Here is a 72089-nt window from a genome sequence, read left to right as displayed (position 1 = left end):
GAAATCGGATGCCATGATTGGCTGACAGCAGTCACATGACCTGCATTTCTGTTAAGTCAGAAGGTTTTATGTTTTCCTCTGTTTACCACCAACAGCTGAGATCCAGCAGAGCTCAAGTGAATCTGACATGGCAGCAGGAGATCCAGTATGAAAACAGTCCAGATTCTTTCCACATGAACGTTCACTTTCAGGAGCAGGGCGTTTCTTCTGGAGGTAATGAAACAACTCCAGGCTCAATAAATCAGAGTTTCACAGCAGCAGAGGAGAAACCGAACCAGTCTGAGTCTTCACTGAGAATGTCAACTCCATCGAACTCGATCGCTACGCCAAGCGGACTGGAGACTGATTCAGACACAGGAAGTGGACCACAACCAGAACCAACACGCTGATCTAGTGCAGTGGTTCCCAAAGTGTGGGGCGCAACCCCTAGGGGGCGCAGTGCCAATGCAGGGGCCACAGGAAGCGTTTTGGATGAAGGGAAAAAATAATTAAAAAGTTAAAGTTTGTTTAACCTGAAGTGTGAAATAAACTTCAGTGGAGTTTGAAAACAAAATACATGTTTAGGTTTCTGTCTGGTTAATGATAACTGCCCAGATTTTATTATAATCCACAGGGATTATGGATTATAATAACCCATAAAATAACTCTTCTTCTTTGGTGAAGAAGGAAGTTGCCTCAGTGTCTTTTCAAAAGGTTTTTGTATCGTTTCCTTCTGTGGTTCTTGGTGCAGCGCCCCCACAGGCCCGGAGGGGAACAGGTTGCCTGAGCAGGTAGAAACAGAACCACAGCAGCTGGTTCTGGAGCAGATGGTGGAGTTCTGGGTCCAGTAGAACAAACATTTAGCTTCGGTGCTCAACAAACTCTATTGTGTTAAACTTCAATTTTGGGCCTAGAAAACTCCTCAATTCCTTTCTTTTAGCTTATATTTTATTATTTCATTTAATAAGATCATTTTCTACTGAAATGTCCCGACCCTCCTGTAGAACTGTCACGACCCTAAGGTGGGTTGTGACCCCCATGTTGAAGACCTCTATATTATAATGTAATTTATGGATTTTTAAACCCAAACCAAAGATTTTTATTTGCCTTAAAAATGTTTGGTACTTTTCTGTGGTTCTAAACATTAACTCTTTTGATGAGAATCTGCTCTTTGAAAAACATGAATTAAAATGACACATTTAAATAAAGAAGGTGAAAGAATAGAGCAGTCAATGGACCAAACTGTCATAAAGCAGCAGAGACTGAGGACATGTAACCTGCAGCTCCGGCAGAGAGCCTGTTGCTAAGCCTCTCACCTCGGATCCCCTCCTGGCACCGGTCCGGTATCCGTCAGAATCCAGTAGCAAAGTTCAGGGTCTGATTAAATCCCGCTGGGATGGATATAGATGTCCTGAAGAGGTTCATCCTGCAGGAGATGACAACCAGAAACCTCCAGGTTGTTTCCAGTCATCATGTTTCAGGTTGTCTTGTTATATATTTATATATATGATAATCTATTTTTCTATATTTAATCAGATTTTTGTGTTTTTTATCAGAATTTCTCCATTATTAATTGTTTGGCCCTTTTCTGGATTACGTGTTCATTACTGTGACCTTTGACCTAGAGATACCAGAGGTCCTGACTGCAGAAATAGAAACAATCTGCTACTTGAGATGCTCATCAAGCTGAGTGATCAGAGGAAAACACAGGCTGTGTGTGTGTGTGTGTGTGTGTGTGTGTGTGTGTGTGTGTGTGTGTGTGTGTGTGTGTGTGTGTGTGTGTGTGTGTGTGTGTGTGTGTGTGTGTGTGTGTGCATCTGGCAAACTGTTTAAATTTAGTTACTAATAAGAAGATCTCCTGTGTCAGCAGAGGCTCCTCTGGTTGCAGGTTCTGGCTGCAGGTTCTGGCTGCAGGTTCTGGATGTGACCCAAAGGTTTGGGTTTCATGCTGACGGTTCAGTGTTAGATAATTCTGAAAGTTCACACAGAATGATGATCAGGCAGGAATCTGGTTGTCTCTGCAGGGATCTAAACAGAACCTGAACCAGAACTGCAGCAGCTTTTGGACTTGATCAGAACCGTGATCAGAACCATGATCAGAACCATAAAAACTGTAATCAGAACCGTGTGTGTGCTGCGGTGGAGGTGTGTCTGTGTTTACATCGGGCCGGATCAGGCATGCTGTCTACGTGATCCGTGGAATGAGATTTTCCATTTCCACTTTGGCTGCAGCTGGCAGCGCCGGAGGAATGCGGGTCAGAACCCGACCTTATGCAACCCGGGACACACCCCCATGACTCTTCACAAACAGGTCCGGTCCTGCCGATCCGAGGAGGCCGAGCCTGAAACCGGAGCAACGCCTGCAGCAGGAGGCCCATCTGGCAAAAACTGATGATTCTGGTCGGGTTCTGTAGGATGGTGCCGGTTAAAGAAAATGAACCCGACCGTCTCTGTTCATTTAGCTGGTTAAAACTGCAGGTTTTTGTTTTAATAAGTATCAGCGTTGCTCTTTTGGATTTTCCTCTATTTCTGAACTGAAGCTTCTGGGATTTAAAAACTTCCAGCTTTTCCCAGCAACAAATTTGAAATTCAAACAAACTGAGTCAACAGAAGCGTTTTGTTCCTCTCATGCAGTCGATTAAACTTTTCATCTGGCTGCATCAGATCAGATCCTGTCACCACAACCAGCCAGCTGTCATGTGTCTGATCCCATTAAGCATCAACAGACAGACGGATGGACGCGGGCGTGGCGCCGCCTGAAAAGCTCCAATCAGGTGAGGAATGGAAACACCTGTTCAGGTGCTGATCGGTCCTGAAGGTCATGGGAGAAATGCTCTGGTTCTGATGAAAGCAACAGCAGCAGAGAAATCTGAGCACAGGAATGTCTCAGTAAACCGATTTCTGACCAACATCTGTTCAGACAGAGCAGAAGTCTGGGTGAAAATTCTCTTTTTCACGCTCAGGATGATTCTGGTCGGGTTCTGCAGGATGGCAGCAGGACTGACAGTTTCACAGCTGCTGTTGTTCTGTTAAATAATAATTATGTTCATGTTGGAGGTTTTGAGTGCTACAAAAAGCAGATATTGATTATAATTTAACTGGTGCTGATCCCAGTTGGTCTCTGGTCAGCCAGTTTGACCTTCAGGAAGGTTTTCAGCAGATTCCACCTGTCAGACCTGCCAGGCCCATTCCCACAAACACAGCTGAAACATTCACTAAGCTTTAAGTAGGACACTTTATTCCCAGTCCCAGGCCTCTCTCCAGACACGTCAGCTGATATCGGAGCAAAGCTGCTGCTTGTGCAAACATCAGGCGATAATGCAGGGGCCGGCATCAGGGGTCAACATCAGAGTTCAACAGAAACCCCACATGGCTTTCTGGACTTTCACCATAAACACAGAACCTGCTGGGAAGCGCATGCTTTAAAGAAAATCCTTACTTTCCCAAAGTTCAAGTTGTTTGTTTTCCTCATCGATCGAATATCAGCGACTGAAACACGGATCAGAAAATTCCTGATGACGATCTGAAATATTTCAACTTAAACTCAGAACCTTTTGCTCTGATACCCTTAAAACACCTGGACATCCAGCCACAGATTATGGACTGCATTATAATTCATACTGGATTATAATTCATACTGGATTATAATTCATACTGGATTATAATTCATAGTGGATTATCCCTCCAGCTTTCAGATATTCCTCTGCTCAGCTGAGTTAATGGTTGATAAACTGTTCATCAACCAGACTGAACGACGTCACAGGATGCAGACCATTGGTCTAGTCAAAGTCTAGATCTAAATCCTAACCAGTGAAATGAAATGGACTCAGCCTCTGCTCACTGAGCTGAGTGCAGCCTGGTCGTGTTGATCAGATGGTGGAGGCAGCAGCGCCCCCTCTGGTCACTGACTTCACTTTGTGAAAACCTGCTGCTGGGAACATTTAACTCCTAGAAAACCTGCAGCACTTCCAGGAAGGTTTGCACATTGTGATGAAACAAATGAACTAAAAATAATTGGCGGTTCAGAACAAGGAGCAATAGAGCTGAATCTGACAATATTTCTGAGGTTTGACACGTTCATCAAACTGAAGCAGAATTAACGGCTCCAATAGATCCGAGTGTCTCTGATCCAGACGTTCGTCTTTTCTGATCCAACAATCTGTTTGGTTTTCACTTCATGGAAGGAAACTGACTCCATCCCCGTTTAACAGAGTCGAAGAACTTTAACAAACTGGAGTTTAGATGCTTCATTTGCAAATGTGAGAAATGCAACTGAACATCATCTGCATAGAAACGACATGCAGATGTTCTCCATTATCATGATGAAATGCGTTCTTTTCAAATTTCCCAGAGTTCTGCGTCGGCCTCCTCTGCCTCGCGACCTTCAGAGTGACGGGATCGTCTGGGCCAGGTTCACATCCTGGACTGTTTCTGCAGCTGATGGAGCAGAGCTGATTCCCTCGCCCTGCCTGGACCCGACTGCCGCTGGGCCCAGAGGAGCCTCTGCTGAAGGTTTCATCATCCGCTCTGCTGAGCGCCTGGTGTCTGATTGTGGGTTTTATGGTAGATTAAACCTGTTGGACTCATTTATCTCTCAGGGAACGATGGCAGGAAAACTCCTCTGGCTCTGGTTCTGGTTCTGAAGGTCAGTGAAATGGATCATTACTGAAGAACCACTTAATGTTGTTTCAAGAAGCTGAGATAAAATTATTCATATTTTATCTGTTCAAGGTTTTTTCACCTACAGGAAAGTTTCAGTCAGTTCTGTGGGTTTTTATTTCATTTGAACTCAAAATGTTTCCTCTGATTTCTAATCCAACAGCGACCTCTGGTGGCTCCATCATTTATACACTTTGCAGATTATTTTTCTGCTGAAAATTCATATAGTTTTGAAGTTATTATGCAAAGTGTTGAGATGAATATTAGCTTTGGAAGTTTTTAACAGAAAGCTGCAGATTGTCACCATTAGAGTGAAACAGCACAGATGATGATCTCTGCTGGCAGCAGGTCAGTGTGGATAAAAATAAAATTATACAAATTCAATAAGATTAATATCCACTAAGTTCAATTACTATATAACAGATTTGATCACAGAGTTTATATTTTCTTAACCAATAGAGTTAAGATCTCAACTCAACCATTGAAATATTAGTAACTAAACCAGGTCAATCTGACTCTCTTCTTACACAGTTCAAGGGTCAATCATCTTCCAGATGATTTATCATGATAAATCCAGATGATTTATTATGATAAAACCCTTGTTTTTCCAACAAAACAACTTGATAATAAAGAAATTTGTAATTTATTCTCTTTGGTTTTACAGTTTATTGTGAGTTTTTCATATAAAGTGCAGAAATATTTCCATCAGTCTCATGTGATGCTGGATAGATTCTCACTGAGCCGAACCCACATCCGATCTTCAAGTCATCCACAAAGCGCAACTTGCACTTACAAACCTTCTCCAGCTGGGGGCAGCAGAGACTTCTTGAGTGTCAAACAAGAAGCTGCAGCTTCCTGAAGAAGAAGATTTGGGTCCAACAACAGGATTCAGTAAAGATGTCGACCCAAAAGAAGAACGTTCTGTTGGTCTCAGGAAAGTTCTGGTTCTGGTCCAGGAGGTCTTTGGGTTACTTGGCCATCAAAGAACAAACAGATAAATATTTCTGTGAATATTTGCTCTATTATTGAACCTCAGTACAGAAACTTGAGCAGCTGGATCCAATCCGACCAGGAGCTTTCAGGACAGATTTTCTGTCGGTTTTCAGACCAACTTTATAACTTTACGTTTCTACTCTGGAGTAAAAGAATAAAGTTTAGTATAATTTTAAAAGGTTTCCTTTTGTGACCCACCTGTCGATGATCCACTGGGATGTGGAACCGAACCTTTCCTTTCAGAGACGGAACCGTCAGTCAGTCACAAATTCAATGTACTAATAACTTGATAAAACTACTTAATACATAAAAACCGTGATGCTAACTAGCCTTAGCATGAAGGTGATTGACAGCGCTAAGCCCCGCCTCCGGGCTCTGATTGGTTGTTTCTAGTTAGCATTGGGAGAAGGAAGATCAACTCAATTAGTTTGGCAGATTATTTCAACTAATAATACATTTTAAAAAGGTTTAATAGCAGCTTAATCCTGCAGCTGATGGTCTCCTCACATTTTATCTGTTAATTAAGCATAGTTAGAAGTTTCTTATAAACATTTTAATAAAGACAGGAGATGTTATTTACATTTTCTCCAGCATGAATTAAGTTTAAAAGCAATTAATGCTTCAGAGGACAGAGTCCCACCAGGTCGTCCCTCCGGGTCCATGCTGGTCGGTACCAGCAGAGACCAGGAGGAGGAAGAACTGCTGGGCATGAAAAGCTGCAGCGAGGCGATGCAGCGGCTGCCAGACTCTCGCTGCGCCTGAGTCCTCTGCGGCAGGCGGCCAGCGTCTCTGACCCCTGCTGCCTCCTCCTGGGGTCGGAGGGCCCGGTTCTGTGTGTCGCTGTCAGGGACAATCAGGCCACTGTGAGGATGAGAAGTGGGAGTCGGGGTTCTGATGTGGGGACTGGAGTTTGGAGGTCTTGGTTCTCACCTTGTTGTCCTTCCTTTCATCGTTTGTTCTGCAGAAACAAACATGTTGATGAAATTCACTCAGATGAATGAAGCCTGGTGCAGAAAACTGCAGATTCTGCTGCAGCAGCGCGGCTGAAGCAGGAAGTGCGTCCGTTGATTGGTATTCAGATGAAATGACCAGGATGTAAACAGCTCTCCAACGATGCTGCTGTTCACACAGCATTACACAACATCCTGGATTCAGCCCAAGCGTTCGCTCTGGGTCCAGCAGAGCCTTTATGTCGCTGCTTTCAGCAGCAAACAGCCACATTTAAAGGCACACGAGATCAGGATCCACAGCTGAAACGCAACAAATGAACCTTTGGGACGTGACGAGTCCTCAGACGTCTTTCAATACTGGACTGAAAACCTTCCTGGTCATAAAGCTTGTCGTCATCCTGGTTATGCTGATCAGTTTGTCCTCCAGGCTGCTGGAGGACAAACTGACCACTTCCTGTCGTCTTCTTTGTAGTTTGTGCCAGTAGTAACATCCTGTTGATCATGTAATGCAAAAAAGTGTTTCAATTGGAGTTTTCTAAATGAATCACTTTTGATGCAGCCTGAAAAACCCATTTGAATTAAACTATTCGGTTTATTGATCACATTTAAATCAGAGTGAACTTTATTTAACTTTAATATCACTGATGGTGCGATTCAGACTCGTTCCTCTTCACTGCAAACTGTCGATCATTTCATTAGTTTATAAAGGAAATATTTAAATATTTAGTTTGGATCTATCACATTTACAACTGAATGAATAACGGGTGAAAATATAACAGAAAATTAAAGACACAGAGGCTAAATGAACTGAAAATATGGTGATTATTTAATGTCGTCTAGGAAAATCCAGAATTTGGTTAAAAACATCACAAAACTAAACATCAGGAATCTAAAACAATAAAAACACTGCAGATTCAAACTAACATGCTTTACAGAGTAGTTATGTTTAATGTATTAAATCTACAATTAATCCTTAAAAAATATACAGAATTACCAAAAGTTCTCCATCAGCCGTAAATTAAATTGGTTTTCCTCTCACCTTCAGAGAGCAGAAATGATTTGCTCCCCAAAAGTTAAAAACACAACTTTCAGATTTAATTCACACTATAATCAATAAAAAAATCTAATTTCTCTAATCAGCCCTCAAAAAACTTGACAAAGAAGGAGCAGACGGAGTGCCAGCCGTCGCTGCAGTACGTCTGCACCGGCTCCATGTCGTTCACCATTCCTTCGTCATCAAACTCAGTCCTCTCCTCCCGCTTCCTCTTCTCCTCCTCATCCTCCTTCACCTTCTTCCTCTTCTCCACCTTCCCTCCATCGGAGCTCTTCGCTCCAGCCTCTGCTTTCTTCTTGCCTCCCTCCTTCGCTGCGTTCTTGTCCTCGTCCCCGCTGCGCTGCGCCAGCTTCATGTGGGCCTCGCCAGACGCCTTTTTGCAGGTTTTGGCCTTTAACACTTTCTCTCCTTCGCAGGCGTTCTCCCGTTTCTTCAGCTTTCCCACCAGCTGCTTCCAGTACTGGCTGGACTTTACGCTGTAGGCCTGGCAGAGGTCGGGTTTACCAGCATAACGACACCAGTACCTGGAAACAAGAACAACAAGATGATTGGATTTCAGGTCCTGATGGAGCTGAGAGCTTTTGGTCATGTTTCTACGTCTGGCCTCACCTCTCTGCGTCTCCTTCGGTTTCTGTGGAGCAGTTCACCAGCAGGCTCACCAGACCTTCACCAGATGTTTGCCATGTGCAGCGATGGCCCTGCTTGGTGCTCAGCTCTCCGGAGCTGAGCACCGATCGGTTTCTGGCCCGCCGGGCCGGAGGCGGCGACGGCTGGGGCTGGCGAGGTTTGTCCCGTTTGTCCTGGCCAGGCGTCCGCTTGGCCTCGGTGAGGAAGACGAGGCAGAGGAGGAAGACACAGCAGCACAGAGCAGCACGCATGGTGGCTGAGAGGACAGAGATAAGTTAACACGTGAGCCTTCAGAGAGGCTGCGCTCTTCTCCCGGTTCACTCTGTTACTGGATCTGGAAGTTAAACAGCACAGAAGCACTGATCCTTTGCACCTATTGGAACAAGTACAGATGAAAGTTCAACAGGATGAAAATCCCACAAGACATTAAGAGCTGACCGAAACATGAACAGTGTTGCAGATCCTCAGGAATGATTAAAAACTCAGCGGCGTTTTGTGACGTGTGACAAAGACTGAAAGGTTTTAATGGTGGAAACTCGTGTGTTTTCAGGCTGACATGGTTTATATTCATGGAGGCAGGATGTTGGGGAACATATCCATGATGTGTTAACGGAGAACTGGACACACTGCGCCTGTGATGAAGGTCCAAACCTTTCCCTGTGCTGCCCTGCAGAAATGCTCCAATGATTGTTACCAGACTCAGGTGTTGAGGTGCTGAGGTAGACATGTAGCTCCATGTCTCAGTTAGCTTAGGTATGTTAGCCGCAACCTGGCAGGATCCAGGACCTGATGTGACTTTGGGTTGAGAAAGAGATAAACTGAGTATTCAGTGCAGCTAAATACTGGGATTCAGGCATCATTCAGTCCATTTTAGTCCCTGTGATCCGGATGTCAAGTATTTTACACCATAAACTAAACAGAGGTTTGTGGTTAAGCTAACTGACTTCATGTTGAAGACATGAAAGATTCCTCACAACCTTCAGGACGGTTTAGAATATGGATTAAGACATTAGGATGATCCAGTTAAAGGCAAAGTGCCCCTTTAAGGAGGTTTCTGTCTGGATTCAGCTACAAGCTGAAAACAGACATTATTTCCACAATGTCTCAGGTTAAATATGTTGTTTTCATCCACCTGCTAATCCATTTTCTTTCTCTCATCCGAGATCATGGAGGTCAGAGGACCAGCAGCGAATCCAAGACATTCGTCCTTCAGATATGATCTCTGACTGATTCTGGGGATTCCAGAAAGTTCTGGATCTGCCTCAGCTTCTCCTCCAGGTGGCGACCCAATCAGATGCCCAAACAGCTGCAGCTGTTCGGCTCCATCATTTGCTCAAGAGCAGCAACAGGCCAAAGTTTCTGCCAACCAGATGAAAGCAACACATGGCAAGAGAAAGCAATGACAGCAACAAAGATGTACCATTGTTGTTACACATGGCTGAACAATGTGTGTTTGTCTCCAAACGCCCCAGTTGCCAGTTGGAGGAGGGTCAGTGATTGTTGCCTCATCATGCAGGTTGCAGAGGAAATGGAGGGAACAACGTCAAACTAACAAAGGAACGTCCGAATCCATGATCCTGTGTCCTTTCTTAAAGAGAAGTATCACCCACCTTACCTCAGACACCTGAACCAAATCGCCATCACTAAGATACTTTCCCTCCTCTGTCTGAGGCAAAGACTGAGGGAAGGCCTGTGAGAACCCTTTCTACTGCCGCATGTCCGTTCCTATCGGTCACATGGGGAACAGCAACGGGGAGGATGTAACTAGAATCATGGCGTAGCCGCGATTCGATCCCTGCCAGTTGGGTTCCTCATCTAGGACCGAGTCTTCAGATCTCTAAAGATGGCCGACTCCACCCAGGATCCCCGAATGAACCACCACACCTCAAAACTCTAACCCAACCACAGACACATGGGGAACCCACTGCAACAAGATCCCAAACACTAAATCAGTAATGGAGTCAACGCCCACCCTAAACCCTACCTCTAACCTCTAACCCCTAACCTCTAACCCCTAACCTCTAACCCCTAACCTCTAACCCCTAACCTCTAACCCCTAACCCTAACTCCTAATCCTATAAAAGACTTCATGCAGTGAAACTGCAACCAAATAAATGATGCACTGAGAAAAATACTTACAGAAAATAATGGACCAACCAGAACATTGAATGTTACAGTTTAGTGTAAAAGTTACTGGAAATGATTATAGTTAAGAGTTTATCTTCAATTCATTTCAGCAGATTCAGGAAGTTAAAGTACAACAAAAGAGTCAGAACCAGACCAGAGCAGTTCCTCCCTCCCACTGAGATGAAATTTATTCTACAAAACTGAAAAATCAAAACAAAATGCATCTTTACAATCAAAAACATTTCTAGAGTTTCTCAGTTTCTCTGCCGTGAAGAATAAACGTTTGAGGAGAGAAAGCTACCAGATGTCAAACAAAGACAAGCAGCAGCTGAATAATAATCCTCTCTGACCCTCGTTAAGAAGTCATAACTCTGTCTGCGCCGGGAAGGTTTGGCTCTGAACGCAGAGGCAGCTGTAGCCGTTTCTTACCCTTGATGCTGCTGAGAGGTCGGAGTCTCTGTGAGAGCGTGGGGCCGCAGACTCTCGGATAAAAGAGGGCAGGAGACGAGGATAAAGGAGGAGCGGGAGAAAGAGGAGGCCCAGGGGGGCTATTGGAAGAACTGCCCTGAGAAACCCTCCCACATTTGCCCCCGTCAGAAAGCATCTGTGAGAAAACAACAACAGTGTCTTTATTGGCCACACAGACAATAATTCAAACTTTCAGCTGTTTGTTCTCCAGTTTCCTCGCAGGAGCTGCATGTTGGGTTGCAGCAGGAATCCACCGGCTTTGAATCCCAAACTGGATCCGTTCAGGGAACGGTTCCCACCCATCCGAATCGTGACTCTCAGGTTCTCTAGTGAATCTATATCTCTCTACGACTCTCTGTAACAAGCAACACAAAGTGTGGGAATCAATTTGATCCACAATCATTTGTCGATTCGGCGGCTTCAGATCCTCATGATCCGCTCCAGTCTGGTCCAGGCAGAGCGACTCATGGAGACAGTAAAGTATCTGGATTCTGCTTTTGTTTCATTTTTCCTCTCTGGATTCTTCTGTTAATCTCTTCTGTGATGATGATCTGTAAGTTTTCCTTGTTTATGGTTATTAAAACTTCACTAATGTCCATCATCAGCCTCTGAATCTGGTTCAACGGAAGCCAAGAGAAACTTCCTCAGTGCAGGACCAGCTGCAAATCAGGCAAACTGGAATTACAACAATAAACAGAATCATTTAGAACAAAAGTTCACATTTTTCAAGAGTTTTTATGGGGTGAGCTTCAGCTCCTGGAGAACCAATATTAATATATTTGGAAAAACTGCAAAATAGTGAGAAATCAGTCTCTGTGAGACTCCGACTTCTCACAGAATTTCATTTTTCATGAAATGAAAAAAAATCATTTCATGAAAAATTATTTTTTATGTGATCAACAGCAGGATGTTACTACTGAAGGAAAAGACGAAGAAGTCAGCAGGAAGTCGACAGGAAGTCAGCAGGAAGTCGACAGGAAGTGACAGGAAGTCAGCAGGAAGTCGACAGGAAGTGACACGAGGATGATGATATTTTAATGACTCATCCAGTGAACAAACTTATTAATCATGTTTCTGATTTAATGGAAACAAGAATTGCCAAGTTGTTTGTTTTTTTACGTTGATGGAATATTGACAACATTTTGCACATCTGTACGTAAACCAGCTGCTGGTGGTCTGTGGGTTTCCATCGTACCGGTCAGTGTGTCACCAGGTTGAGGTGATGAAGTTGTAATTATGGACCTGAGGTCAGATCTGGACTCAGATGAGACGATGTCAATGTGTCCATTAATTCATAATGAGTCTTAATCAGAATAACCTTTAACCTTTAAATGTTAACGGCTTTCTGAACGATGTGACGACGGGAACGGGCCGATCGCTGGCTCCTCCGGGACAGAAGCTCGTTGTGTCTCTGTGTCTCTCGGAGGAGCCGGTGGGGAGGATCTTCTCCCGGCTGCAGGACAAAGACTCCTGCAGGAATCTGGGTCACGGCTTAACCCCCCGCTGACACCCGGTGGTCGGCCGCCAGCTCCTTCTCATTCAGCTCAGGCGTCCGCACAGATCCCAGCTCCTTCCTCCAGAGACCGCTGCCAAATGTCTGCCTGGGCCGGGAGGATGAACTGAGGCAAAGAAAACGCGCCGTTCCGCCCAGTCTGGATCGATCAGCGACAAATATGTCACCTTGTTTTTCACTGAGAGTCCTGAGGCTGAGCACCATCATTTATTAAAGTTTGGTCAAAAGGACATCAGAGGAGGCCACAAAAAATCACAAAAACAAGTCAAACAAGCGGGGCTTCTTTGTTGTTTTTTTTTTTATTTTTGTGTCAAATGTGATTCGGCTTTTGATCGCTGTCAGCCTATGGTGGGTCCATGTCTCTGCCTCTCATGGCCTCAGGCGGCTTTACTTTTCTAGTCATGTCTGACCATTTAAGACCATTTTAACAGATGAATGGACGGATTATTTCAGTCCTTTCAGTCGGATACGTCTCTGTCTCCTTGGTGTTAAAGCAGGAAAGCTTCTCTGCTGTGAACTGACCCTCATCAGAAACATGAAGCTCAGCCATCGTGTTTCTGAAAACTGCAGATCTGAACCTGATCCTGTTTTTGATTAGCATCACCAAAAGCATCACTTCTGCATTTGATGTGATGCTTTATTTAATCGCAGTTTAATGATTTATTTAATCGCAGTTTAATTATGCCAATAATCTTTATAAACCTTTACAAACGTTTCCTTGCTTTGTAGAATCTGGATTAAATCCTGATTTAATCAGGATTTAATCCAGATGACACAGAGCAACCTCTGTGTCATCAACTGTCATCAATAACCTTCAAATATATTTTCCCAACTTTTAGAAAACTACAAGGTTGTGAAGTAGTTTTAAATTATAGATGCTCCTTTCCAGAAGGTCAAATATGTGAAGAAAAAAGAAAATCATTTCTGTCAGAGGATTCTGTTTTCTGTCTGGAGGTTCAGAAAAGTTTGAAGGTTCATTATTGGAACAGTAGAAATGAACTTGTTTGGACAGATGTGCTCAATATTTCCAGCTGTCTGCAGCTGCACCGTTTGCTGAGTAAAATATAAAAAATCATCTGCAACTTAGCAAAACACTTTGCTGAATTTATGAATCATTTGCATCATTTGGTGACAAGTGATGAAAAGTCCAACTGCCTGAAAAGGACTGAAGTGTTTTATGGTCTGTTGATGTGACTTACTTTATACAATGATGAAAGGTTGTTGGTTGAGGGTTAAAATAGAGGAAACAGCAGAGGTTCAGCGTTGTTGTTGTTGGGTTCTGACGCCCCCTGCTGGTTGCTGTAAGAATATGAGCTGAATTGAAAATAAGAAACTCATTTATTGGTTAAAAATCCATTAAAACACCATGAAAATGAATTAAAACTCAAACTGAAATTGGTTCTGTTCTCCAAACATGTTGGGTAAAATAAATAATAATCCTAAAAATGACCAGCAGAAAGTCAAAGACAGCTGCATCAAGTCATGGTTTTTGCTGGGATTTCTTCTCCTGAGCAAGCATGTGGTGACAGTGGGAAGCAACCACTGCCTTATAACACGAGGTAATGCACAATACAACCAGAAATTCCAGAAATATCATGTATAATATAGAAAAAATATGCAGAGATGATGAAGCAGAGACTGATTCATCTGAGCCGATTACCAAGCTGCATTCACAACATCTATTTACGTTTCTTTTAATTTGGTGGATTTAACCAGCAGGAACCCAGCAGCTTTAAAACCAGTTCAGTGATTTCTTACTGATTGTAGATCAAGTGTTAGTAACGATGAAGCTCTGAGGTGACTTTCCTGTCTCCTCATCAGGATGAAGAGTGTTTGTGTGCGTTAGCTGAAAGGTGATGATCCTCAGTCCTTGTCGGCAAGCAGAAGAGTCACTTTCTGCCTCTGAACATCGGCGGAGTGGCAGCTGCAATCAGCGCTGCTGCTCTGCTCTGATTACTGCAGTGATTAAAAGTGGGAGCCGTGACCTCCGCCGGATCCGAGGCAGAACGGCCGACAGGATGGAGAGTCGCTGAAAACTCCTGGAGCCGCAGCTCATCACTGAACTGATGGAACCAGGATACATATGCAGTATGCTACACGCTACATGCTACATGCTACATGCTACATGCTACACGCTACATGCTACATGCTGCATGTTACAGGCTACATTCTGCATGCTACATGATGCTGCTGCATGCTACATGCTATATGCTACATGCTACACGCTACATGCTACATGCTGCATGTTACAGGCTACATTCTGCATGCTACATGATGCTGCTGCATACTACATGCTATATGCTGCATGCTACATGCTGCTGCATGCTACATGCTATATGCTGCATGCTACATGCTGCTGCATGCTATATGCTGCATGCTACATGCTATATGCTGCATGCTACATGCTGCTGCTGCATGCTACATGCTATATACTGCATGCTACATGCTGCTGCATGCTACATGCTATATGCTGCATGCTATATGCTGCTGCTGCATGCTACATGCTATATGCTGCATGCTACATGCTATATGCTGCATGCTGCATGCTATATGCTGCATGCTACATGCTGCTGCTGCATGCTACATGCTAGATACTGCATGCTACATGCTGCTGCATGCTACATGCTATATGCTGCATGCTATATGCTGCTGCTGCATGCTACATGCTATATGCTGCATGCTACATGCTATATGCTGCATGCTACATGCTATATGCTATATGCTGCATGCTACACGCTACATGCTGCTGCTGCATGCTACATGCTATATGCTGCATGCTTCATGCTGCTGCTGCATGCTACATGCTATATACTGCATGCTACATGCTGCTGCATGCTACATGCTATATGCTGCATGCTATATGCTGCATGCTATATGCTGCTGCTGCATGCTACATGCTATATGCTGCATGCTACATGCTATATGCTGCATGCTACATGCTATATGCTGCATTCTACATGCTATATGCTGCATGCTACATGCTATATGCTGCATGCTACATGCTGCATGCTACATGCTATATGCTGCATTCTACATGCTATATGCTGCATGCTACATGCTAGCAGCTCCTCTACAAACTCACAGATTGCTTCGATGGTTTTTATTTCTGGTAACTAAAATCTCAAATGTAATCTTGACATTCAGACATAATTTATCTTCTGATAATCAGCAAATGCACAGATAAATATTGATATCATTTATCAATTATAACAAATTAAATATGTTTACAACATCATGAACAGAATATTATTTATACAATAATTAATCACATAAATTGAGGCGAGAAGCTTGTTAGCCCAATTTTAAAACAAACATGTTTTTATAAAACTTTAACTTAAACATTTAAATGCCTTAAAAATATTTAATTTCTGGAATTAATTGATTTCTGTCATTTCTCTGACAAGTTTTATTTCCTTACTTTAATTCACAAAAATGATAACTGCTGTTTTATGGTATGTCACAAAGTGCCAAATGAAAAAAATCTTCAAAAATATTTTCAACATTTTGAAAACATTACCGAAGATTTTTCACGTAGTAAAATCTTTATAATTGTATTTTTCTCAGTTTCAAGTCTTTTTCATTTTTTCACAGTTTTATTTTCAACATTTTTATTTTGTATTTGTGAGGATAAAGAAACGCTGCGTCTCCTCAGCGTCATCCTGGACGAACAAAGTGTTTATTGTTATTATTGAAAAGTTTGCTTATGAATTGCATAAAGTCTGCACCATGTAATCTTTATATGCACTTTTGATTTATTGTTTAATAGCAATGATTCCTGGTTGAGCTGCAGAAATGATCCTGCAGTTTTCTGAGCCTAAAAGTCATTAAGAAACAAAATAATATGAAGAATGTGATGAATGAGGTTTTGTCTTTACTGATAATGTTTCTTTTATTTCACTTAACACCAAAGAGAAAAAGAAGACAGAGGATTAAAATTTCATAGCAACAAATCAAACCAGAGAAGGAATGAAGTGAATCTGCAGCAGATCGGATGTGTCAGGTTGCATCAGCTTTCATATCAAACGTGTCAAAGAAAAGCCTCATTATGCGGTTAATATTCCAGCAGCAGCGACAGCAGCGAGCGCAGGAGGTTTGAAACACACGTTCAGTCAGAGATCAGACGAAGTGAAGCTGCTCGGCTCAAAGCATCCTGGCTGGATTCATCCAAAATCTAATCCAGCTGAATTTTTAGACTTCATTGATTTTCTTTCATTGAAATTATGTAGTTTCTAAGAACTTCATATGATTCTCATTCAGAGATGATCAGGACATTCTGGTTTGAATCAGATGTGGCTGCAGTGAAGCTTCAGCCTGCTCTAGAATCCAGCTGGAGGTCACGGTGCGGCTGGAGGTCATGGTGCGGCTGGAGGTCACGGTGCGGCGCCCTGAGAGCGCCGCGCCGTTTCAACTCAGCACCGGCTGAAGATGAAAGAACAACCAGAGGCTCGTGGTAAAAACACTCTGACAACAAAGCTAGCTTTAGCATTTGTGGAAAACAAACTGAGACTGAACATTAAAGATCAGTGAAGATCTGGACGCCTAAAACGAACCGTCTGATGTTCAAGAGGAAATGTTTCATTTCAAATCCTTCATGGAGCTTCAGACATTTCAAACAGATTTAGTTTATTTTGACATAGTGAGAAATGAAACAATCTGACAGAAACCAAAATGACACACAAGTTACTGATTGGTCATTCATGCATGCGTCCCTGTATCCCTGCTGCTGATTGGTCGATTTGAATGAATAACTCCTGATTGGATCTGTTGACGCCAATAAATGGAGATTTTCACCAAACAGGAAATACTGATGTTGAACATTTATTCTGTAAAAACCCACAAAGGTTTGACTGTTTGCCAAAGAAACTTCTGTTTTTTCCTTCCTTTCTATGAATCACTGTTATGTGTTGGTGTAGAGAATGTCCAATACTATGAACATGAATATGAACATCAAAATGACCTAAAACTGAGCAAACAAACTGATTTCTGCAACCTTTCAATAAGTCGTTATTCTAGTTGTGTTTAGCGAATGTAAAATGAATGAAATGATCTTAAATCTCAGGTTCTTTCAAATTTAATGAACAATAGAAATAAATCTATTGTTTCACACATAAGTGCTGAAGAAAAGCTGGTCAATAACCACAAATCTGAATATTTTTGGTCATATTTTCACTCGGAAACTGAGTCTATTCTCCATCAGTTCATCTTTCCTTTATTTTAACACGGAATTCAAAGTTTTTCCAGCAGCTTAACAATGAAAAGGTTCCAAGAAAAACGCCACAGAAATGATGCTGAAGGTGAACGACGATCATCTGAGTTCAGCTGCTCGTCTTCAAACCCACCAGCTTCACTTTCTATTCAACTGCTAAACACTGAAGACACATTTCTGCAGACGTCCTGAGTGGATGTGGACAACGTCTCGTCTTTGAAATCATGAAGGTAAAACACAATCAGACGTTTCTGCAGAGAAACTGGAGACACGAGGAACGAGTCCAAAGAGGAAAACGACGTTTTACAAACACCAGAGAGGAAATGCAAGTTTCACAAAGTGGTTGAATAAATAACATGAAACAGTTCAGAAAAGCTGCAGACATTAGTGCATTGCTTTGGTGTGGTTTGCTTCTTTACCTTCATAGCATTGAACAACATTTCAAACATTCATCTTATGATGTCAGAGCATTTATTGACGAGCAGCAGGTCTGAGCCATCAATCGATTTTACTCATTAATCTCATTTCTGATTTCTGAAGATGTTTTTTTGGATTATTTCCACTTTGCTCTCATCTGGTTCCCATAGAGACAGTCATGATTATATGAAAACTCCCACATAAATAATATAAAATGAGGAATGTTGAGCACCTGACGGTTTGATATAAGTTTACATATAATATTTAATAGACACATTTTTAACACATTAGCATGAAATTATTATTATTGGTAGTTTTACAGATGAGCAGATTTATTCACATCAGATCAGAACTATTGATTATTTCCTCATAAAGACTTTTCTGGTAAAATTGTCTTTATTCTAATTTGATGATTATTTTCTAACATCAAAGGACAGAAGACTGACATAAAAGCTGCAGTTTGAAAACACTTTAAGAAACACCAGTTCACATCAGGAGTCAGTTTCTCTCTGGGTTCTGCTGGGTTCTGCTGGGTCCTATCCGTCCTGATGGACTTGTCCTGGTATGAAAACCTCGTTGTCCAGTTCTGCTGCTGACGTCATGGGTGTGATGGTTTCCAGGGAAACCTCGTCCTCCAGCTGGACGGCCGGAAGCAGCAGCAGCCTGCGGCTCGGAGACCCGCTGGAGATGTTGGACTCCTCGTCGAACCGGGCGCTCATGTCCTCCAGGGGGTCATCCAAGGTCATGCTCAGGTTGCGGGGCCGCTGCTGCTGCTGCGCGGGAACCAGCGCCTCCTTGTGGAGGGTGGTGTCGTGGCGGTAGGAGACCAGCTCGTTGCTGAAGTTCACGGCTTCCACCGCGGTGTTGGCGCAGACGCGGTTGCAGCCCAGGATGGTGGCGAAGGCCCGGCGGAAGTCCGCGTTGAAGGCGTAGATGACCGGGTTGAGGGAGGAGTTGGCCCAGCCGAACCACACGAACACGGTGAAGGTGGTGTCGCTGACGCACGGCGGGGTCGCAGAACGGGACGGTGCAGTTCAGTACGAAGAAGGGCAGCCAGCAGAACCAGAACACCCCCATGATGATGGACAGCGTCTTCAGAACCTTGGTTTCCTTCTTGAACGAAGACTTGAGCGACGCCTCGTCGGCGGCCCGGTGCTGCTGCTGCTGGTTCCGGGTCGCGCAGTGGTCCTGGTTCTGAGCCTGCTCCGCCGCCCGCTCCAGAGATGCGATTCTGCGGATTTGGGTCTGAGCGATCCGGTAGATCCGGGTGTAGGTGGCGATCATGATCAGAACCGGGATGTAGAAGCTGATGAGGGAGGAGGAGATGGCGTAGGTTCTGTTCAGGTTGGCCACGCAGCTCGTGGATGCCGAGGCGCTTCCGGTCAGGTTGGTGGAGTTGGTCCAGTTCCTGTCCAAGATGGCCGCCACTTCCTCCAGAGCCCGGTGCCAGTTCATCTGCACCGGGATCAGGGAGATGAGGATGGACAGCGTCCACGCCACGCCGATCATGACGAACGCCACGCGGTGCGTCATTTTCCGCTCGTACTTGAAGGGGCTGGCGATGGCCCAGTACCGGTCCACGCTGATGATGCACAGGTTGAGGATGGAGGCCGTGGAGCACATGATGTCAAAGGTGATCCACACGTCGCAGAACCGTCCGAACAGCCAGCGGTCGGTCACCTCGGTCACGGCCTCCCACGGCATCACCAGCACGGCCACGAACAGGTCGGACACGGCCAGCGAGATCACGAAGAAGTTGGTGACTTTGGACCGCAGGTGGCGGAACCTGATGACGGCGGCGCAGACCAGCGTGTTCCCGAGCAGCGTGGACACGATGAGCAGGAAGAGGACGCAGCCAATCAGGACGCGCAGTCCGTTCCCGCTGACGCCTTCCTCCTCTCCCTCTTCCTCACCGCCCATCCCGTCCAGTTCGGACAGAACTTGGGTGAAATTGCTCCACGCCGTGTAGTTTTCCATTTGCAGAACCAAATTCAACTCGCCTCAGATTGTCTCCCAGGATCAGAACCGGTTCGGTCCAAAGGAGGAGAGAGCAGCTGCTGAGTCCGCAGGTTCCGGTTCGAGGGCAGCCGGTCGGTTCCGTGTTTGGTGGACTCGACCCGCTCTGCGCTCTGTCCGCTGCAGGTAACAGACTCCTGTCCCCAGCGCTGCTGCAGCAGCTGCTGCAGCTGGCGCTGCTGCAGCATCATCCGCCTCCCTGCTGACGGAGCGCAGAGGATTTAATACAAACTATTTATTCATTAAAACCAAACATTTCATCTTGAAAATCTGTACATTCTTTCAGGTTTTATTTTCAAATCACTTTTAATAAAAGAAAATATTAAAATCAACCAAAAACAAAATAAAAACAAATTCTGTTAATATTTTTCACTGATTTAAATCAAATTGGATCCATTTTTCTTTATTTAATATCAGCGTTTTAATGCATTCATTTCATTTTGTTCATCCTGATTTTATTATGTCATTTATTTCTTTATTTTATTCCTCATTCTGTATGTTGCACTGCATCAGAATTTATTTTCAAATTATTCATATTTCTATCCATAATCAATTTTTGTTTAAATTCTCAACAATCCGTCATAAATCGATCAGCTTATGAAAAAACATTTTTCTTTTCTGTTTTTGATACTCTGGAAAATGAGATGCTTGTGTTTTTTTATCATATTAATCTTTAATGTTGTTATTTTTGGATTTTCTCATGAATAAAGTTTTAACAGAATATTTTTTCAGCCTGTTTGTGATTATCAGTAAAATTGTTAACTAAACTATTAAACACACTGATTATTGATCTTTACATTCAATACATAGATTAGCTTCTGTTTGTTTTGTCTTAATATATTCGGAATATTATAAGCAGGCGAGTCTTTTCATTCTACAGCGCCCTCTGCTGGCTGAATCCAGTTAACTCCGGGAAAGTTAAGAAACCTTTTGCTTCTGCACTCAGAAAATTTGACCAATGGTTACTCAAAAAATTGAGGCAACAAAGTGACACGTAATATAATTGAGTAGATTTTATGTTCTACAATAATGAGTAAAAAGTATTGAATATTTTAACTTAACTTAACTTAAAAAAATCAAGCACATCTTAATAAAAGCAACAGCTGAAATGTGTTGGATTTAGTAATATCAAGCCAAATGATAAGTTATATTGACAAAAAATATTTAGTAAATCCAACTCAATTTTACAAGGAAAATTATTTCTATTTACTAAGTTTCTGAGAAAAGATTATTTAGATTTACGAAATATCTGTGGGAAATTGATTCATATTTACTGTTAATCAAGGTGAAATTAATTTTATATTTATTAATTAAATGGCTGAAATTGATTTGGATTTACTAAAGATCAGCATAAAAATTATTTGGATTAAGTAAATAATATAAATGATATCAACTCATATTTTAGCACATTATTGCTTGATTCAACACATTAACACTGTTGTTAGTCATTTGTAGCTAAAATAATTGATAAATTCTAAGTTATTATTTGTGTCATAGGACTTTAAATCTATTCAATAATATTGAGTGTCACTTTGTTGCCATAATTTTTTTAAGTCTAATTTACACAATATACTGACCAAACTTGAGTGGCATCAAAAAACAACAAATTAAACAGCAGCAGCATTTCTTTGTGAAACTTTATAAAACGTAATTATCCAGCATCCAACAAGTGCAAAATTCCAAAATACAACAATAAAACAGAGAAGGGGCAATATACAATATATCAGTATCAAGTCAAAACATAGTGCCACTCTGCTCAAAGTATAGTTAACATGATTTTTTAGAGCCATCACATCAACAAAAATCAACTTGGACTCAGTTAAGCTTGCTTCAACAATTTATCAATCACATTAACATAGTTAACTTTATGTTTAAGAGGCATGCAGAGCACAACACAAGTATAAATCTTACCTGGGGAAAACACATGACAATATGTGAAGATGGGCGAGACCTTTGAGGCATAAAAACTTCCATTTTCTTGTTTTGCATGTTCATGCTACATCTTGTCACTGTGTTGGGGCCCTTGGCTCCGTGACACTTACTTTCCTTTTCGAAAAATAAGTTGAAAGACAGAACTGAACAAAAACATATTATATAAAGTGCAAATGAAACACAACAGCATTTTGCAGCCTGCAGATCATCACCCTTCAGTGGTGAAGCCTGCATGCACTCTCCAAAAAGGCAATAGTGGATTCTCTATGCTGTATAAAAGGGACAAGGGTTCATGTGACAGACCTGAACAGATCCAAAGCCATATAACAGGCCGCACTACCACATATGAGAACAAGGGTTCAGTCCTTAGAAAGGCTAGTTAACTGTAATGTACTGCAAGAAAAAATACACATGCAGAAATCCACTGAACTGAAAATTACCCAAATTTTAACTAACTTCACAGAGCATGTCACAAAGTTTTGCGTGTTGGTTTTGACAGTGACTTGTCTATTCCCTTTTGTTTAGTAAGGGTCCGTTTTCTTAAGCCATTAGTTTATTCCTGAGGCTGTTCACTTTTGTGGAGAGCTTTGAACTATCCAGTCCGAGGAGAAGTTTCTGAAACACTTCAAACGTGTATCTGAGCTTCTTTGGATAGGCAAGACTCATAGCATACACCAATCCAACAAGCATGGAGCAAGCCCTTGGAAAGTTACCCAGAGCAGTTAGAATTTTCACGCTGTCCACCACGATACCGATGTTTGGATCCTCTGACATGTTAGCTTTGATGTTGTAGATCTTCAGGCTTTGAACAGCAAGGTCCTGTGACACACTGTCTTCATCAGCATCCTGTAATAGCAAGAACATTGTGCATATTAGACAGTATAGCCAAAGGAGAAGGTTCCATTTCCCAAATTGCTTACAACTGTTTGGACAAGAAAATCTGGAGTTTGTCAGCCGTTGCTTGTAATGCACTCTATTTGTCAGTTTTTAGACAAATATGAGATAACACTAAAAATTTCCAACGAATACCAATTAGAAGAGATGAGATAAATCACCTACTTTATATTTTAATATCTACTTAAACTTACATCATACTCTTGTAAGAGTTGATCTGTAGATTCCCCAAGGTACATCATCAAACATCGAATGGTAACATCTCTGGTCATGTTGATGTCAGGATTGCTTGGAGTCTGAAATGAAAAAAATAAACACCGGGTGGTTTATATTACTGTTAATAAGCTCAAGGATCCTTCCTGTGCCATCTTGGGGACCAGTGTGATAAAACACTACTGAAACAAATTCTCATGCGATTATTTCATATTCCATTTATAAAGAAAATCACAGGCTAACCTCCAGTAAATTTAAGTAATATATTCCAGAAGTTTAAACACAAAATTTTCAGAATAAAATATTAGCAACCATGATGCTCAATGAAGGATAGCCTGCAATCTCAACCCCGTGCTTCCGCCCTTGGAGTGGAAGAGGTTCAGAAGTCGACGAGTATATCCATCTAGTTTGGACATGAACTTGGATTCAAGATGCACCATTGTGATTCTGTAAAACTCATCCTGGATCTGAAAGACAAATCATGAAACCAGTTTTAAAGCCTCAAATATTACAAACATACATACTGTTCTTACAACATTTTTCAAAAGCAAGAAGATGGATCAAATTTGATCTATAAAATAGATGACAGTAACGCAACACATTTTGTATCAAATAGCTAAATGCAGAATCACAAATGCAATCCTTCACATTGACTAGGAATATTTTTGATTAGCATGCACTTATAACTCATGTGAGACGGCTCAAATAGAGCGGGCCATCTGGCTTTAATTTTCTCTATACTGGGTGATTGGTTAATGATTTCGTTTCTTCTGTGTGCAAATGTTTTGGCCATTTTTCTTTTATCAATGCGTTGTTGTCCTCTTTCTTTACTTCAGTAAACAACTGAATCCTCTCTTGTTCTTGACTTTCTTCATCCTCTCCCTTTATGGTGCCTTTGTGTTTGATAAGATCACTGTTGTGAAGAGTAAAATAATCTTCAAATTTCACATCAAAATACTGAAGACTGAACTCAGTAGAAATCCCAAAGGTCTCCTTCACAATATTATGCAGCTCCTCCACAGTGGGCGGATGCCTGATGGGAGGACCAACTTCTCAATTCGGTCGTCAATTATTACTCTGAGTTTTGCCTCCATTTCTGCCATCCAGACAAGAATAGACAAAAGTTAAATATATTGTTATACAGTACATAAAAAACCTGTATAAAAAAAAACATTTATAAATAAAATCTGTGCTTATTTAAGTGGAACACCACACTTATAATCATAACATTAAATGTGTGTGCCATAATTATGATTATTAAATTGCTAAAATGTCAACAAAAAAGGATACTGTTGTTATATTTCCAGAACAATGGTTTTAAAAACAGATGTTATGAGATGTAAAGGTTAACATAATTTATCAAAATTACCTAAAACAAACAACAGATGTGACGTTTTAGTGTAACCAAGCGTTTTCCTCCCACACTGTATGCAGCCATGTACACTGTACATCACCAAGTTTCTGCTGCTCAACAAGAGCCATTTTGCCAGTGTTCTCTAGTTGAAAAGATCTAAAATGCTCTTCATGCCATGCTTGTAGTGACTTTACAATGAAATGTGCACGGTTGTTTAAAATGGATATCTGAATAATCTCAGCAAAGTCAGGAAGTCCCCCAGTAGAGCCATGAGGCAAGTCACTTTGCTCCATAGCAAGTGACAGTGTTAGCAAACTGCACGGAAGACAGAAGCGGTGATGTTTCTCTTCCTGTCTGTCTGAATGCAGCACATCTAAAGGCACCACAGATATATGCACATCAACAAATGCCAAACAATAAATATTAAAGTCAAAGATGCCCAAAACGGACTAACGAAGCATTTCTCTCAGTCTCTCTGTGGCAGCAGTCAGAACGAAGCTCTACGTACTGATTTCAACCCAACATTCACAGACGCATCTCACTGTTTATCTGTCAGTGTGAGCTGCAACCACAGTTGAAAGCAAAACGTTTTTCCGAGAAAACAGGAAAAAACGAGAAAGCCGTTTGTGCCATCTGAATGTAACTAACGTAACGTTAATGGAGAACCTCAGTGAGAGCCGGTGAACTGGGGTTTAGCAAAACACCAGCCACTGTGCTCAAATCACAATAACAGACGTTCCATGAGAAAGAAGAAACAGCGCACTTTGTCTCAAAATGTAAAACGGCTGATTTTTCTTCCGAAATGTGTAACGTTATAAAAACTGATTAGAAATCAGCTTTTAACATGCTACTTGAGTAAAAATGCTACTTGAGTACATTTTAATAGTAAAAACTAAATGCAGTAACTTTAAACGAAACTCTTAACTTGATTACCCTCTCACCGTTGAAAACAACGTCTGTTCCTCCATTATGGAGCCCAAACATGCTAGCTAGCTTGTTAAGGTGGGGGAGGGAGAGCTTGAGCTGAGGCCAAAAAACTACATTAAATAAAAGAGTAGCTTGTATTCTACGGCCACTATATATCGGTATTACGTTAGTCACATTAAATTGTGACAGAGACTACTTTTTCAATCATTGCGATGTATTTAGTCAAATCAAAGATGACTGACTTCGAATCCTTCACACTATAACTTTAAAGTTGCCATGTTTGGTCATTTGCAGTAACTTAAGACAACGTTTAACTGCTACAGACACTTGAATTGTTTTAACTAAGAACAATTAAAACATGTCTTACCTTTAAGCAAACGGTAGTCCATGAAATGCCAAGCAGACTGGATGTTCAAATGCTTTGGGGCGGGAAAAATAAAGGCCTCCCAATGAGTAAAATTTATCAATTTTCTGCACTTTTGACTTTACCAATGAAAATAAATAAATTCTACTTATTGTTTTTCTGCTGATTTTATTGAAATAAAAACCGAGTAGAATGCAATTAAAATATATTCAAAATTTGGTTAATTCAACTCAGTGAGATTCAAAACTGCACAAAGTCTTTTTTATTATGTATAGTTTGCTCTTATTTATTTAGTAAATATTACTTAACCCTGATCACACTTTTTTCAGTGTGGTTATTATCATGTTCAGAAAAGAATTTTATTCTGCATGGTTTATGTATTTCATCTCCAGGTGTTTTGTGACATTTTCACCACTTCGTGGGAAAACCTGAAAGGCCAGAATTATCTTTATAAATCAAATTATTATTTTAATAAGTTATTGGGTGAAAATATTAAATCACTGAATAATTCATTCAATAAATGAGTTTTATTTTGGGGATTCTGTTGAATTTCTACATTTCCTACATGAATATTAAAGTTAAAAATGAGTCAAGTTGTTGAATTTTATTGTTTTGCTCTGAACATAAGCAGCAGAATTATTATTATTATTATTATTATTATTATTATAAAAATGGTTGCTTTTGTAATCTGTGATGATGGATTTATCCACCAGATGGCGCCACTTTTCTTCTCGTCCGCCGTCAGAAAATAGATCATCATAAAATACAAGAACTTTAGAATATTTTATTTTATTTAAGTTCATAAAAATGGTTTGATTTGATATTTTTGTGTTATTAAAGTTACTATGGTAACCAGTTAGATTGTAAACTTCTTTACCAAAGTTTAGTTTTCTTTGTTTATTAACAAACTGAAGATAAACTGTTTATATGATTCTCCCCAAAACTTTGACTAAACCAAAACACCTTCATAGTTTGTTTGTAAACTATTTTACAGACGTTAAAACGTTACAAACGTTGGTAACATGCTGAGAATATCAGATGTAATCATTCAGTTTGGGATATTTTCCTCCATCTGTCATCAGATTTTGTTTTAGTTTTCAATCTCATGTCAGATAAAACTTGGAATCTGGTTTTGGAAATTATTCCAAATTTAAATTTAACTTTCTCAATGTTTTGCTATTTTGTGCTTTTTAACAGTTTCATTATTTATTGCTTGAAAGACAATAAGAAAAACAATATTATGTATTTTTTCAGAGGTAGAATTCAGAGGAAAACAGCATCTCCGTTTGAGCAGCGCTTTGCTTCAGGAGGAATGAAATGAACCAGTTCAGAAAATGGAGTCAGACGGTGAATCGTTCACACCTGCCTGGTCTGAACCTGATCTGAATCTAGTCTGAATCTGGTCTGAATCTGGTCTGAATCTGGTCTGAATCTGGTCTGAACCTGCTCTGAATCTGGTCTGAATCTAGCCTGAATCTGGTCTGAATCTGGTCTGAACCTGGTCTGAATCTGGTCTGAATCTGGTCTGAACCTGGTCTGAATCTGGTCTGAATCTGGTCTGAACCTGGTCTGAATCTGGTCTGAATCTGGTCTGAATCTGGTCTGAACCTGCTCTGAATCTGGTCTGAACCTGCTCTGAATCTGCTCTGAATCTGGTCTGAATCTGGTCTGAATCTGGTCTGAATCTGGTCTGAATCTGGTCTGAATCTGGTCTGAATCTGGTCTGAACCTGGTCTGAATCTGGTCTGAATCTGGTCTGAATCTGGTCTGAATCTGGTCTGAACCTGGTCTGAATCTGGTCTGAATCTGGTCTGAATCTGGTCTGAATCTGGTCTGAATCTGGTCTGAATCTGGTCTGAATCTGGTCTGAATCTAGTCTGAATCTGGTCTGAACCTGGTGTTTCCTCTGCTGCAGTTTGCAGCCTCTGCTCTGCAGCGGCTGTTCACTGTTTGCTTGTTGAACGCTCGCGTGTGTCGGAGCACATCGCTTCCAGGTTAAGGCAGAGTCGTCTTTGACGCAAGCAGGTAGATTGAGCTGGACCGCCGCCCGTCTCCTCACCTGTAATTACACCTGGTGGCAGTTGTGACGTTGAGGTGAAGAGTTGAAACTTAATGACTGTTTTGGTTGAGCTGTTGGGGCGGGGAGCTGCATGGTGTGTCTGTGGAGGACTTCTTGTCTGCAAACAGTTGTAAGTTGCAGCTCTTGTCGATGCATGCACTAATGCATTTGTGAAATCAGGCAAATGGCTGTGAAGTGATGGAGAAGCGCTGCGTTTATTCTGCAGGCGAACAGCATGTGGTAAACAAAGCTCTGCGGTTTGGAGGGAGCGGCTCCGTCTTCCTGATCACAGTAAACCTGGTTCTGTCTCTCTAAACTCCACCGCTTTGTGAAAACGGATCGCAGGATTTAACATGACGCCATGACTCACAGGTGAACTGGGTTTAATGGTTTCCACTGACTGATTCCTGACATTCTGGCTTCAGTTCCAAATAAAATCAAACATTTCTTTCCATCTGACTGTAAAAACTATTTCATTTCATTGCTTTATAGATCTCAGGCAACCAAACGTCAGTGAAACAGAAACAGCAGAAAACTCGACTCAGGTTATGATCACAAAGTCTTGAAGCTCAAATTCAGTTTTTTTTGTGCGTCACCTGAACGCCTCGCGCTGTGTTTGGGTTAAATCCTGCTCCTCCGGTTGGTCTTTTGGCGGTGGAGTCGTATGTGTGCCCACATCACCACCCACCACCACCATGCTTCCCTTCAAGATTTCAACTTTTTAAAACCTTTTCCTGACCTTTAACCTCTAATCAGCTAACTGAGGCCTGCAGACGAAGCTCGTCAGTTTTCTGATCTTCATGCTCTGACTTTAGTCTGAATGTTTTCATTGATCATTATTGGGAACTTTAACTTCTGTCTGTTTTCCTCAGTGAATAATTAATTCCTCAGAATGATGAACCTGAAGCTCCGGAGTCTGAAGACGCAGCAACAGAATCATCGACTGTTTGTGTCTGAATGTGATCAGAATCAGATTCTGCAGCGTGTTCGGTGGTCCGTCCCGATCCACTCGCTTTGTGTCTGGATTTAGAAACTTTTCCTCACAACAACACGGGATTTGGACCTCCAACCCGCTGCTGCAGTCCTGTGTGAAAAACAAACGTCTGGCGGTGAGAACGGGCCGGTTTGTTGTGGAGCTCACAGGAACCACATTTACATCCTCTGTTTAGTAAATCTAAGAGCAAAAGTAAAGTCGACTTAATTACAGGGTTTTATTTTGAAAGATCTTGTTGAATAAGAGACGAACTTGAGGCAGGTCGGTGTTCAAAGTGACTGACCGGCGGCTGGACCGGCGGCTGGACGGCGGCTGGACCGACGGCTGGACCGGCGGCTGGGCCGGCGGCTGGACCGGCGGCTGGACCGACGGCTGGACCGGCGGCTGAACCGGCGCCTGGACCGGCGGCTGGACCGGCGGCTGGACCGCGGCGGCTGACCGGCGGCTGGACCGGCGGCTGGACCGGCGGCTGGACCTGGTCAGGAACGACCCAGAGGATCCGGATCTCTACTGGTTTCTCTCAGCTATGTTGGTCTGACCTTCGGGTTCCAGGTTTTCCCTCCAGGATTCCAAAGGATCATCAGGATCTTTTTGAATCCTGATGATGTTCGTCAGTAAATCCGCTCTCCTCCATCCAGAAACTCAGTTTATCTCCCATGATTCCCTGAATCGCCGGCGACCCATCAGAGCAGGATTTAAGGATAAACATTGTCAGGTTTCAGAGAACAATGGCTGCATTGACAATAACTGGGAGACATGAAGCAGCCAGAGCCTCTGATTCTGCTGCGCAAAATAGTTTTAGATGTTTGAACCCAGTTTGGGTTTGGTTCTGTTCTGTCGAGGCATTTTCTCATTTCCTGTTTGGTATTCATCTCATTAAGTTCACTTTGGTTCTATCAAACTGCATCAGTGGCTCTTATTTTATTTATCGTGTGAAAAAAATTACACTTAAAATCTGACTTTAAAATAAAACATTAGATTTTGTTTCCTTTTCTAAGAACAGAAATTACAAATGTCAATCAATATTTTCAAAAAGTGACTTTAATTTCCATCATCAGTTTTGTGAGTTGAATATGAGAATAAAGTCGTAATATTAACAGATCACAGTGAAGAAGAAACTCCTGTTGCAGAAAACCTCTGCTTCACTAAAGCTTCTAAACGAGCCCACATCATCATCCCTCCACCACCGTGCTGGCAGGTGGAAGGTGACGGCCAACTTTAACCCTTCCTACAGCATTTCCCTAACCTTTTCATGACCTTTAACCTTTACCCTGTCTGTAGGTTGGAGGCAGGCTAACCTACAGCTTCCTGCTCTGAATCTGCTGAGATTCTGACTCGTCTTCCTCTTGAGAATAATCTTCCTCTCTGCAGACTTCAGATAGTTTGAAGATGACCTTTGAACTCTTCCCAGGTTGATGGGCAGCGACATTTACTTCTCCTAGGTCAGCGCCGATATGTTTGCTGCACCTGCATCAAGTTTTTCCACTTTAGCTCTATTTTTGTTTGATAGGAACTGACACTGTTGAGGTTAGATTTAAAGAATTGCAGGAATTAGCAGGAGAAAAACGAAAGAAACACTCGTCTTTCTCAACTGTTTTTCTCTGCTGTCCTTTAGTGAAGCTGCAGATCACAAAGCAGGACTGACACCTGAACCCCTGACTGATTGCAGCGTTTGGGCAGAAAGCCTTTTAGATGCGACTGTGAACTCTGAGCAGCTCACACGTTCATAAATATTTACAGTGGGAGCAGACGGAAGCCATGTTGGGTCAGAGGAGGAGAGCAGAGATAAGCTCTGTTTAAAGAAGCAGGAAGATGAATCTGAAAGTATTCATAACCCTCCAGCATTCCTGCATTACTCTGCATTCATGTAAATGTTTCATCATGAGACAGAAAAGGTCGTGTTTAAAAATAAAATCGGAAAAATCTCCCAAAATTCCTGCAGAAGTGAATCTGAGTCCAGCTGCAGAGGTTCTGGTTCTGGCCTCCCAGGTTCTCTACAGAACAATCAGCATCATGAATAAACGGCCAGATATTATGGGATGTTATATCAGTGATGTCCAAATTGTGGCCCGGGGCCATTTGTGGCTCTTGAACTGAGTTTGTTTGGCCCCTGAAGTTTAGACCAAATCTGGTCAACAAAATGGAAAATAACGGATGATCCCAAAATGTGAAAACTGTTTTCTTTTAATAAAGCAAAACTCCAAACCCTGCTTTATGTTCTGGATGTTTATTGAGTTACAAATTTCATAAAAATGTTGATAAAACTGAAAAAAAAAAAAATCCAACAAAGTTATATTTGCATTCTTAATTTAGTGAAGTTTATGACCCGTTTTGCCAGTTTGACTTTTCCGGCTTCCCCGAGCGCAAAAGGTTTTGGACAACAGTGGTTTAAATGAAAACAGATTCGTGAGTTACAATGGCCCAGTCAAAGTCCAGGCCTAAATCCAGCTGAGAATGTGTGGCAAGACTTGAAAGCTGATGCTCCCAGATGTTCTCCGTTCTGACTGAGGTTGAAACGTGTTGAACTGATTCATCTGCAAAGGATAAAGAAATAATTCTGACTCTGGAGGAAGAATTCAGATGCATGCCACACTTCTGATAAACATTTATAGAAACATGTCACATTTTGTTTTCATTTCAAAATTAGTTTTTGACATAAAACTTGTTCTTTCATTTGTCCTGCGTGGACAGTGAGAGAACTTAAATACTCTTGGTCGTATTTTGACCCGGTTCGGGTCGAGGTTCCTCCTCTGATGAACAAACCTCAGAAAGACGATCCACTTCCTACCTGGTGGTCCAGGCTGCAGGTCGTTCCTGCGCTGCAGCAGCAGCTGCAGGTCGTTCCTGCGCTGCAGCAGTAGCAGCAGCAGCAGCAGCAGCAGCAGCAGCAGGAACGACAGTGGAAAAACAGTGGAAGGGTTAAAGAGACGGCGCTGGTCTTCCTCTGTTGTCTGACTAAAAGCTTCCAGCGGCTCTGACAGATCGAAGCTTTCAGATCACTTGGTGCTAATAGAGGAATATTTACGCGAACGGGAACAGGGAGAGTGTAACCTCAGGTCACTGCACTCAGCAACAACACTCACACAGACACACAGACGGCCAGCTCTGCTTTTACAGCAGGGACAGACGGATACACTGTAAAAAATGGCCGTCTGATCCAGTCATGCAAGCCTGCAGCAGGTCACCAGCAGGTCAGACGTGTTTTCAGACTTTCTGCACCGGGAGGCTTTGACTGAACCGATCCTTCTGGTTCCCCAATAAAACCTCCAAACTCCTCTAAGGGACAAACATCAACAGGAAAAATACAAAAACACTCTGGATTGGAGACAAATCTGGGCTCAAGTATCATCAAAGATACATTTCTGAACAGAAAGGCAGAAGAAACAGAGACTTGAGAAAAACTCAACACATTACAGCCACTAAACCCTGGAGAGATTATAATAATAACATATTAATAATATATTTAATTTGGAAAACACTCAGAGACATTTTACAAAAATCAAGTAAAACTGTAAGAGAAATCCTGAAAGGGGAAAAATTGCACAAAACATGCAGAAAGTGTCTTTTAAAAAAAACTTTCTACTTTTAAAGCTTCAATGTTTTCTAAAAAAAAAATAATAAAATCAAGTTTCTGAGTGAAATTTGCTCCTTTTCCTCTTCAGCTGTAATCTGCATATATCTGGAAAGTGGGAGGAAGCCGGAGTACCCAGGGAGAACATGCTAACTGCTGTTAGTGGAGCTGCAGTCAGTTGTGTTTGGCTGGAGGTTCATGTTGAGGTGCATGTCCTAGTCAAAGGGCCGCGGCTGCATTCCTGTTCGGAGCTTTGACCCGGTTCTCCAGTCTGGACCCCGGGCCTGTGAATCCAAACACAGCGGGGTCACGACCTCGCCATGTTTGTTCGAGGTCGCGATAGGTGTCACAGCGGCGGCCATGACTGGCTCCGGAATGACAACAAGTTCAGTCGGAGCGTTTCCGCCTAATTTGTTGCTGTTTTTCTTTCCCAAAGCCGGAGCTTAGCCGACAGCGCAGGCCGTTTAACTCCATCAGTGTTCCGCTTTATTTTCGAGCCGCTGTTGTTCCCTGAACCCAGACCGCGACCCGGTTCTGTTTGAACAGCCCTCCACGGGCTTTAAACTGTTATGATTGCATTTGATAATTCAGCAGCAAATCCCTGAAACAAAGAGTAGAGAGCGAACCAAACACGGAAGTTCACAGGTTGGCAAGGAGTCATTCTGCGACAGCTTGATGTTTCCACTTCAGCTAACAAACAGCAGACTGCTTTAGCTTATGGTTGCATCACTTTAGGTTTCGATAAAGAAAACTGGTGCTAACCTGAGTAAATGCTGCAGGAACCAAAGCAGAAACTTACCTTCTGTGTTTTCAGCAGAGCTGCTCTGATTGGCTGCACCTGCGAAAGAGCAGCCAATCAGAAAAGCTGATTGGCTGCATGCTGGTGGCGCCATTAGCACTGCTAGCTAGCAGCCAGACATTAACCTGGGTTCCTGACTCTGCATGCAGGAAGGTCACAGCAGGAAGGTCACAGCAGGAAGGTCACAGGAGGAAGGTCACAGGAGGAAGGTCACAGGAGGAAGGTCAGCAGCTTCTCTGGACGTAAACACAAAACTCCTACATTTAACAATTAATCTTTGTAAAGTTAGAATATTAATATGGTAACATCTCAAATTTAACAGCAGCTTTTTCCACTGTGGGAAGATTTTACAACATAAAATGTTTTTTTGGGCGCAGATCTAAATTGATTGATTGATTGATTGATTGATTGATTGATTGATTGATTGATTGATTGTCCCACCGTTCCAGATTCATATAGAAAGACTCGAGCCGGCCTGAAGTATAATCAAAGTAAACTGCTCCTCCTGCAAATCCCTGGATTTAATCCAAATATGCTTTTTGTTGATGAAATGATATTACATTTGATTTGATGCTCTCAGCAGAGATAAATGTAGCAGATTTTAAATAGTTGTAACTTAAAATTTAAGTTTTAAAGAAATTCGCAAGTTTACGTTGGTAAAACTGCAAGATATTTAAGCCACTTTTCAAACAGCCACTGTCCAGTCAGAGCATAAAGAACAGAATCTTACCAGGAATTGGCTTTGAGTTTCAGTAAGGAAAGTCGAGCAAATAAACAATTACATTTTGTTCCACAGACTGTAAATAACTACTAAATAGTAAATTCTCATTTTGTTCTTTGGTCCAACAGTGACACCTATTGGTTGATTTGTGCTTTTATTTTGAAGAGCGGTGGATTTTTCTTCGTGTGTTATGCGCTTCCTGTTTTTGCTGACCACGAGTCAGCGTTAGATGCTTAAGAAAACCGATGACAATCTGTAAACTAGCGCCCTTGGAAAGCAGAATGAGGTCTGAGTGATAAATTGTGATAAAACAAGTTTATTTAGAAGTAGTAGGAACGGCAGTAGTTTATTGTTTATTAACGAAACTGTGTATGCTAACGAATTTGGACACAACGTATTTTTTGTATGTATGGACGTTTATGTTTATTTATACAAGTATTAAGCATGCCCAACAGTTATGTATCTTTTATTTTATTTTACAGTTTTCACGGTGTCTGACAAGGAAAGTGAAGATTAAACTGCACCCGTTTGGAACTCCCTGCGCCTGGCTGTTTATTCCGAGGCCGCTACAAACAGACAAAGTGAAATATCATCAATATGAGCGAGAATCATAGAAACTGGAGTTATGAGCTTCAACCAGGCTGAAGGATTGTGTGATATTAGAGACGTCGGTTCACCAGCAGACAGTTAAACTTCCTCTTCTGCTCTTCTGCTTCATTGAAACTATTTTCTGAACCTTCTGATTTTGTTTTCCTTCACATGAAAGAATCTTTTTCTGTTTGACTTTGGCCAAACGGCTGCACTGAGCCTGCAGCGTTTAAACTACAGAGTCTCAGTAAAACATGGTAAACTTGTATTGTCCAACTGACTCTGAGTGACTATCAGTCTTTATAAAACAGTTTATACCACAGGGTGAATAACCTGTTTGTACTCAAATAGTTTGAAGGATTAAATCCTGCAAAATACAAAGAAATAGAAGAAATGTAAAGCTTGAAAAGTGTTCAAGTGTTCCCCAGACCTGTTTTCTCATCCTGAAAAGTTTATATATTTTTTACCTTATATGAAAAAAGCAGATCAAATCAGCTACAGACGTACCAGTAGGGAAGAGACAGCAGATTTCTACAGCACAACCAAAACCTGAGCGAGACTTCTGCACAAACTGGAGGCTAAATTACATGATAAGACCCAACATCCAATTTAGGTCTAATCAGCTGAGTGCATCAATCTGTTAACCTCTCTGTTAAATTATATGTAGCTTGAAAACGTCTTCAAAACATTTGAAAAAACATTGAGGGAAGAGTATGCAGTAAGAGGTTTTATCAGAGAGAAAGAGTTTCAGACACTTAATGTTTCAGATGTGTCCATGTGTTTTGGTAGACACTCTTTCGTCTCTCTCAAAGGTTTTGAGGATGAATGAACCAACAATTTTACATTTCATTGCTGTAAGTGGACCAAGCTACGGCCTCCTCAACATGTGTAAACCTGTTAGCATGTTCTAATGAGAAGTTCCAGCCAGAGCAGTTCACTAAGAGTTCAGTCAAACTCTGCCAGTGGCTTTGAGACCAGTTCAACCTGCTGGGCGAACCGGCTGCTCCGTCCCTCAGAGAAAACTTAGAAATACATGATGGTAGGTTTGTTGTATTCATCGGAATCTGCTTGCTAATTATATTATCACGGTAAAAAAGCTAATAATTAGCTGAAGAAGAACCTGATAATGGACTAGGACACCACTGGTTTATGCTAACGAGTGCTAACTATTTGTGGCTAGATTTTGTTACTGTTAATATCTGAATGCATCTTTATTCAGTTCACCAAACAAACAATTTACATTTGTTGGCTCTCACTTCAAAATATTACTGGAGGGATTTGGTTATGAACAGAACAAAATGCAAACACTTTAAATATTTCAAAAATCAAACTTTATTCATTTGCAGTAATAGATCAGAACAGAAACATCCATCTAAAATCCAGTTAAGACAAATCAAACCATTTAGTTAAATGGGCAGAAGGAGAAATGAAAATATAAGCTTTTATAGAAAAATGTTATAAACAAGTCTCTAACATCAAATATCAAAAAATCTTTAATGCGATAATTTTTATACAAAAGAGCTTATTGGACACAAATAATTGCTGCTTCTTATAAAAGTAAGATATGAATGAAAGATTCTCCTATTCTTAATTTCTTGTTTATGTGAAACTGGAACAAAGCAGGTTGGCCAGAAAATGAAAAAAGCATCTGGAATGACTTGTATTATGTCTGAAGGAAGTCAGAACCAAAGTGTTGATGAGAAAGAGAAACTGACACTTCACCATAACTAATCAGGAATGACATCATTACAACCTGCCAATCAGCACTGGTCCTTCAAATCAACATGGATGACTCCCACCCACTAACAGTTGCAACAATAACATTGTGTTGGTCAAAATGTTATGGCTGACCACTGTACAGTTCTACCTTAAGACATTTCCAAACCTCAATGTTTCCTCTGTAATTAGTTTAGCGACCCAAAAGGAGTCAAAGGCAAAGAAGTAGAAGAATATCTTAGATTTTCTTCAATGTGGTGTTATAGGAATGTGATGTGGTGTCATTATTGGCATTGTAGTTTGGAAGTGTAGTATAGTATGGGCGAGGTGTGGTGTAGAAGGGACGACTGTCATAGTAGGGAGTGTGGCGTAGTAGTAAGAACGTCTGCCAAAATATGGACGTCTGCCATAATATGGAGGTGGTGTGGCGTGGTAGTAAGAACGTCCGCCATAATATGGACGTCTGCCATAGTATGGAGTTGGTGTGGCATAGTAGTAAGAACGTCTGCCATAATATGTAGGTGGTGTGGCGTGGTAGTAGGAACGTCCGCCATAATATGGACGTCTGCCATAGTATGGAGTTGGTGTGGCATAGTAGTAAGAACGTCTGCCATAATATGTAGGTGGTGTGGCGTGGTAGTAGGAACGTCCGCCATAGTAGGGAGTCGGTGTGGCGTGGTAGTAGGAACGTCTGCCATAATATGTAGGTGGTGTGGCGTAGTAGTAGGAACGTCCGCCATAGTATGGAGTTGGTGTGGCATAGTAGTAAGAACGTCTGCCATAGTATGGAGTTGGTGTGGCGTAGTAGTAGGAACGTCTGCCATAATATGGAGGTGGTGTGGCATAGTAGTAAGAACGTCTGCCATAGTATGGAGTTGGTGTGGCATAGTAGTAAGAACGTCTGCCATAGTATGGAGTTGGTGTGGCATAGTAGTAAGAACGTCTGCCATAATATGGAGTTGGTGTGGCATAGTAGTAAGAACGTCTGCCATAGTATGGAGTTGGTGTGGCATGGTAGTAAGAACGTCTGCCATAATATGGACCTCTGCCATAATATGGAGTCGGTGTGGCATAGTAGTAAGAACGTCTGCCATAATATGGAGGTGGTGTGGCATAGTAGTAAGAACGTCTGCCATAGTATGGAGTTGGTGTGGCATAGTAGTAAGAACGTCTGCCATAATATGGAGTCGGTGTGGCGTAGTAGTAGGAACTCTGCCATAATATGGGTTTGGTGTGGCATAGTAGTAAGAACGTCTGCCATAGTATGGAGTTGGTGTGGCATAGTAGTAAGAACGTCTGCCATAATATGGAGTTGGTGTGGCATAGTAGTAAGAACGTCTGCCATAGTATGGAGTTGGTGCGTAGTAGTAGGAATGTCTGCCATAATATGGAGTGGTGTGGCATAGTAGTAAGAACGTCTGCCATAGTATGGAGGTGGTGTGGCATAGTAGTAAGAACGTCTGCCATAGTATGGAGTTGGTGTGGCATAGTAGTAAGAACGTCTGCCATAGTATGGAGTTGGTGTGGCATAGTAGTAGAACGTCTGCCATAATATGGAGTTGGTGTGGCGTAGTAGTAGGAATGTCTGCCATAATATGGAGGTGGTGTGGCATGGTAGTAAGAACGTCTGCCATAATATGGAGGTGGTGTGGCATAGTAGTAAGAACGTCTGCCATAATATGGAGTTGGTGTGGCATAGTAGTAAGAACGTCTGCCATAGTATGAGTCGGTGTGGCGTAGTAGTAGGAACGTCTGCCATAATATGGACGTCCGCCATAATATGACCTCTGCCATAATATGGAGTCGGTGTGGCGTAGTAGTAGGAACGTCTGCCATAATATGGAGGTGGTGTGGCATGGTAGTAAGAACGTCTGCCATAGTAGGGAGTCGGTGTGGCATAGTAGTAAGAACGTCTGCCATAATATGGAGTGGTGTGGCGTAGTAGTAAGGAACGTCTGCCATAATATGGACGTCCGTATGGACTCTGCCATAGTATGGAGTTGGTGTGGCATAGTAGTATGGACGTCTGCCATAATATGGACGTCTGCTGTAATATGGACGTGGTGTGTAGTAAGGTTGTACTTCAGGTATTGTTGTTTCGGTCCACTCAAAGCTGGGTTCTTTCCCGTCCGTTTTAGTAGCTTCTAACTTTTGCTGTTGCCATAAATCGGATTGTAGTATCTGGACTTTTTCATTAAGATGCTGATTTACATCCTCAGAGTCCTTCAACTTAGCAGAAAGGAGAGAAGTATCTAAAAAGTCAAAAAATAAATTGGATTAATTTTGGATCCTTTTGACAGAGATAAAATACAAATACATTGGCTGTACATTGACTGTTGGCTTCATAACGGCCAATGAAGTACTTTGTACTTCAGGGTTTCGGAAGCCTTGAAAAGTCTTCAGAACACATGAGAATAACTGAATCTAATTTGATCTAATTTGATCTAATCTTACAGCTGGTGTTCGGAGTTTCAGGGAAGGCCTTGTTTTTGTCTCCATGTTAGAAAAGCAGTTGATCCCAGGAATGGATATTCTCAACGTTCAATGTTATTTTGAAACTTGAATCTTTATTGATGTGTATAATGATGGCATAATTTATACTTACAATAGATACGCAGACCAGTGATTGTTACCAGTATGACCCAGCAGATTGCCACTGTGGACAGACACCATTTGATGGAAGGATTTCTGCCTCCTAAGAGGAAAGTAATAGAAAATACTGAATGGTAATTACAGAACTATTTCCTTATGTGCTTTTTATTTTATGCTACAGTCTTTATTACAGATTTCAATACACTTATTATGTCTTTCCTCAAAATTCTACACACAAATACCTCATACTGGTATGAGTCTGTGCTGCCTGTGGTAAGTCCAGACTTTGAGCCGTTTATGGAGGAGAGGCTCTCCTATGGCTGCTCTATCGAACAGGCCTGATTGGTGGATTTCTGCAGAGATGTTTGACCTTCGGAAGGTTCTCCTCTCTGCACAGAGGAATGTTGGTGCTCTGACAGATTGGCCATCGGGGTCTTTGTCACCTCGTTTCTCCCCCGATCTGTCTGTACAAACGGGAAGCTTTAGAAAGAGTCAGGGCTCCAGACTTGCTGCATTGAGCAATGATGGAGGCCGCTGAGCTCTGGACCTCAGAGCAGCAGAAATGTTTCTGGATCCTTCCCCAGATTTGTTCCTCAAGACAATCCTGCTTGAGGTCTACAAACAGTTCTTTCAAATTCATGCTTGATGTTTGACCTCTGACCTGAGGTAAACTGGGAGATCTTATGTAGACAGTTTGCCTTTCTAAATAAAGTCCAATCAGCTGAATTTACCACATCGACTCCACTGAAACTGTGGAAACTCAAGAATCAGTGAGAAATCTCAACTGTGTGTTTCATCAACAAACTTTCTTCTTTTATTATAATTTTAATAAATTTGCAGTTTACTTAGAACCTTTATTCAACATTTCTATCAAGATGTATTTGTGTGCAGAATATTGAAGAAAGATATTTATTCATTACAATTTGTAATATGGCTATAGTGTAAGACAATTTGAAAAAAGTAAGGACTGTGACACAACAATCATATATATATATATATATATATATATATATATATATATATATATATATATATATATATATATATATATATATATATATGATGTTTTATGTAACAGTCTGTTAGTTAAAGCTGTGCTACAGCAGTGACAACGACCCTCACTTTGGATCCATTGTTAGGATTTTTCTTGTTCACTTCTAATCAATGTCATAAAAGTAAAACCCTTCATAGAATAATTCATCAAATCTTACCTGTAGACAGGTAAACACGTCGAGTCTCAGTCAGCTCCATGGATTCTGTCTTCATGTTGAACGGAGATCAGTGTCTTTGCAGACAGAGGATGAAACTAAAGAGAGAAGTTCTCCATGAGAACCATCTGCGTTGTGGTCTTTCAAACCTTCCTGTTCTGTTTTAAGAAGCTGTTGCTCAGTTTTTAACCACAGCCTATTGGTTAAGATCCTGCTGCTCAGCAAACTGCTGCAAGCAAAACAGTAAAAACCCCTGATAATGAAATAGTTATGGATGAATGAGTCTGGAAATAAGATTATTTTCATTTCCCATTTCACATGTTCAGTCTCATTAATAAAACATGTTTAAAATCAAATGATTAAACATCCCAGTACACAACTCTCTCCCTTTATGGGTTATTCATCAAGATGAAGACATTTGGTTTTGACCAGGACTGAAACAAAGATGTGCAGCAGCTGCAAGGCCCAACAGGAGGTTCTGGGTGCAGCAGATGGTCCAACTTCTGTCAGAACCGACCAACACAGAACATAGAGAAACATGAACTATTTCAATAAAGTATTATTTTTATGAATCCAGGAGATGAAAAACATTCTCCTCCTGCAGAAGCATCGGCGTTTAGATCATTCACAACCTGCAGGTTACATTTTAGAATATTTCTGACACATTCAGGTATTTTCTTTTAACAATTCCTTTATTGCTCCAAACAGAGGAAAAGGCAGAAAATCACGTAGCAAATAGAATAAATAAAGTGAATGAATAATAAAATACATGACAGTCAACATAAATGCCAACATGTAAGTCAACATAACTTATTAAAATGTTGTTCTCTGGTCCAAAGGAACAAGCAACTGGGTCGGTTAATACAAAATTTAAAAAATGTGCAGCTTACTAAATCTTATTAGAAGCTTACTGGAAAGTAACCAGTAAAAACCTGGAAAGTTAAATTCCCACAACAACTAGTTAATTCTGTAAGTACTGAGTTTCTGAAAAGTGCGGGCTGTGTTGTGTATTGGTACCAAGGTTCTTGTTGAAGGAATCGGATCAGAGATCCAGGAGTAATTTGGTTCTTCAGTCATTTTTCCATAAGATGTTTGTTTGATTTTTCTGTTTTTCTTTCTTTTCAGATGTTCAGTTTGCTGCTCTTAGTTAAACTAGGTTTCTTTTCCTCCTTTCAGTTCCTCTTCTGCCTTGACTCATTTGTTTTCTGCCAGTTTCCACCGGAGGATTTTGCTAGAGATCAGCTGTTTCTCGTGCTTTACCCATTTTAATACGTGATGTAGGGCGAGTTCTCTGCAAAATGATGATTGCTGCAGTTTTTAAGTCTCGTTCCTGTCTGAATTCTTCCCATTGTCTGATCATTCTGCTTCTTCTGCTTCAGTTTTGTAGAAATAAAATTCACAATAGTTTTCCCCTCTATTCTGCAAAAACACAAAATCTCACCAAGTATTTCTGGTTTACTTTTTAGTGTAAATATCTTTGTATTCTTGAAATAAAGCAAAACACTGGCATTCACACATTCCAGTAGAATATGTTCATCTAATTATTCAAAGTTTTGCATTGAGTCATTCACTTTTACTAAATATCCATTAAATACACACAGGGATATATTTTATGTTTTTTTTCTTAATTTGAGCTGTCAGATTTCTGAAATTCAGATTCTCATAAACTTTAAATAAAACTAAGTTTTATAAGTTGCTTCATGAGGCAAAAAAAATGGAATTTTCACACTAAATCCTAAAATTAAAGGTACAAAGAGAAGCAACAATAGAGCTTTGTAAATAAACTCATAAAACAGAATAATGAAAAAAAATGATCAGAAGATAAAGTTAAAATGCTGCAGTAACACGACAGGAAGTTATATTGATTATATCATATTCACCAAAAAAGAGTTTTTTTGTTGTTGTATTTACCCAGAATTCTGTGCAGTGTAGTCCACTTCCTGCTTTTGCGCGGTCTCTGGTCCGCTTGGTGTTCACATTCTAACCTCGGCCCGGTCTGGGTGAACCGAACTCACACCCAGGTTTTCCATGTTTTATCTGCATCAGAGTTTGGTTACTTATTCCCACCTCTCCAATCGGACCGGACTTTCTAGACAAACGGACTGAAGTTGGATTAAGGCGGACTGAACAGAGCTGGTGGGAACGCAGCTCTGGACAGGAGACCTGGAAGCAGACTGGGACTTGGAAAAATCTCAAAGGTTTCTGAGGAGATCATTGTTGTTCTGAGACCAATCCAGTATCCACTGGTTCCAAAACCAGCTAACATGTTTCTGCAGATGAAGTCCTGAGTAACAACATGACTCAAACATTTTTGAATGAAGTTTCATATTATTGTAGTCTTCAGCTGTTTCTCAGAGGAAGTTAATTCTTTAGTCAGTTTATTGAGAAAGCATGTTGGAAGCACCTGAAGCCGACCAAATCATCGGTAGATTTCCATCTCAAGCTGCTGTGGTTTTCTTTCTGCTCTGAGTCAAACCAACCTGTTCCCCTCCTGGCCTTGGGGGGGGCGCTGCACCAAGAACCACTGAAGGAAGTGACAAAAAACCTCTGCAAGAAACTGAGTCCTACTTCCTCCTTCACCAAATTTAAACAGAAATGGAGTGGTGTCAGATTTTAGCTTTTGCAGGATTTTTTTGTTATCTTTGGTAAAAGTCAAAACCAGGAGCCATTCCTCCCACTAGTGTGAGACGAGACTGGGCTGTGCTGAACCGTCTGATGGGCGTGTGGTGAGCCGTGGAGAGATTCTGCAACTATTGGACCGAATCATTTGCATTCATTGCCAACATGGAAGGATTTCCTGAATGTTGCTGTGTAGCTGCGACCCGACCCGGAAGAAAATGGATGGATGAATGCTCTGCAGTGAGAAGCTGTCAAATAACAAAAACAGTACCAGACTATAGAGCGCACCTTACCATAAGCAGCACCTACCAGTTTTTTACATAATTGGAAACGTACCTACTGGGCTAAAAGCCGCACGGTTCACAGTGGAGACAAAGTGGCTTGTAGTCATAGTTGCTTTAAAGGACAGACAGGAATGAACCTTGAAACTTGCAAGACAAAGACTTGAGCTGGACTCTTATGCAGCTCAAGTTAATCCAGTTCTCCCATCCCTGGTCCTTAGCGCCCCCTGTCCTTTGTTTTAGATGCTGTCTGCTCCAGCTCAGCGTCCCAGTGCATAACGTCAACTGGTGCAGCTGCCTAGTAATCACCCATTCATCAGGTCAGGTGTGTGGAATCGGACCAACAATTAAAACATGTAGCAGAGGCTTCAGGACTTCTCCACTGAGCCGTCAACCAGATTCTCAAAGGCCTCATATGTGAAGCATTGATCTGTTCAGTCCTCAGAATCAACTGTCATTTTACAGAAGCTTAAAGGGGAACTGGTATGTAGATCAAATCCAGTCACTAGATGTTCTGATTTGTTCTTTGCGTGACACAGCGGCTCGTTTTGTTTGTTCCACTTCAGGAGCTTCACTTCATAATGAACCGAAGCCCCTGAACTGTCAGTCAGTGTCACTCCACCCACACTCAGGTCCAATCGGGCTGAATAAGTGAAAGCACCTGTGTGAGGCACTCCAACCCAGATTCAAGTAGAGACAACTGAACACTTGCATGCTGACGGAGCGGTAAGGCAACTGGAACTGGTGAGAAAGGTTCCAACGTGCCGCCGGCTGGGTGTGGCGCCTCAGCAGAGTTCATGAATTAACTGAACTCTTGAACTGTACTCTGGAATGTGGCAGGCAGAAAGTCAGCCAGACAAACGGACCGGGAACATTCATGCACCCCTCGCCGTCTCAAAGCTCCGCTCACCCCCGTCTGGATCCTGCATGTCAGCGTTGAACCGAACTGAGCAGAGAACAGCAGAACCTGGACAGAAAGGTCAAAGTGCAGCATTTCACTCTATTGTCACAACTGCAAGATGCCGACCAACTGCACTTCCAGGTTGTCTGTAAATAACATTTCTCTTCAGTCCACAAACGTAAAATACTGAAGGACTAAGATCTTCAGGTTCTTCAGCAGACCCTAAACTTCAGTTTGTTTACAGCAAACACTTTAGTTTAGTTTAAAAAGTCCTTGTAATAGATATCTTTAGTGAAATTTACAACTTGACAAAACTTGAACTTTACTTTCCCATAACGTCCAGATAACACAATAATCTACAGGTCATAGGTCATGAAACCTAAAGGTCTTTTACCAGAACTTTACAAATGACATGAAATTTACAGATTACTTTCCCAGAATTCCCAGTTTCTTGAAACCTGTATGTTATGTTTCCAGAATTTCCAGGTGACATGACACAGTATTGAAGTCACTTTCCTGAAATGTTCCAGTTTAAATTACTGGATGTTGAGCGTTCTTTGTCATCACTTCAATCTACAGTCTCATTTCTGAAACTTAAAGGTTCCTTACCAGAACTTTGCAGCTGCTGTTCCTGAGCACCATTCCAGGTTAAAGTCACTGATTACTTCTCCATAACTCACATTGTTTGCAAGTTACTTTCCTGAAACTGTGAGGCTCATTGCCAGGTGTTACAGAACTTTGTCAATCAGAGATGCATGTCTATATACTTTTGAAAAAATCTGAAATTTGCAGGTTGCTTTCTTAGAAGAATTTCAATTTTTCTTTACTGACTTACTTTTCCAGAATAAATCTGTTTCTTTCCAGGAACTAATGTTTTACATTCCTGGAGTTAAATGTTATCAGAACTAATAAACACAGTTCTGCCTTTTGGGAACTTTTAGAAACTATGAGTTATTTCTGAGGAATACTTTCATAGATCTTTACAAATACATTTCAAAAAACTTGAAAGTTAGGTTTAGTTTCCAGAACTCAGCATTTTCAGAATATTAATTTAGCTTGTACTTCATGAGAAAAAATCATTTTATGACAGTAAATTCAGTGAAAGAAGCTAATTTACCATTTTATATTTAATATGGCAGAACAAACAATATAAATATATAATATATACAATGACCAGTTAAAGTTTTGAGCTTTAACGTTACTAATCGTTTAAAGTGACGGTGATGATGCGGTGTTTTTCTTTATTTTTAGCAGCAGTAAAAAGATGGTGCAATGCTTTGCTAACTGTGTGGATTGAGACCATTCAGGACGTTCCAGAGAGCCATAAAAACATTCCAGGAAGAGTTGGGACGACTTTCCTTCCTCCTTCACTCTGTCTGACATCTTCACATTTCTCTCATCACCTCCTCTCCCTCTTCCCACCTGGAAGGCTGCAGATCCGTCTTCCAGGCTGAAACAACTTCTGCTCATGAAATTTCCCTCGCCTGACTGCAGTCACTTCTGATGCAGCTCTTGTTTGGATTGTGGCTGAACGCTCCTGTTAACGGTTCCTAAAGCTTGTAGTCGTAGAAGAAGGAATGCACATCAGTATTGTCTGAGTTTTGCTGTAATTTACTGTGAATGCATTCATTACTAAAAGTAGCAGCAGCACACATGTTCACGTTGAGACGGTTTCTTGAGGTATTCCCAGTTAGCGGCGGTTCCTCATTCCTCAGACACCTGCAGCTGTCAGGGCTGAACCACAGCGCGATTAGACGGCTAACGCTGGAGAAGCTAATTCACACGCAGGAGAGAGCATTGACTGCAGGGAGGTCAAAGGTCACGGTCTGTCCTGGTGAAGGATTTGAACTTGAAGTCTGTCCAGCTGAACTCTGAGCTGAACTCTAAACTGGTTTCCCTGAATCTGACCCTGTTTCTTCCTGTCCTGAGGAATCCTGCTCCAGGCTGACGGCTGGAATGTTGACATAACAGATGTCGTCTGACAAACCCAGTAATTATGAGCCGTACGGCTGTGTGTCCGTACCGCTCTCTCCTCCTCTGCCTCCTCAGGCAGGTTTAGCGTCACGGTTTCCTCGTGCTTGTAGAGCAGCAGTCACTCCTGCATTTCAAGACTCTTCATCTAAAATCGCAGCTTTTCTACAAACTGAAAACAAAACATAAAACTGGAGGCAAAAAAGGTTTAGGTGAATTTTGCATTAAATTGTTCAACTATTGTCTGATGTAAAGTTTACAATACTTAGCTTTATTCTAAAACTAAGTATTGTAGCTTTAGAACATAAACAATACAGCTTGTTTGATTTTAAGCTGAATTTTGAGTTTTCTCATGGAGTTTTGTTGTGAAGTTTTGTTTTATACGTCCTAATTGTTCATTGCTGAATGATGCCTCAAGAAGATCCAGTGCATGCTTTTACTGTGAAGGTCAATAACACGTTTACTCTGCTTGAGTTTTATTTTCGTGTGTTTTTAATCTACAGTCTCTCTGTAGTCTGTTCCAGTCCAGGGAGTCCAGTTCGTTTCTTTAAGTGTGGATTTGTAATCAGGTTCTGAAGTTCTGGTCTGGGTTCGGTTGAACTGAACTCTGGTTCAGTTTGAATGCATATGTGAACTCCAAGCTCTAAAGGCTGACGACAGCGCAGGGCATTCTGGGTAAATCCAACCAAAGCTAATGTGTTAGCCTAGCGCTAGCAGCAGAAATGGCTCCTGGTCTTCAGCCAAAGACTAAAGAGAAATCACTAAACTCTGACGCCTCCATCTTGTTTCATCTGGTGAAGCAGGAAGTTGCTCTCAGCGTCTTCAGAGGTTTTAGTGTCGTTTCCTGCAGTGGTTGTTGGTGCAGCGCCCCCACAGGCCAGGAGGGGAAACAGGCTGGTTTGGGTCAGAACCACAGCAGGTGGAGCAGATTAAAACATTGTTTTATTTTCGCCTTTTTAGCATTTGAATTGCTTTGAGCGTTTTGTAGAAATGCAGCTTAAGCTGTTTGTCTTACATATGTATCAAAGCTTTCTGTCTCTGTTTCTGTCATAAGGACGAAAACAGGATGAAAACTGTTGTTCTGCAGTTTAATTGAAGGATGAAAACATTTCTCGTTTCTCCAGGATGAACTATTTTTTGCCGGTGAAGTCGAGGCGGGGGACGTTTATAGCAGAGCGAGGCTGGACGGACTCCTGGTGGCACTTCACAGCTGCCAGGGTTTATTTCAGTCCACTTAAAGTCTCACAATAGAAGCTGGCAACTTCCTGAAAGTGACTCAGCACATAAATGTGTGAACTTCCAAGGAACCACCAAGATTGCAGCGTTGCGGCTTCTCCTGGGAAGGCAGCGGCGATTAAAATAAACTGAAGGAAAACACACAATGGAGGTAAAATATCTGTGGCTGCGGGGAGCCGATGTTGGCCCCGGATCGCTGTGTCCCAGGCACCATCTGACCCGTTTTCCCCCTCATTTAGAAAATGGGTGTCGCTTATCGTAGCAGAACTGCCTTTGAACCAGAACATACAGAAATAAGGAGGCAGCCGGAGACCCAGCGAATCCTTTTATAGCTGAGTTTGAGGAAAATCCGGATCTCATTGGCCGGATTAAAGCAGGTTTGATCTGAGGTCATCGAGGATCTTTAGGAAAGAAAAACGAACCACAGGAGCTGCTGGGCATCTTCTGCATCGCCGTCACTCATGGAAAAAGTTATGAACATTTTTGCTCCAGGATGATCTGGTTTTTCAGGTGCATCACAATTAAATGTGAACTTTATTTTTTTATCACACCAGTTTAACCAGTGCCCATTTGTATCCTCTGGTTTCCTTGGACCCGCCGGATGGGTCCACCAGAACTCGCAGCAGCCATTAAAAGTCGTGTTGAATCCATCGATCTTCTGCCAAATCAGACTCCAGTTTCCCAAAAATGGAAAAATTTACGTCCAAGTTTAATGTTCAAACCTGAGAGGCTGGAATAAAAATAATGACTTGAGCTGCAAAAACCAAAATCCTGGAATATTAAACTCAAACTCAGAGTCCAGTATTTACTCACTTACTTTTACTTGAGTAACTTTTTTTTAAATGTTACTTTTTTTGACTACAGTTGTTTTTACTTTACTTGACTAATTTCATTATGAAGCATTTCTACTCTTGGTTGAATAAAATTTCTTTATTTTTTAGCCACTGAATTAAAAGCATTTGAATTAAAAGCATTTGAAGTAAAAATTCACACACTTGCAGTTTCTGTTAAAGTTTTGTATGTTTTTTATTAAAAGAAAATGATTTGGAAACATTTTATTTTGCCTGATTTTATCTTTTGTTACAATTTACTCTTAATTTTATATTTTATTCCATCTAATGATGCAACTTTTAAATATTAATGACTGATAATTCGATCAGTACTTTTCACTTTTCTGGGCAGATAAGAAGTGAGAAGATATTTTTGCTCCAGCAGAAACGAGGAGTTTAATTTTTCGGCTCCCTCCTCGCTGATGCGTCTCTGTTGTTTCACAGATTGGCTTCATATTTCCGGACAGGTTGCGTCCCCGCCGGTTCCCATGCACCCGCCGCAGCTGACCAGTCACTGACCTGAGCAGCCAGTGACACCGCAGTGAACTCTGGGTAAAAAACATCGCCAAGTTCACAGCGGCTGAGTGTTCATCAGATAAAGACCTTGGCAGAGGTACGGGGTCCCACAGACATAAATAGGCCAGACTGTGTGTGTCCCATTAATTTTCTGCCACATGGCTTCAAACTGTTCTGCTGGTCAATTAGGCGGTCAGGTGGAGGCTGGAAACGCTCGGTGATCTTAACGAGACTCAGAGGAGACCCCCCTCTGAGTCTCCACAGAGACCCCCCCCTCCACAGAGACCCCCCCCCCCTCCCTCCTTCCACAGAGACCCCCCCATCCACAGAGACCCCCCATCCACAGAGACCCCCCCCCCTCCCTCCTTCCACAGAGACCCCACGGTCAGGTAAACACAACACAGATTGGCACATTTCATTATAAAGTCAGGAAAATAAGGAGATTTCAAAATAAAAGACATTGCCAACCGTGAGGAAATATCATAGCAGCAACTTTTCTCTTTCCTGGGTGGTTATAATGTTCTGGTTGATCATTAAACATCTGGATTTATTTTCTACATGAATGTCCCAATCTTTGTCTTTGAACCGCAGAGATTTCATAAAATGAAAGAAACATCTTTGAGTCAAAACTCCAGTTTGTGAGGAAACAAAAAGTTTCAGAGTTAAGATGCAACATGATGAATGAGGCAGAGTGGAACAGGAAGTTTATTCTGACGTTTCCAGCAGGAAGTGCTGCAGCTGCTTAGTAGTGAGAGAGGTCAGAGGTCACTTACATTTATTTAGTTTCCCAAATGAGCCAAAATCATTTAATTCAACGTGAATTTGGAGACATTCATGTGGTCATTATTATAAATATGGACAGCGTGTGAACCATAAACATCCCATAATAATCCACCACTGCTAATAACAGCCTGATCCTGCAATCTGTGACTCAGAGCATCTTCCTTTAATTCCCCGATTCATCAGATTAACATTGTTACTAAAACTTCAGTCCAAGTCAAATCTGAAAGACAGCTTTATGAAATACTACTTTGCAATGAAATATGTATTATATATCTTTTTTACAGAAACATAAATGTATTTATTCTTCCTAATATTGTGAGAAACGTCTTCCTGCAGGCTGAAAACCAGTTGGCTTCAAGTCATGAAAATATGTTTGCATAAAAATATTAAGTACTTTATTTGAAGACTATGTGATTTTCTCACAATGCTTCATATTTTTATCTAGAAAATGTATTTTTTCAGTAATCATGCTGATCAAGCAACATTTAGATCCCAACATTTAACCAAAAATGAACAAACTATTCAGTGACTCGTGACTTTGTGAGTCGTCTGTTTCCAAAATATCTTTGATATGATTTGTTGAGCGTTGATTTTTAAATATTTGGTCAGAAAATATTCATCTGTGAAAGAGTTTATTTTTATTAAAACTCTAAACCATAATATGTTTCCTTCAGGACTCTAGAAGTCTATGAAAAGACAAGTTGCTTTTAATCAAACAAATCTTCCATATTTAGTTAGTTTTGCTGAATGAACTGATTTTTGGGAACTCGGCTCATTTTGTGGTTTTATATGTCAGTTTAAAAACTGGTTCCCTCTCAACAAGAGCTTACAATAACTTCAATAACTTGGCACCTTAAGACCATAATTACTGCATAATTGCGACTTAATTAGTTTTGTGGAACAGCGAAAATCCAGGTCGGATTCTGGCTACTGAGCAGGAACTGGATCAGCGCCTGGGTGTGAGTAAAATCAGCCCCTCAGGTGACAGGAAGGGAGTTTCCAGAAGTTTTCAACTTCCGAGGTGGCAACAGTCAGTCGCTGTCATGAAACCAGTTCAACTCCATCAAATGAGTACAAATAGCTGCTGGGAACTCCTTGTTCCAGCAGAATATTTAGAAACACCTGCTCAAAGTTCAGCAGGCCCAGTTAATCTGTGCTTCCAGTAATAAGTTTTAAACGAGGAAATGAATGTTTTAGTGTTGGCGGCAGGAAACGGCGCGGTTTTACAACATCACATTAAATAAGATCATTAAGAGACACTGCTGGCTTTTAGCTCAGTGTTTGATAGTTATAGTGAAAGTCATGAAGTGACAACTTCTGTGTTGATGCATGAAACTACAGAAAAATTACATTTTAGAAATCTGTTGTACAGAAATGAAACTTACCTGGTTTCTGAATGCTCCACTTCTTTTCCAGAAAATGTAGTTTTAAAAATGTTTTTAAAGCTTTCTTTGAAAGTGAGTGTAGAAAAGTATTGTACTTTTTGTTGAAAGCGATTGATTGACTGTGAGCTGCATTGATTCTGTGGATTCGCCGCCACATTGAAAACATGTTGGTGCAAACATGAGGAAATGGAAAGAAATGAAAAAGTAGCATCTTAGTATGTGTTGCTTTAGATGTGAGCCTCTGAATAGGGAGAGTTCCTGGGATCAGAAGTTCAGCTGCTTCAGGACGAGGTGCGTTTACTGTGATGTCACCTTCACATTGTTCACTGGGAACAAAACTTCAGTGCTCTGTGAACTGGTCAAATATTTATGAGAAGAATTAATCAGTGAGTCATAACATCACTTTGAGTTTCAAGCATCCAGCATGCTGAGGTGAGGGAAGCCTCTGAGTAGCTTAACGAGATGTTCGTGTTTAGCTAACAGCCATGAGAGGTTTTCACTTCAACCAAACTGATGCTGATAAAACCAGAGTTTGGTTTTTGTGGTTGGTTATGCATCCACATCTCAAACAACGGACCGGATTAAAACGGACCGGATTAAAACGGACCGGATTAAAACGGACTAAATGGTTTTGGTGTGAATGCAGATTCATCTCTGCAGAGGCCTGGCAACAAGATGTTTCTCAGGTTTGATGTACAAGAGTTACATCTATACATAACTTGATAGACGCTCTAGTAAACGGACCCAGCCCGCCCGGACCGACCCCCAGTGTACTCTCAAGACAAATAAAAACTCCCAGAACTTTGTTTAAGTCTAGTTTAAATTGACTGTACAGCAGCTACAGCTGATCCTGTCAGTGAACAACAGTATATACAGACTCTTAAAGTGGAGAAAGTGCTATCTTTCCATAAATCTATCTGCAGCTAACATTCACAGCGCCGCTAGCAGGCTAACGGTCCTGCAACGACATCAGAACCAGCAGACTCTAAGATCATAAAGGAGAAACAGGCTTACATTACAGGTTAGTGTCTCTACTGCAGATGAGGCCCATCTGCGTTTAAATACAGCTTATTATTCAGAACACTACTTCATTTAGCACAACAGACACAGATCTATGAAACATTCATGTAAAAAAGAAGAGGACATTTTGAATGTTTTCTGAGCTGGAGTTTGGTTCAGTGGCTCCAGAAAATGTCTCTTAAAACTCCAGTTTTTCTGAACCTTTCAGGCTGTGATGAGAAGTGACTCCTGTTCAGATCCGGTCCTCCAGATCCGACACCTTGCTCAAAGGCACATCGAACCAGATGAAGCAGAAGAAGAAAACTCACCCAAAACCAGAACCAAGCTAAAATCTGAGGTGAAATACTCTGAAGGTTCAGATGAACTGGTTCACAGTGATGTAGAAGTTAGAGAAGCAGCAGAACTTTAGCTCTGATGGCTTATTTTGAAATGAAATAACTTAAATCTCATTTACAGACAGTAGAAAAGGAACAAGACGGAGAGATCTGTTGGTTTCTGAACAGAAACCTTAGCTTATGTTCTTTCAGTCCAACGAAGCGACGTCTGCAGGATAAAGGCAACACAAATAAATTAGATGCATTTGGAGATGATGGTGATGCTGAAGTGCTGCAGGATGGCCCGGTGGTGAGGTTCTGATCCGTTGCTCAGAGTTTGTAGTGTAAAGTCTCAGTTCTGTTGCGTCTGCAGCGGGTCGCTGTAGGAGAATCGAACGTGCAACCCGTTCACCGGGTGAACGATCGGTACCGTTTGCATTTGGGGAACTCCTCTGAAGCCAGGGTCCATTTGCACGTCCCGATCAGCTCCACGGCCAGAGTCTTCAGGATGATGTGCGCCAGCTCCTTCCCCACGCAGCTGCGCACGCCGCCGCCGAACGGAACGTAGCTGAACCGAGACGAGCGCCACTCGTCCCGCTCCGGCCGAACCGCTCCGGGTCGAACTGCTCCGGACTCTGGAAGATCGCCGCCGTCTCGTGGGTGTCCCGGATGCTGTACATCACACTCCAGCCTTTAGGGATCTGGTAACCCTGTGGGAGAAGCGGAACCAGCCGTTAGAACCACGGGGAGGAAAACGGAGCATCAGCATCTGAAAGATGAAAGATGAACTTCATTCAATCAGTTCTTGTTTTTCAGGACCTTCACTGGTTAACATCAAACATTTAGATCTGCAAAGAGGAAAATCAGGCCGATCTTCATGAGAGCTGGTTTTCAAACCAGCAGATTCATCTGTTGATGAAGGGAAAGGAATTGTTTAATGAATCGTTTGTTGGTTTGTAGTTTGATTTGCTGCGTTAACCTTCATAGCGACTTTTCACCAATTCATGATCTATTAAATCTGGACCTGAAACCACATCTCTACTTTCAAAAGGTTGATGAAATCCTACACATTAATGAAAACACGGCAATTTAAAAAATGTTTTTTTATGAAAAGGTTTGGATGACGTAATTTTTCTGGCTGTAACAAAATCAGTTTATTTCCTAAAAAAAAGTGATGGAAACACTTTTTCAGTCACGAGTCACATGATCAACAACCAGATGTTACTACTGGCAGAAACCACGAAGAAGACAGGAAGCAGTTTATGATGCAGCATGTTGTTAATGACTTATTGACGTGTTTGTGAAAATGTGTTTTTTCAACATTAGCAGAATGATGACAGTTTCTCACGTTTGTAATGGAAACCAGAGGCTGCAGTGAGAAACTAAACCAGTCAGAACTTCTGGTGGCCCAGAGGTGAATCTAAATGGGTCTGAAGTTCTTTATGTGGAAGATTCAACCATCTTTTCCAGTTTGGAAACAAATTCAAAGCTAATAACGTAACGAGAATTTGACTTCAAAGTAGAGATTTTTTTATGTGAAATGTGATAATTAGTGGATTATTCTCAGTCTGTCACACATTAAAATAATAAATGATAATAATAATATATGCTTTGCTGCTTCCATGACGGCTTGGTTTCTTTAATTATCTGACACTGAACAACAGAATGAACCATTATTATCCTCCAACCGGAGCCGCGCCTTCAGACCGGAGCAGCTCAGCTCCTTCCAGCCCTCTTGGCTTTATCACTGCTGGAAAAGGTGCAGAGATGACAATTGTTCTTTTGGCAATGGGGCAGAAAATTGGGGTCATGTTGAGGTCAAGGAGAGGGGATGTAAGGACTGAGGAGCTCTGAGCTCTAATCCTGCATGAAAAACTCAGCAGGTGGAGAAACAAAAGCCAAGATTCAGTCTAGAACCAGGATTTCTATGAGAGCAGGAAAATTAACTGATTGGTTGAAAAATTAGACCAAGGCAGATTTATTCTTTACATCTGAATAAAATCACAGATTTAGATCTCTTTTTTAATCTAATTGCACAATTATAAAAATTGGATCTCAAATCTTTAAAATGTTTGTAGTGGAAAATAATAATGTTTAAAAAAGACACTTGTGGAAAAAATAATTGAATTCATAAATTAAAGCAACTTTTAACTTCTCATTTAATGAGGAATTATTTTCCTGATTTTGGTCTTTAACTGGAAAAGAGGAGAGGAATCAGCTTCACGTCTCCATGATGAGGCTGAAAACACAACGAACGGATCCGGTTCTGCAGTGAACGGATCCGGTTCTGCAGTGTTCTGCAGTGAACGGATCCGGTGTGAGCGGATCCGGTTCTGCAGTGTTCTGCAGTGAGCGGATCCGGTTCTGCAGTGAGCGGATCCGGTTCTGCAGTGAGCGGATCTGGTTCTGCAGTGAGCGGATCCGGTTCTGCAGTGAACGGATCCGGTTCTGCAGTGAGCGGATCCGGTTCTGCAGTGAACGGATCCGGTTCTGCAGTGAACGGATCCGGTTCTGCAGTGTTCTGCAGTGAACGGATCCGGTTCTGCAGTGTTCTGCAGTGAGCGGATCCGGTTCTGCAGTGAGCGGATCTGGTTCTGCAGTGAGCGGATCCGGTTCTGCAGTGAACGGATCCGGTTCTGCAGTGAGCGGATCCGGTTCTGCAGTGAACGGATCCGGTTCTGCAGTGAACGGATCCGGTTCTGCAGTGAACGGATCCGGTTCTGCAGTGTTCTGCAGTGAACGGATCCGGTTTTGCAGTGAGCGGATCCGGTTCTGCAGTGAACGGATCCGGTTCTGCAGTGTTCTGCAGTGAGCGGATCCGGTTCTGCAGACAGATTCTTGGTCTTTGAGTCAGAGGGAAACGGAAGGTTCCGGTCGTTTGGGCCAGGATGCCAACCTTCCTCATGTCTTCATGTTTTCCTTCCTGACATCTCGTTAATGATCTCAGTCATTAACTCTTCACTTCCTGAAGGTGTTTCATCAAATCTGCAAAACGTTTCTGTGGACTTTGTCTGCTTTGAAGCTTCATGAACGTTAAACTGAGGGTTGCTAAGTGTTGGTACTAAATGAGAATCTGGAGATCCTTCCACTGACTGCAGTTTGGTTCTGGTTTCAGCTCTGACTCACGTCCAGTTCGAAGGTCTGCAGGGCGGTCCGGTATCCCCCGGAGACCGGCGGCAGGAAGCGGAGCACCTCCTTCACCACGCAGTCGATGTAGCGGAGCTGGCTCAGCTTCTCCAGACTCAGATACGGGACATGAGACCCAGGACAGCCGCCGTCCGGCTCGGTCTCCGGCGCACCACCCGCCGGGTTGCGGTTCCGCTCCGGCTGACATCCCAGACCCTCGGCCTCCAGCTCCTCTCTGGCCTTGTCCACCACAGCCGGGTGACGCAGCAGCTGCAGAACCAGGGAGGTGGAGGCGCTGGCCGTGGTGGAGTGGGCAGCGAAGATCAGCTCCACGGCTGTTTCCTGGAAGAAAAGGATGAAATTTGGGGTTTAATCATCGGACTGACCACACAGCCCAGATCAGTCCAATCCAACACCAGTCTGACATCTACTGCTAAACCGCAACCAGACTGAAGCAGACTGAAGCAGACTGAACCAGGCTGAAGCAGACTGAACCAGACTGAACCAGGCTGAACCAGACTGAACCAGACTGAACCAGACTGAACCAGACTGAAGCAGACTGAACCAGACTGAAGCAGACTGAAGCAGACTGAACCAGACTGAACCAGGCTGAACCAGACTGAACCAGGCTGAAGCAGACTGAAGCAGACTGAAGCAGACTGAACCAGGCTGAACCAGACTGAAGCAGACTGAACCAGGCTGAACCAGACTGAACCAGACTGAAGCAGACTGAACCAGGCTGAACCAGACTGAACAAGACAGATCCAGACTGAACCAGACTGAACCAGACTGAAGCAGGCTGAACCAGGCTGAACCAGGCTGAACCAGACTGATCCAGGCTGAAACAGACTGAACCAGACTGAACCCGACTGATCCAGACTGATCCAGGCTGAACCAGGCTGATCCAGCCTGAACCCGACTGATCCAGACTGAAGCAGACTGAACCAGACTGAATCAGGCTGATCCAGGCTGAACCAGACTGAACCAGGCTGAACCAGACTGAACCAGACTGAACCAGACTGAACCAGACTGAAGCAGACTGAACCAGTCTGAACCAGACTGAACCAGACAGATCCAGACTGAACCAGACTGAACCAGACTGAAGCAGGCTTAACCAGGCTGAACCAGGCTGAACCAGACTGAAGCAGACTGAACCAGGCTGAACCAGGCTGATCCTTGCTGAACCACACTGATCCAGACTGATCCAGCCTGAACCAGGCTGAACCAGACTGATCCAGACTGATCCAGACTGATCCAGACTGAACCAGACTGAACCAGGCTGAACCAGACTGATCCAGACTGATCCAGACTGATCCAGACTGAACCAGACTGAACCAGGCTGATCCAGACTGATCCAGACTGATCCAGGCTGAACCAGGCTGATCCAGACTGATCCAGCCTGAACCAGACTGAACCAGACTGAACCAGACTGAACACGACTGATCCAGACTGATCCAGGCTGAGCCAGGCTGATCCAGACTGATCCAGACTGAACCAGACTGAACCAGGCTGAACCAGGCTGAACCAGACTGATCCAGACTGAACCAGACTGAACCCAATTGAACCAGACTGAACCAGGCTGATCCAGGCTTAACCAGACGGAACCAGGCTGAACCAGACTGATCCAGACTGAACCAGGCTGAACCAGACTGAACCAGACTGAACCAGACTGATCCAGACTGAACCAGGCTGAACCAGGCTGATCCAGACTGATCCAGACTGATCCAGACTGAACCAGGCTGATCCAGACTGATCCAGACTGAACCAGGCTGATCCAGGCTGATCCAGACTGAACCAGACTGAACCAGGCCGGACCAGACTGATCCAGACTGATCCAGACTGAACCAGACTGAACCAGGCTGATCCAGACTGATCCAGACTGATCCAGACTGAACCAGACTGGTCCAGACTGATCCAGACTGAACCAGACTGATCCAGACTGATCCAGGCTGATCCAGACTGATCCAGACTGATCCAGACTGAACCAGGCTGATCCAGACTGATCCAGAATGATCCAGACTGAACCAGACTGGTCCAGACTGATCCAGGCTGAACCAGGCTGAACCAAAACTGAACCAGGCTGACCAGACTGAACCAGGCTGAACCAGACTGAACCAGGCTGATCCAGACTGATCCAGGCTGAACCAGACTGATCCAGACTGATCCAGACTGAACCAGTCTGAACCAGACTGATCAGTCTGAACCAGACTGATCCAGACTGATCCAGACTGAACCAGACTGAACCAGGCTGAACCAGACTGAACCAGGCTGATCCAGGCTGAACCAGACTGAACCAGGCTGAACCAGACTGATCCAGCTGAACCAGACTGATCCAGACTGATCCAGACTGAACCAGACTGAACCAGACTGAACCAGACTGAACCAGGCTGATCCAGACTGAACCAGACTGATCCAGACTGAACCAGACTGAACCAGACTGAACCAGACTGAACCAGACTGAACCAGGCTGATCCAGACTGAACCAGGCTGAACCAGCCTGAACCAGACTGAACCAGACTGAACCAGGCTGATCCAGACTGAACCAGACTGAACCAGGCTGAACCAGACTGAGCCAGGCTGAACCAGACTGAACCAGACTGAACCCGACTGAACCAGACTGAACCAGGCTGAACCAGACTGAACCAGACTGAGCCAGGCTGAACCCGACTGAACCAGACTGAACCAGGCTGAACCAGACTGAACCAGACTGAGACAGGCTGAACCAGACTGAACCAGACTGAACCAGGCTGAACCAGACTGAACCAGACTGAGCCAGGCTGAACCAGACTGAACCAGACTGAACCAGGCTGAACCAGACTGAGCCAGGCTGAACCCGACTGAACCAGACTGAACCAGGCTGAACCAGACTGAACCAGACTGAGCCAGGCTGAACCAGACTGAACCCGACTGAAACCAGACTGAACCAGACTGAGCCAGGCTGAAACCCGACTGAACCAGGCTGATCCAGACTGATCCAGACTGATCCAGACTGATCCAGACTGATCCAGGCTGATCCGGACTGATCAGACTGATCCAGACTGATCCAGGCTGATCCAGACTGATCCAGACTGATCCAGGCTGATCCAGACTGATCCAGACTGATCCAGACTGATCCAGGCTGATCCAGACTGATCCAGACTGATCCAGGCTGATCCAGGCTGATCCAGACTGATCCAGACTGATCCAGACTGATCCAGGCTGATCCAGACTGATCCAGACTGATCCAGACTGAACCAGACTGATCCAGACTGATCCAGACTGATCCAGGCTGATCCAGACTGATCCAGACTGATCCGAACTGATCCAGACTGATCCAGACTGATCCAGACTGAACCAGACTGATCCAGACTGAACCAGACTGAACCAGACTGATCCAGACTGAACCTGACTGAACAGACTGAACCAGGCTGATCCAGACTGATCCAGACTGATCCAGGCTGATCCAGGCTGATCCAGGCTGAACCAGACTGAACCAGGTGATCCAGGCTGAACCAGGCTGATCCAGGCTGAACCAGACTGAACCAGACTGAACCCAATTGAACCAGACTGAACCAGGCTGATCCAGGCTGAACCAGGCTTAACCAGACTGAACCAGGCTGGACCAGACTGATCCAGACTGAACCAGGCTGAACCAGACTGAACCAGACTGATCCAGACTGAACCAGGCTGAACCAGGCTGATCCAGACTGATCCAGACTGATCCAGACTGAACCAGGCTGATCCAGACTGAACCAGACTGAACCAGGCCGGACCAGACTGATCCAGACTGATCCGGACTGAACCAGACTGAACCAGACTGAACCAGGCTGATCCAGACTGATCCAGACTGATCCAGAATGGTCCAGACTGATCCAGACTGAACCAGGCTGTCCAGGCTGAACCAGACGAACCAGACTGATCCAGACTGATCAGGCTGAACCAGGCTGAACCAGACTGAACCAGGCTGAACCAGACTGAAACCAGGCTGAACCAGACTGAACCAGGCTGATCCAGACTGATGCAGGCTGAACCAGGCTGATCCAGGCTGAACCAGACTGAACCAGACTGAACAGGCTGAACCAGACTGATCCAGACTGATCCAGACTGAACCAGTCTGAACCAGACTGATCCAGGCTGAACCAGACTGATCCAGACTGATCCAGACTGAACCAGACTGAACCAGGCTGAACCAGAACTGAACCAGGCTGATCCAGGCTGAACCAGACTGATCCAGGCTGAACCAGACTGATCCAGACTGATCCAGACTGATCCAGACTGAACCAGACTGAACCAGACTGAACCAGGCTGAACCAGACTGAACCAGGCTGATCCAGACTGAACCAGGCTGAACCAGACTGAACCAGGCTGATCCAGACTGATCCAGGCTGAACCAGACTGATCCAGACTGATCCAGACTGATCCAGACTGAACCAGACTGAACCAGACTGAACCAGGCTGATCCAGACTGAACCAGGCTGAACCAGACTGAACCAGACTGAACCAGACTGAACCAGGCTGATCCAGACTGAACCAGACTGAACCAGGCTGAACCAGACTGAACCAGACTGAGCCAGGCTGAACCAGACTGAACCAGACTGAACCCGACTGAACCAGACTGAACCAGGCTGAACCAGACTGAACCAGGACTGAGCCAGGCTGAACCCTACTGAACCAGACTGAACCAGGCTGAACCAGACTGAGACAGGCTGAACCAGACTGAACCAGGCTGAACCAGACTGAACCAGACTGAGCCAGGCTGAACCAGACTGAACCAGACTGAACCAGGCTGAACCAGACTGAACCAGACTGAGCCAGGCTGAACCCGACTGAACCAGACTGAACCAGGCTGAACCAGACTGAACCAGACTGAGCCAGGCTGAACCAGACTGAACCCGACTGAACCAGACTGAGCCAGGCTGAACCCGACTGAACCAGGCTGATCCAGGCTGATCCAGACTGATCCAGACTGATCCAGGCTGATCCAGGCTGATCCAGACTGATCCAGACTGATCCAGACTGAACCAGACTGATCCAGGCTGATCCAGACTGATCCAGACTGATCCAGACTGAACCAGACTGATCCAGACTGAACCAGACTGAACCAGACTGATCCAGACTGAACCAGACTGAACCAGACTGAACCAGACTGATCCAGGCTGATCCAGACTTATCCAGGCTGATCCAGGCTGATCCAGACTGAACCAGACTGAACCAGAACTGAACCAGACTGATCCAGACTGATCCAGACTGATCCAGGCTGATCCAGACTGATCCAGGCTGATCCAGACTGATCCAGACTGATCCAGACTGATCCAGACTGAACCAGACTGATCCAGGCTGATCCAGACTGATCCAGACTGATCCAGACTGAACCAGACTGATCCAGACTGAACCAGACTGAACCAGACTGAACCAGACTGATCCAGACTGAACCAGACTGAACCAGACTGATCCAGGCTGATCCAGACTGAACCAGACTGATCCAGACTGATCCAGGCTGATCCAGACTGAACCAGACTGATCCAGACTGATCCAGGCTGATCCAGACTGATCCAGGCTGATCCAGACTGATCCAGACTGATCCAGGCTGATCCAGACTGATCCAGACTGATCCAGACTGATCCAGACTGAACCAGACTGAACCAGACTGAACCAGACTGATCCAGACTGAACCAGACTGAACCAGACTGATCCAGGCTGATCCAGACTGAACCAGACTGATCCAGACTGATCCAGGCTGATCCAGACTGAACCAGACTGATCCAGACTGATCCAGGCTGATCCAGACTGATCCAGGCTGATCCAGACTGATCCAGACTGATCAGGCTGATCCAGACTGATCCAGACTGATCCAGACTGATCCAGACTGATCCAGACTGAACAGACTGATCCAGACTGATCCAGACTGATCCAGACTGATCCAGACTGATCCAGAGCGCTACACCAAACATCAGCTGCTGCAGTAATCAGTACATCACCATGGCAACAGGTGAGAGTTTCCTTCCCTCTGAAACCTTTAAACCTGATCAGCCTGGTTAACCCAGTGAACCCCACATCTCCTCTGAACCGGAGCAGTCTGGTCTGGTTCGGGTCTCCTGGTTCGGGTCTCCTGGTTTGGGTCTCCTGGTTTGGGTCGGCCTGGTTCGGGTCTCCTGGTTTGGGTCTCCTGGTTCGGTCTCCTGGTTCGGGTCTCCTGGTTCGGGTCTCCTGGTTTGGGTCGGCCTGGTTCGGGTCTCCTGGTTCGGGTCTCCTGGTTCGGGTCTCCTGGTTCGGGTCTCCTGGTTCGGGTCGGCCTGGTTTGGGTCGGCCTGGTTCGGGTCGGCCTGGTTTGGGTCGGCCTGGTTCGGGTCTCCTGGTTCGGGTCTCCTGGTACCTTGAGCTCCTGGATGCTGAGCTCCTGGCTTTGCTCCTTGGCACCGGACAGCATGAGGTCGAAGGCGTCCTGGTAGTCGTCGTCCAGCTGCTGCCGCTCCATCTTCTCCTCGATGATTTTCGCCATGTTGGCGTGAAGGATTTCTCTGGCCTTGATGCCCTGCAGAGAGAAGTCCATCAGAACCGGCCCGGGTCCCAGGTGGGTCGGGGTGCGGACGGGGTTCGGTACCTTGCGCAGGCCGCTGAACGGCGGTCGATGGGGAGCGAGAACAAGTTGTTCATGAGCTGCTCGAAGGTCGTGGCCAGGTAGACGATCCGCTCCTCCTCCATCTGCAGGCCCAGCAGAACCCGCACGGCGATGCGGAACGTCAGAGACTTGGCGGCGGCGTACACGTCGACGGACCCCCGGGTCAGAGACCCACTTGCGATCTCCGCCTTGATGACGTCCTGCAGCCGCGGCAGGTAGGACTCCAGCGCCGCCCGGCTGAACACCTTGGCCAGGATCTAAACGCAGAGAGGGGTCAAAGTTCAACCGGATCAGAACCGTTCAGACTCAGCTCAGTTTCTACAGACACAGTGACAGAGCTGGGAACTTCTACGAATGTAAATAGAGAAAACAAAATGTTAACAAAAAACAAAGTATTTTATCATAAATAATGTTCTTCAGTAATTATTTGTGTTATTTTTCAGATTTTAGTAGGACTGAGCAATAAGGCTAAAACATATTGCAATATAATTGGTCAATATTATCGATCAGATTTTTGTTTCTATTTCTAAAATATCACCAGACTGATGGCGTTTGTTTTCCTGCTGATCCAAAGTTTTCACTTCACCTCGTTTTTCTGTTTTAAGCATTTCTGAGGCAAAATGTCGAAAACTTAAACTGCTGCTGCGCCAGTCATGAGCACGCTGTTGCTAGGCAACCAAAGTCTGGGGAGCTTGGAGGGCTTGTTCCCCAGCAGGTTGTTGCTAGGTAACCGAAGAGCTAGTGAGTCAGTTGACGTCACCAACGTAGCTTAGCTCACAACCAGAGGGTTTAGCGACTAGCCTTTCCAAATCCTACACTGTAACAAATTGCTGTAAAAAACGTCCAAAACTGAACAGTATCAAACTGTTTCTATTGAAAACGGTACTGCACCGTAAAAACAATGCATTCTGGCAATTATTACTGTTTTTAATAAAATACTGTAGTATACTGTGAGTAGCATTGCATTGTGGGAATGATGTTGGATCAACGGTAAGGAGGCTCTTTAAAACAGAACGCTACTGTATTTCTGAAGAAGACATGTTGTTGTGACATGTGAAGCAACCTCTAGAACTTTCTTTAAGGACTATCCATTTGAATCCTGCATTTTATGAGCCAATCCTAAGGTAAGTTATTTTTGATGATTCATATTTACAAATACTGACATGTTTGGAAGCTCTTTTTCTTTCTTTTGTGTAATTTGACTGAATTGCTATGATTAGCTGCTAAAGTGAAATTGGTGAATGGATATCAACTGGAATTTGGAGTTTCACAGAGTTGACTTGGCAGAAAACTGTTTAAATGTTATGCTGTGTCTCTTTATTAACTCTTAAACATTCAGTAGTTTGTCTTCACCTAGCACACATTAAACCCTGACTCCTTAAGATCATATGCTAATCTGAAAATTACTGCATTTTCAGGCTTTTCTTGATCTCAACCCTGAGGGACCAAGGCCAGCTGTAGCAAGATCATCTCCAAGAGGACAGGGAAAACTTTCAAAAGAAGTCTGTCACTGTCATCCCGTGTTTCAACTCTGCTGAAAAACCTCTGGACTTTGAGTGGAATTTCATAGTGAGAACTTCTAACCAAGCTATAGATATTGTTGCCCCTCCACGCAAAAACAAGCAAACAAAAACTACAGGCATGAAGGCAACTTATCCCTGAACAGGAGTGTTCTTGAGAGATGTTTTGGTTTAAAAGGTCAGCATAATCTGAAGACATCTCTTTTAATTAAGAGCATAAATGTTGTTAAGTGTCCCACTTTCTGTTCTTCAGATGTAAGGACTGTACAGGCAATGTTTACTTATCTTGTCTAATATTGTTTCATTGTTTGTTTTATCATCTGAAGTTGGAGCTCTGATTTGCCCTAAAGGAAATTCAAGTCTAATGTTTCAAATTTTATCAAACTAAAATGTGCAATTTTTTTCTATGCTTTAGATTGAAAGTTAAATGTTTATGTTGCATCATATTGTTCCTCACTTACACAAAAAGTTGTATTTTGTATTGAAAAAGTAGTGTGCTGAGTTGTACAATGCATTATTTCCATAATTTATTCATACTTATTTTATTTCAGACTAATCAAAAGGCCACAATTCATGCTTTATTCAAATACTCTTTACATCAGTTAAGAAATTTATTTCACAAAATAGATGGTAATTTTCTTACTGTTTTTCCAGAATCTGACTTACTTGGACAGTTTACCCTCAACATTCTTGTAGAAAAGGTTAGGTTTAAGGCACACATACGTTGTCGTTTTAAAACCTTCGTCTTTATTATGTGGCCCACTAAACACTGTGTGAGTCAATGTTTGAGTTGGTTCTTTTTTTCCCAAATAAATGTTTGACATGATGGAACTTACATTTTCTAAGTGTTTTTTTTTTTCATGTTTCTATTTTATATTGGAAATTTACAGTAGTAAGCTGTATGTGAATTCAACAGTAATGTAACCATAGAAAAAACTGTAATATACTGGCAACACTGCTGCACAAAAGATTTCTTTTGTGACAGTAATATACTGTAAAGTTGATTACAGTAAGGGTACTGTATAATTAACAGTACAATGCTGGCAACCCTGCTGCCAGCATTGTACTGTAAAAATACAGGGCAGTTTGTTACAGTGTACATCCCCCAGAATGCAGTGCGGTTCATCCGGCCCCACCGGCCCCGCCCAGCCCCGCAGGCCCCACCGGCCCCGCCCGGCCCCGCCCAGCCCCGCAGGCCCCGCAGGCCCGCCCGCCCCGCAGGCCGATGCCTCACCTTCCTCTTCCTGCGGTGGATGTCCCCCACAGAGTTGACCAGGGTGTTTGGCCCCAGGATGATGCGGGTGCTCTGGGGCCACTGGGTGCACACCAGGCTGTGTTCCCCCAGCAGGATCTTGCGGATGTTTTCGGCGCCCGTCACCCGGATGAGGGGCTTCCCCAGCAGGTGGGTCTTAAACACGTTGCCATGGCGTTTCCGCCGAGAGATGTGGAAGTTGGAGCCCTGCAGTGGGAAACAGGACACAGGAAGATTGGAAAACATATTCCATAAAGCTAAAGAAGAATTGATCCTGTTTGGACTTTTAGCTTCAGTTATTTTCCAGTTTGTTTAGTTTTTGCCATTGTCTGGTTTGGGTAACTGTTCTGGTTTCCTCTCCTCCTCCCTTTGGGTTTCTCTTTTCTCTCAGCTGAGCAGCTGATTTTTGCTTCCTGGTTGCTCCTGCCTGCTCCTCTCCTCACTGCAGAAACATAAATCTTACTGTTTTGTCTCGTTTCCTGTGTAAATATCTTAGTTTTTGTTTTTTAAATGTTATAACTTACAAGTACTTTTTCAGAAAAAAAAACTTGTTATAAATAAAATAATCTGTCAGTGGGAACTAGAACATTTTTAATCAATAATAATAAATTATTGGCATAAAACAAAATTCTTGCTGAAAAGTCACTGAAATATTTGCAGCAGAAACTGGACAGCATCGCGCAGGACGTTGTGTTTTTGCAGCTCCTCTTTCTCCTGCTCTCCTTGCTGGATCCTCTCTACTGGATCCTCTCTACTGGATCCTCTCTACTGGATCCTCTCTGCTGGATCCTCTCTGCTGGATCCTCTCTGCTGGATCCTCTCTACTGGATCCTCTCTGCTGGATCCTCTCTGCTGGATCCTCTCTGCTGGATCCTCTCTACTGGATCCTCTCTACTGGATCCTCTCTACTGGATCCTCTCTGCTGGATCCTCTCTGCTGGATCCTCTCTACTGGATCCTCTCTGCTGGATCCTCTCTACTGGATCCTCTCTACTGGATCCTCTCTGCTGGATCCTCTCTGCTGGATCCTCTCTACTGGATCCTCTCTACTGGATCCTCTCTGCTGGATCCTCTCTGCTGGATCCTCTCTACTGGATCCTCTCTACTGGATCCTCTCTGCTGGATCCTCTCTGCTGGATCCTCTCTGCTGGATCCTCTCTGCTGGATCCTCTCTGCTGGATCCTCTCTGCTGGATCCTCTCTACTGGATCCTCTCTGCTGGATCCTCTCTACTGGATCCTCTCTACTGGATCCTCTCTGCTGGATCCTCTCTGCTGGATCCTCTCTGCTGGATCCTCTCTACTGGATCCTCTCTACTGGATCCTCTCTACTGGATCCTCTCTACTGGATCCTCTCTGCTGGATCCTCTCTGCTGGATCCTCTCTGCTGGATCCTCTTAAGCTCTGGACTCTTCAGCTCAGCTTTCAGGTTTTCTGCTGATTTTGAATCAAAAGGTTTCAGAGGTTTTGTTGCCTCTAAAGGCCCACAGGCTCACGGATCCTCCACCGTGTTCAGACATGACTGCATCACTAAAATAACCTGTTCTGTTAAATCAGCTCCACGTTTACATTTGAGACGGTAGGAGGGAACGTCGTTTTCCAGACATGTTCTCTAACCAGCTGGTTGCCCTGGAGACCCCAAAATGTCTGTTTCTCCAGATGTTTCTTCACTCATGTTTGATCTCAGGTCCAGATCTTTAATTATTGCTCCCACTGGTTGGAAAGTCTCGGATTGTAATTTTTATTTTCAGACTTTTTGAAGTTTTTTTTGTTTGTTTGAAGACCAAGAATAAATGAATCTCCATGGATTCATATTTAGTGTCCAGAGAAACAGAAAGTTAAATGTTCCCAGATTCTCTCATCAAGCCTTAAAAACCTCAAGATAATGGATGAATTTAATATTTTTAAACTGCTGCATTAATGCATTAAATCAAAGCTTTGATTCTCCGCGGATTATTCTGTTAATCGGTTTTAAAGTGAGAAAAGAACCAAAGTGACAGAAAAGCAAGTGAAACCTGGAGAAATTTAATGAAGGGAAAAACTGGAAACATGAGAGAGACGCGTAAACTGAATCTGGATCGGTTTCATTTTCTGCGCAGAACGGAAGAACCGAACCGAACCCAAAACTTCCAGTTCTTGCTGCAGAGACAGAAGTCAAGTCCGCACATGTTGCAGAACCCGGACCAGAACTTCAGCGGCTCCAGGCTGAAGTTGGAGCTGCTGAAGGAGGTTCTGGAGGAGGTTCTGGAGGAGGTTCTGACCTGGAAGAGCCAGTGGAAGGTCTCTCCGACCAGCGGCCAGCCCATGGAGCCCGCGGCAGCGGCAGGCTGCTGTTCGGGTCCCGGGTCAGGCTCCAGCGGAGGCTCCACAGCTGCCGGGTCAGAACCAGCAGCAGCAGCGCCGACAGCACCGAGGTGAGCGCGGTGGCCAGGGCCGACAGGACCCCGAACTGGGCCAGGGGGAACATCTCCTCCGAGCGGGTCCACTTCCCAGCATCCACCTGCGGCAGCGCAGCGCAGCGCGGTTCGGGTCCGCAGTCAGACTGGAGCTGGAAGGAAAGAGCCGCAAATTGAGGGAAAATCAGCTGGAAGGAAAAATTGATTTCATTTGAACTCGAGCTGCACGTGGAGCTGAATGTTTCCCGCTCAGCCCGAAACATGAACCTCATCAGGACCGAACCTCATCAGGACCGAACCTCATCAGGACCTGCAGCCATTCCAGACTCTTTTACGGGTCTGCCTGCGCGGGCTTGTCCGTAAAGCCGCGCGCCTTTATGGGTACAGTTTGGGGGCCCAGCCGCCCCGGGCCCGGGCGGACCGGCCCGGACCGGCCCGACCCGGTCCGACTTTATGGAGCAGCGCCAATAAATCCGCTTTAAAAGCTGCAACTGCTGCTGATTCTGAGCCACTTCAGAAAAACTCCTTTTAGGTCCTAAAAGGTTCTGGCTGATGTCTGGTTCTGATCCAAAGAGCTTACCTCCACCACGCGTTTCCTCCGCAGACCCAGATCTCCTCAGATCTCCTCAGATCCTCTCAGATCCTCTCAGATCCTCTCAGATCCTCTCAGATCCTCTGGTTCTCCCACTGCGGCTCCAGCCTGAAGGTTCCTGCAGCCGCGGCGCTGCAGCGGCTTTATAGGCGCAGCGTCGCAGCGCAGCGGTCCACCTTCAGCTGCTGACGTTGATCGGAATGTTAAACAGGATGTTCATTCAGAGAGAGAGAGAGAGAGGGAAAAAGAGAGGGAGAGAGAGAGGGAGGGAGGAAGAAAAGAGAGAGGGAGAGAGAAGAGAGAGAGTCGTGCGTGTGCGCGCGAGAGGCCCAGGTAGCCAATCAGCGCAGATCAGCTCCCAGTCCAGCGCAACGCTGCGGACTGCGCCTTTAACTCCTGGCGCAAAGAGTAAAACATCATTTCACTCTTTAGTATAAATTCATTTATTTTATCATTTTATAGAATCGAACATTTTAATCCAGAAAAATCATCTGGATTCCTGTAAACTGACCGTTTCTACATGAAACTGTCCATCTGCATATTGTGATAATAATATTAATAATTATAATTATAACCGCATCCCTCCAGTTCCGCTCTGATCAAATACATTTTATTAAACTGGTTATAAAATATTTTTACAGTAAATGAGACTTAATTCATATTTTCATTCGTTTCCATTTAATTTAATGATTAAAACCCTGCAAGCAGCAACATGAAAAATATGCATATATTTATTATTATTATATTATTATTATTATTATTATTATTATTATTATTATTATTATTATTATTATTATTATTATTATTATTAGTTTTCATTATTAAAAATAAGCCGTTCTGTTCCTGTCCGTCCTGCTTCAACTCAGTAATAAACATATTATTTAATAATATTTAATGTTATTTAATAATATTTAATGTTATTTTTGATTTCTGCAGCAGCAACTCAAATATCTGATAAAACTGAATATCTGGAGAAACTCCAGTTATTTATTATTTATTATTTATTAGAATTATTTGGAACTGAAACTTTGAGATTTAAAGATTTCAGTTTGACATTAAATCAAAGAGATGGTTTTATTATTACATGTTATTTATTTAATATATATTCACATGAACAACATGTTTATATTTTTATATTTTATCTAATTTATTAATTAAATCAAAATGAGCAAAAGATTCATTGAATTCTTTAGTATTTTATTTAATCAACATAAAACATTAAATTATCTCTTTGTCTGTTTTTCTATTTTTACCTTTATTATTTTTGACTTTTTTATGCTGAGAAACATTTTTGAAACCATTTATTTTTCTAATTTTCTCCTCTTCTGTCCTGGAAAATAAATATTAATTTCTCACAAACTTGTTGAAATAAAATCTTTTGTCTGCAGAATCATTTTAGTAATAAGTGTTTTCATAAGTAAAGTTTTAGGGATTATTTTATTTTTTAATCGTCATTATTTTTCTGTGAAGGTTTTGATCTCACTGCTTTCATTAAACCTTCAGCTTGGAAATGATTATAAAATGAAAATATCATTTATTTTCACGTTTAGAGAGAAAAACTTTGTTCTATTTTAGTAAAAGTGCCCCTGCTCTTCCTCCTCCTCCTCTCCCTCAGTGCTCAGCCATCATCAGCTGGAGCAGCAACAACAGCAGGAGCTGCAGCAACAACAGCAGCAACAGCAGCAGCAACAGCAACAACAACAGCAGCAACAGCAGCAGCAACTGCAGCAGCAGCTGCTGCACCAACAACAGCAGCAACAGCAACAGCAGCAGCTGCTGCTGCACCAACAACAGCAGCAGCAGCAACTGCAGCAGCTGCTGCTGCACCAACAACAGCAGCAGCAGCAACAGCAGCAGCTGCTGCTGCACCAACAACAGCAGCAACAGCAGCAGCAGCAGCAACAGCTGGTTGCATCAAGTCTCCAGCAGTTTCTGCTCCTCAACAAGCACAGGGCGACACTGGAGAGGAACAGCTGGAAATGAACCCAACATGATTCTGCTTCTAACAGGAAGTCAATGATCCAAAGCTAACAGCTACTTTTATTGTTTCTTATCGTTTTTATGAACCTGATCAAATTCATGCAGATGTTTGTTCTTCATATCTGACACATTTTCAACCCGGGAAGCATCCGAGCTTCGATCAGTGATCAGCTGGGATCCAAAGGGACCAGATTAGGGATCAGATTAGGGATCAGATTAGGGATCTGCTCAGAAGCTGTTTGTCCCGTCACACCGCCCCGCTCCATGGGGGGTTCTGCTCAAACACTTCAGATAATCCGGAGCTTTTAAAAGCTTATGTAACAGAGACGTCGGTCCTGCGGCGCCTCGGGCCGATCGGAGCTCCGGTTTCAGACGGACTCAGAACCCACATGAATCCCTTCAGATTCCTCAAAACCAGGAAACGGGCCTGGGTTTAAACCCAACCTGAGCTCAGAGGATCAGATCTGCACCAAACTTCAAGGATGAAAACACAGAAGGTGAATTTAATGCAGGAAGATGATGGATAAAAACCAGCATCATCTCTACAACCTTTAACATTTAAATGGAGGATCAAAGCATTTCTCACATAAAATACCCAATTCTTTACTTTTCCAAACATGCCAATAAAAATGTAACTTAAAACTTTGGCATCAAACAAATCAGTGAAATCTTTGATTTATATGATGTTAAAAATCTGGATTCTGTGTAAAATAATTCAGCCATGTTTGATGTTGGAAGGAGGGATTAAGCATCATGTGGTTATATTGATATTATATACAACTGGGTTTATTAAAAAATGTTTGTTCTAAACTCCTGTTCGCTCATTGAGTCGGTTGAGATTCACTGGAGAAATTGAGCTCAATGGAAGAAAACGCAGACTGAAGGAGATGAGAACTGAGCAGGATGGATTCTGGCTGTAAAATAAATCAGCGACTTTCACAACAGAGCAAAGAGAAATCTGATAAAACCAGAGCGTACAGAAGTAAAGCTGGAGGCTGGTTGAGACGGCGTGAACGGGGCGTGGCCTCGTGGCGGGTCCAAGTGGAGATGTGTGTGTTCTGGTCCAGGCGTGTCATTGATATGAGGAGCAGACAGAATGCTGCAGCGCAGACGGATGGAGGCGTGCAGCGGCACGCCGAGGAATCCTGCAGCTACAAACCGACTTCCATCACATGCTAAAAGAAACTTCTGAGACACAAACACACAGAACCAAACCAGAACCAAACCAGAACCGCCTCACACTGAGGAAACACACCTTCAGGTGTGTGAGGATGGCGGCCATCTTATCAGGCTGCAGATCAACTGCTGAAGTGTGTCTTGGTGTGTGTGTGTGTGTGTGTGTGTGTGTGTGTGTGTGTGTGTGTGTGTGTGTGTGTGTGTGTGTGTGTGTGTGTGTGTGTGTGTGTGTGTCCAGGTTGGGGGTGGATCACTCTCAGCTGGTGTCCTGCTGCACATGATGAATGGATGAATAAATGAATGGATGAGGCAGGAGGACCCACTGCAGAGCTCCTCATTAAGATCCAACAAGCCGAGTTATTTCCAGTAGAACCATCTGAGGAAACGATTTAGTGACGATGGAAAAACTAACGCTGAGGTTCTGTTCAGGTTCTGTTCAGGTTCTGTTCAGGTTCTGTTCAGGTTCTGATGGAAGCAACACAAACTTGTTTCTCTTCATTCTCACCGAGTTTAAATCTGGAAATTAAAAACTGATTTGTTAAAGATCGATGGTTTCACTGGGTTTCAGATCAGAATCTGAACAGAACCGGGTCCAGCTCCGGTTGCTGGACTCATCCAGAGAGTAACAGTCTGACCCACATCTGGAGTTTTCTACCTGCTACTGGGACTTTAACTGGAGCAGAGAAAACCAGCAACAGTCATAAATCTGTTCAGAAAATAATGATGTAGAAAAACACCAGCCTGGTAAGTACGGTGGAGGATCTGTGATGCTGGGGGCCTGTTTGTCTTCCTGAAACAGTTTAAACTAAAATCCAGGGGATTCTGTCAGGAATATGAAACTTCTTTATATAACTGGTTTGTTTTGTGCAACATAACAAACCAATGGAATCAAAATGTTTCATTTCTGTTCAAAATGTACAAATTTGAGAATTTTTAAACATGAAAAGTTGGTTAATTTCTAGAAAACTTCTGAGGTTAATCCTGAAGTGTCTTGGCTTTATTGGTGAAATCAGCTTTGGGCTCTTTGGGTCGGTACCGTTGCTGCTTTGGCCTCAGGAGTTAAACTCTCAGCTTGCGGCTCCTCTGGCCCATCAGAACCGCCTGAGGACGCTCCGGACCACCGGGACAGCTGGTCTGACTGCAGGGCTGGACTCTTCCCTCACATAAAGACACTTCCTCTCTCCTTTGTTGAGTCCGTCATCAGAGCGAACAAAGACACGCTCCCAGGTAATAGAGCGGTCGTTTTCCTCTGCCAGGTATGTCAGCCCTCGGGCCACAGCTGGTTCTGGTGACACCGCCGGCGCTTGGTGGCGGCGGGACGTCGTCACAAAGGAAGACAAAGAGGACAAACTGCACAGGAAGTGGTTCTGTGACACAGCTGACCTGCAGCGTTTATGTTTTTTAGACGATCAGGGACTTTTTATGTGGTTCTGGTTCTGACCCGGTTGGTGTGAGTGCAGCGCCGGACCGGCTGCCTCCCAGAGAACAGGCTTCTCTTTTACAGGCTTGAGCGGAGCAGAACAGTAGCGCCTTTTCCAGCCGGGGTCGCGACCCCCTCGCCGCGGCCCGAACCCGATACCCTGTCCTGCCGGCTCGGCGGGCCGCTCCGCCTGACAGATAAGGAAGTGGACCACCGGTAGTCCTGGAGCGACCCC

At 43.2% G+C, this 72089-nt stretch overlaps 2 protein-coding genes and 2 pseudogenes across 2 annotated transcripts; all 4 read right to left on the bottom strand.

The window, feature by feature from the left end:
• Positions 1-7384: 7384 nt before the first annotated feature.
• Positions 7385-11008, bottom strand: LOC129354212 (fibroblast growth factor-binding protein 2-like). Its single transcript, XM_055023734.1, has 3 exons — positions 10819-11008; positions 8245-8518; positions 7385-8159 (listed from the first exon to the last, which is right to left on the bottom strand). Exons 1-3 carry the CDS (start codon positions 10991-10993, stop codon positions 7718-7720), a joined length of 891 nt encoding a protein of 296 aa, XP_054879709.1. The 5' UTR covers positions 10994-11008; the 3' UTR covers positions 7385-7717.
• A 7521-nt stretch (positions 11009-18529) lies between these two features.
• Positions 18530-19970, bottom strand: LOC129354209 (D(1)-like dopamine receptor; annotated as a pseudogene).
• Positions 19971-35739: 15769 nt separating this feature from the next.
• Positions 35740-40061, bottom strand: LOC129354218 (uncharacterized; annotated as a pseudogene).
• An 11371-nt stretch (positions 40062-51432) lies between these two features.
• On the bottom strand, positions 51433-67425 carry LOC129354207 (cytochrome P450 26C1-like). Its single transcript, XM_055023731.1, is given in 11 exon segments — positions 51433-52235; positions 52238-52396; positions 52399-52507; positions 54924-55265; positions 61276-61434; positions 61504-61526; positions 61529-61778; positions 64276-64500; positions 66552-66604; positions 66607-66838; positions 67267-67425. Coding segments are annotated over 10 exon segments (1557 nt in total). The 5' UTR covers positions 66758-66838; positions 67267-67425; the 3' UTR covers positions 51433-52149.
• Between the last annotated feature and the right edge of the window lie 4664 nt (positions 67426-72089).

This window comes from Poeciliopsis prolifica, unplaced genomic scaffold, assembly GCF_027474105.1.
Source record: "Poeciliopsis prolifica strain line A6 unplaced genomic scaffold, Auburn_PproV2 SCAFFOLD106, whole genome shotgun sequence".
Classification (NCBI taxonomy): Eukaryota; Metazoa; Chordata; class Actinopteri; order Cyprinodontiformes; family Poeciliidae; genus Poeciliopsis; species Poeciliopsis prolifica.
This window is presented reverse-complemented; position numbering and strand designations above follow the sequence as displayed.

Excerpts from the sequence above, each read along its gene's own strand:
- LOC129354212 (XM_055023734.1), bottom strand. The coding sequence starts at position 10,993 with ATGCTTTCTGACGGGGGCAAATGTGGGAGGGTTTCTCAGGGCAGTTCT. Across the intron at positions 8,519-10,818 it reads ACCTCTCAGCAGCATCAAGG|CCACCATGCGTGCTGCTCTG; the intron begins GTAAGAAACGGC and ends CTGTCCTCTCAG. Across the intron at positions 8,160-8,244 it reads ACCGAAGGAGACGCAGAGAG|GTACTGGTGTCGTTATGCTG; the intron begins GTGAGGCCAGAC and ends TCTTGTTTCCAG.